The following is a 72,089-nucleotide window of genomic DNA, read 5'->3' on the forward strand; positions in this document are numbered from 1 at the left end:
TGCTCAAATTCAGCACAGCCCTCAAGCATTTGGTGTTGCTGCTGGTGAAACAGCTAATTGCACTAGCAAACTTGATGATGACCCTGCTCGTGTTCAAATATACAAATCTCAGCCTCCACCACCCATGTTGCCTTCGCAGTACCAAACCATGACCAAAGCCACAACATTACTTTTGTCTGAGGCTTTAGGGCAATTGCATACAGACGATGCAAAGCAACAGATTAGAACATCAGAACCACAATGATCCTACTCTCCAACAGGGAACACAATTTTGGTAGTGGTGTCTTCGTTACTTTTGGGTTGTTCTACCTTGGTCCTGATTTTTGTAGTGGTATGTGTAGCCTGCCTAACATATAAACAGATGATTTGGCCTTTCTTCTTTTTGCTTTGTATGTTTTATTCCTCTTACTGTTTGTTTGTTCATTTACTTGTTTGTTTGTTTTCTTGAATGTTCTTGAGATTATAGTATTTTACAAAATGTATTGTATGGTTGAGTTGTCTCTCTCCTGATCATGTTGTTAGTAAATGAGGGTTTAAACATCCCTTTTCGGAGAAATAGAACCTTGGTTATGTAATCTTACTAACGGAATGGAGATTCTGATCATTGATGGTGAATATTTGCGTGTTTCTTTTCTATAAGTACAAGCATTTACATCTGACACTTAAGAGAAAGCAAGTGAGAAATTTTTGTCTATATGTGGTTAACTATTCAACTAACAGCCATTATTCACGATGTTTGCATGTGGAGTTTACTACAGGTCTACTGTTGGTGGAAATCTTTACCTCTATCTCAGTTTATTGCTAGCTAAAACTGTGATTAGTCGCTCATGAAGGCCATCAATCTCTACATCTGCCATGATTTTGTCAGTTGTTCTTGATTGTGGGTCTACAGCTGTTTGTTCTCATTGTTTTGGCTTACACTCGTCTTGGGTTTGATCTTCTGGTGATGCAGATTTTCTTGCTGTCTGCATTTGCTGCTTTCACCTCTACAACCTCTTCTTATTAAACATTAGTTTATCTTTCTCAGCTTCGTGTCCTTTGGCATTTTAGTGGTTTTGACATAGTCTTGTCAGGACAAAACTTAAATCCTTGAGGCAAAGAAGTATATTTTTTCAAAGTTAAGTAACCAAAGTTGGTTCCATTGTGATTTGATTATTTTAAGTTTGTCGTATAACTTTTCTTCAAATATGCTGTTCTTTTTTCTCTGTCATTTCAGACTGCCCATTTTAGTATTTTTATTTTCATTCCTTTTTTTATTATCTTTGCAGACTTCTCCAGCCTTAATGCTGTTTGAGTATTAAAAGCACTTTAGTTGACCATTTTTTAAGATTTTATTTACTTGAATCATTTCAGCTTATCTTACAGACTATGCTTTAGTTTCAGGCACTAATGCTGCAGATAAAAGGAAACAAAGATTGGCCTTGTTTCTTGGGGATTTGGTTTTCAGGGATTCTCTAATTAATCCATGGTTCATATTGTTAGAATGTCATTGTACTTTTCATGGTCCTATATTAATGTCTTTTGAAAGTTTTGGTACTGCTTGGATGAAGAAAAGAATCCTATCATTTGTTCTAGAAAGAATGTCCTTCTCTCTGCTCTGATGCTACACTATTGTGGACTTTCAAAGTTTATTTTTCCAAGCTATGAAAATTTTGCTCAATTCACAATGTAAAACACAATGTTTCCTTTTTATTTTTGAAAATAAAACATGATGTTCTATCGATTCATGCATTTGTCCTTTTTTTGGCGTTCAAATTTCTCAATTTGGAATTGTAGCCTCTTTCTAAGTACAAAAAATAAATAAATAAACTGAATGTTTATGTTTGTAGCTATAAACATGACATCTTTCGTTGGTAGAATCATTTGCCCCTTCCCAAATCTTCTTAATTTTTCTTTTGGAAAGAAACTCTGGGTGAACTGTGGGAATTTTTTGTCTTATTTTAGCGAAAGGAATTATCCTTGCATGAAAACTTGATTGAGAAGACTAATCAGGGATGAGCTGATTTCTTGCAACTTCTGAATGGGTAATGCGTGATTCAGTGGGAAGAGCAAAGTAATGCTTGCTTAATTAGCCCTTCATAGCTTCTCAGTACAGGATTCACTTTTCATGCTAGCTTGCACCTGGTTCCATGTACATGATAAATGTCACCTAATTTAATGTTTAGTGTTTTATTGTTTTAGAAGTTAAAACTCCTTGGTGGATGTTGTGGTCAGCTTAGTATTTTATTGAACGGCAGTTTCTGGCTCTCTTATCTATTCTTTGTTGAGTTTTATCTTCTCAAACTATTTTGTGGGAAGTATCATTTTTTTTTTTAATTACTGCATCTATGGGTCTAGATTCCAACCCTGGTAATTGACTCTTTTGTTCTGATGTTTTGCATTGTAACCTAAAGAAGCTTCATCAGATTGGAGCTTTTGTACTCAAGATACTATTATGGTCCCTGATCAATCCCAGCAGACATACTGCAGCCACGACTTTAATCAGTTTTATATATGGGAGTTAAAGTCCCAGAAATAAAATGTCTCTTAGTGCTGCTTATGATGCTTTCTTTCACATGATGCAAGCTGGACATTACAAGAGGATAGCTAATATTAATCTTTGTCTATATAGAGCACTCCCAAATTGGCCTTGCTCAAACTCTGATTTTTCATAAACTCTGCTTTTCATAATTCGAAATCAGCATTTGTCTGCTATTTCCTCATGAAAACAGGTTTGATTGACAGTCTTTAGACCTTCAGAGAATGTTTATGTTGCAAGCTTTTCTGTAACTCAAGATACAAGCTCTGGGGATTCTGTCTTGTTTGATTGTAAGAAGTCCTGAAAACTGGTATTACTCTACATGAATCAAGTGCATCTGAATGTTGGTTGTTCGTCGTTGGTCTTTCACAGAAACATGCAGTGTTATGAATGACACAAAAATGTATGGGAGGATTTGGTGATTGACCATTTGGCCTGCTGTTCTTATCGAGGTTCTTGTCTTTGATCTCTGTCCTTAGCCTTTGCAGTTCCGTTCATTGATCAAATTGCAGATTATCCTTCTAAGTATTTGCTGATTTGCAGTCTCTTAACACTCTTTCAAGCTTTGAACTTTTCAAACATAGTCAACATAGACCACTTAGCTTGCTTGACTTTGCATTCCTGTTTTTTTGGGTGAATTTTGCACTCCTGAAATTTGTTCTCTATGATTGTTAGGACTAGTGAAAATGTAGAGTACAAATGTTAATCAAGGTGTCACCATCCAAAGTACAGTACAAACACCCTTTCACTTTTGACAACGTAAAAGATGTTGGAGCTGAAGAGATTACTTGATTTTGTCTGATGTTCTATGTCGAAAAAGCATTCAATAAAGGTAAACGGACATAATGCTGGTAGTGGATATAATAGTTCTTGATGCTAGCCAGTTATTATAGTGGGGCAACAAATGATGTGATCAAATTACATGTCGTTAAAGATAGAGGGAAACATTGACAATATGACAGAAGGAAGAATTCCAACTAATGAAATCTAATTTGCCTCAAATGAATAAACTCAGCTTGGGACATTAAGAAATAAAGATTTTTATTCTGCTACATGCCGTCAAATTCATAGTCAGAGAACTGAAATGAATATTAGCATGTTGAATCGTTTTATGTATACTGAAATTTGCAAGGGAAAAGACTTGTTATCTTGACATCTTCAATGCCAGGCTGCAACATATTCAGCTGCTTCATCCGGAAATGAGTACAAAAACCAATTCAGCTATCACTCTGCTTAGATTTACTTAATGGTTTAGCGGACCAAACGTCTGGTTTTCACCAATCATGAACTCTCCTTAGGAGTACGAGGTCAATTTGTCGAAGCTATAACTCACACACCTCATTGTAGGTCTCCTATCAGGACTCTTGTGAATGCAGGCTAAAGCGAGTTTTAATATAGCAGCTATATTGTCCTCTTCACCCCAATTATGAGTTAAGGAGGGATCTATGATAGAAGAGAGTGGCTTCCTTTCCTCAATGCTGAGTTGAATCCATTGCACCATATCCATCTCCAAAGAACCAACCTGGATGCTTGGTAACTTTCCAGAGATCATCTCCAGTAAAATCACTCCAAATGAGTAAACATCCCACTTCTGTGATGGCTTCGTGTCTTTTGAGGCTTCAGGAGCTTGATAATACGATCCATTCAGAGAAGAATTTATTGGTGTAAGCTCATATGGAGAACCATGCTGCGGTGTCCAGCTTGTCATCTGTTCCACCTGAAATGTTGGTGATTCCTCGGCTATGTTGGCAAGGCGGCCAAGTCCAAAGTCAGAAATATGAGGCTCCATGTCCTCTCCAAGAAGAATATTGCTTGGCTTCAGATTTCCATGGACATACCTTTTCGGACTGAGTTCATGTAAGTAGGCCAAGCCTTTGGCTATTCCTTTCATGATTTTTACACGAACAGACCATGAAAGAGGTTTAAAGGGTATGTATCCAGCTTTTCCTGGTTATATTTAGAAAATTAGAATGATTAGCATGGTAACTCCTAGAAAATGGAAAATATATTTTGCATAGAGGATAAATCTAGACAAATAAAGAATAGTTGTGAACAATTTACAGTACATGAAGAGTAACTTTTGGTTTCCATAGACAGAATTTAGTAATTTACCATGAATTGCTGCAGTAAGATCTCCATTAGTTATATAATCATAGATGAGCAGCTTCTCATCATCGGACCAGCAATAAGCGCAAAGGTTAACGATGTTAGGATGCCTAATTTTTCCGATTGCTTCAACTTCAATTTGAAACTCCTTGAGTCTTTGCCCACTTCCGTCTCCCAGTCTTCTCACTGCCACAGTTTGTCCATTGTCAAGCACCACTTTATAGAGAATCCCGCTTGCACTCTTACCCAGAAGGAAAGCAGATGCTTTAAGCAGTTGATCTAGATCAAAGTTAACCTCTGAGTCCAATGGCACAAAGTTGCATTGCTCCATATTTTCTGATGGAGTGTCGATGTCTTTCTTTGCAAAGCAGAAAATGTCCCTCCCAATCATCAGTTTTTCTTCAAGACGATAACCAGTGACTTTTTGAACTCCTTTGCAGACAGAGGCCTTCTTGTACCGATAAGAGAACAAAAACCCAATGAGGCAGACTCCTACCATCACACCGGCAATAATTTCAATCACCTGATGCCATGAGCTGGAATGACTGTCTTTCCCACTCTTCATGGAACTTCCACCTGAACTCTGAAATGGATTATGAATATTTGATTGATAATCTGCAGTTGGACTGCCCGAGGGACATGAAAGTTTCAAAGGGGATCCGCAAAGCAAAGGATTGCCTACGAAAGCTGTTGGTCCTGCATTTACTAAAGCACCATTCTGCGGTATAGGACCACTAAGATTATTGTAACCGAGATCAATATAAACTTTCTCAGGGAGGCTTCCTAGGCTAGCAGGAATATTACCGGTGAAGAAGTTGTGAGACAAATCAAGAGTACCTTGCAAATTTGATAAGTTGCCAATGTCACTGGGGATTGAACTGCCTAAGCTGTTGTAGGAAAGATTGAGTTTCTGAAGGCTAATCAAACTGTTTCCAAGTCCAACAGGGACAGAGCCAGTGAAATTATTTTCACTGAGAAGAAGCGTCGTTAGGTTCCTGCACTGAACTATAGATGCAGGAATCGAGCCATTGAATGAATTTTGTGACAGATCTAAAGTTTGTAGGTTCTTGAGGTTCCCCACGGGAGGCGGAAGAGCTCCAGACAATGAATTACCTGAAAGGACCAAGCTCTTCAGCCTAGTTGCAGTGAAGAGCTGGATAGGCAAGCTTCCACGAAATGAGTTGTTCTTGAGGTTAACATGACGAATTGCGGGGAGATTTGCAAGCGCAGGAGACAGAAAACCAGCTACTCCCATATTTGGAATGATGAGAGCAGTAACTTTTTCTTTTCTGCATGTAACTCCATGCCACGAGCATGGATTCACATCGGATGAGTTCCAGTTGGTCAGATAATAGCCTTCTGTGCTATTCTCTATGGACTGTTTGAAGGATAGAAGAGCACGACCTTCATCATTTAGAGCACCTAGGTGAGCCGTGTAGTTGCATACAAGGAGAATCAATAAAAGCAACGGCGAAGTCATCTCAGGAAAATGGATGGTTGAGAGATATTTACAGAAGAAAAGTAAGTTCCATGTGCATCGCTTTGTATGCTACTAGGTAGAAGAAGTGTTGTAATCCGGAAAAGGAAACAGAGATTGGGTATATCTTTCCACTACTTCATGTGATGTTAAATACCTCCCTTTTATGAAAGAAGATGAGCTGTGATTTTTTGAAGTGTTGACTGCGGAAGTAGGTCTAGTAATGGTAGCAATCCCACTTTGAGAGTAAAGGATAAGGAAAGCTTTCACTAAGCTTTTCAGGTTTCCAATGGAAAAAAAATGGCGGGGAAAACATCAAGCATATACTTCAATTTTCTCAATCATCAATACCAATATATCAAACTACCGACTGTTTTCTAGTCTGGTCGAGTATTTGGAACCCAAAACTAAACCAGGGGAGATTCACCGCTTTCTTGTACTGGGGGCAAACTTGAAACTGAAGTACTTGAGCTTTATTAATTAATTGACTAATATGTGGTCTTGATTTAGACATGTTTAATCATTTGATCAAAGTAATGAAGAAAAGGTCAAGAGATGGGTTGACCAATAGGTACAAGTAGGAGGGGCAAGCGTGATTAGGGGCGATGATGGTTCCATGACAATGCCGCTGAATGTGGTTTACAAGTTCATGAGAAAGTCGTTATGGTAGGGACGACGGCTTCATGACTTTCACCTTTTTCTCCTACATCTCGTGCGGCAGCACTCCAGCTTGGAGCAAATGAACAAATTAAGCACATCGGTCAAGCATCAGATCGTGGCTAGATTTTTGGATTATTTTGTTTGAAAAGACTAACTAATTAAAACCCAAGCTTTCATGACAAACTACGATGAGCTTCTCAGCCCTACCTGCTCATCATCACTGTGATTTTTGCACGATTGCTGTTGTGCAGATTTTTTACAACTTCCCAAGGGCATAACCTTCTAAGTAAAATTATGAGAGATGTTATTAAGAACATATTTAGCCCAAAATTGATAATTACAAGGTTATAGATTAATATATATTAGTCACACTACAAAATGTAATAATATTAATTAATAACAATTTAGTGTGATTAAAAATATTCTTTTAAACAGACAATTAACTTTATATATCTCAAATTCAATTAGTAACAAACCAACTTTTGTAACTTTGTACAATTTTTTTTATTAGAAATTGATAACTACATAGATTAATTGTACAATGATTTTATTTATATATAATTGATATATTAATTATTTTTGTATATTATATATTGTCTTTCAATTATAATTATCTTTTATAAAAACAATTAATTTTACAATTTGGAAATATTTGTATTTTATATAATTTTCATTTAAAGTTAAATTAAAATTAAGTATTCATGTACAAGATATTCGTTGATAATACTAGTTCACATGAATTATTGTAATTTACTGAAGGACCAATGTAGTCATTTTCACGAAGGTTCCTACCTTGTGCAATATATGGAAAATGACAAATTTTATAAGGTATTTAATTCAAGTTTGTAAAACTTTGATTAAAAATAATTAGAAAAATAAATTTATAAATCAAAATTGATGAATTACTAGAGTTCAATTAATAAATCAATAATGTGTGAATAATTAATAACTATTGAATGGTGAAAATTTTATCATAATTTTTAGTAAAGATATCTATTTAAATAAAATTTTATATATTTGATGATTTGTATAATAATGTTTTTCTATTCAGTTATTATATAGATAATTCTTTTATATGGACAAAAATGAAAGAGTATTTTGTAGTTATCAATTTTGGACCAAAGAATACAAGTTCGGGAACATGATTATCAGATGTAAATAAAGTATCATTATTAATATTTTTTTATTTAAGTGTGATTGATCAACTAATTAAATCTATTTTTTTTAATAAAAAATTTAATTTAACTTAAATTCATTAAATTAAAAGTTTGAAGACTTGTTTCATATGATATGCAGAGCCAACAAATTAAGGATCATGAATTAAAAATTTTGTTATAGCTATTTGTGGTTGCAAGGAAAGTCTAGTTTCATCGCCTCAAGGGACCTGTCCTCTGGTGAAGGATACTGATCAGTTGATCAACTGTTTGATGGATGAGCAGCTGGCTATTTAATGAAGGAGAAAGGACAGTAAATTACAAGTATATTTAAGTCTTATTTGACCTCAATTTGTGTTTTCTACTTTTGCAATTAAAAATCATTTTAGTAGCATTTTTTAAAAGCTTTAATAGCACTTATATAGATTTGATTAGAATAGCAGCTAAAGAGAATTACTATATCTTTAAAATTAACACTAAATGTTAAATAAAAAAATTATTATAAAATTATAATATTTAAAAGATTAAATTATACAATTAATTCTCGTATTTTATACAAAGTATGAATTTAGTTTTTGTATAATAATTTATGTAAATTGAATCCTTATATTTTGTCAATTTGTTAATTTAAATACTTAACTCTAATCTCGTTAAATTTAACACTTAGATATGCTAACATGACATTTTGACTAAATTGATGTGACACTTTCTACTTACGTGGTATTGACTATGTGTTGACGTGGCAAAAGGCTGACATGGCAAAAAACTAACATGGTAAAAATTGATGTGGCAATTGCTGAATTAAAAATCATCATTTTTTTTCTTTCAAAAATTTCCATTCTATTTTAGATTGAACTGAACTTAGAATCAAGATTATGATAATCAGCCTAGTGACTACGCTTAATAAATTAAATAACGACTGTTCTATTCAACTTGTTGCTCTCTGTGTTCAAAATGGTCAAACTTTTTTTACGTGGTAGCAAATAGTTTTTACGAGTCAATAACAAAATCAAAGGTAGTGCCAAGAGTGTAATTAAATGTGGGAAATAAGAGGACCCCAAGAATCATAAGAGATGGACCACATGCCAAGCCACATTTTTCCTCTAAACACGGTTCATGATGTGTAATAACACCGGTAACAATTGGTCAATGCATTTTAAAAGGCATTAAAACAAAAACCAAGAAAATGGCCCTCAGCTAAATCTATGAGATGTCAAAAAATAAAAAATTCATAATTTTCAAGATTGAAATGCTAAAAATTAAAAAACATAACAGTATTAGTGCATTTGGTGATAACATTCTCATGATCAATCTTTTTGTTTTCCTTTTTAAGTTCTAGTTGCAACACTTTCTTGTGTTGAGATTAGTGTAGATGTCACATTTGCTTTCTTATGTTTTTTTTTTATCAATTTTTTTCTTTCTTTGTGCTTGAAAACAAAGATAGTAATAATATAAGAGATTCAAAATTGTAATTAAGGTAGGATAAAAGAAAACAAAAACAATCCTAGTAGTTACCGGCAATTGATTCGTAGTAATGCATAAACTAGACCTCATGACTCTCCTCTCGGTAATCATTTCACTTTAATTGTAGCTAACCTAGTCCTAAAAAATAAAATTAACGGCATTAAAACATATAATGCCAATTTTTGTAAATAATAGTAGATCATTATCAAAATTTTTCCTTCTATCTAGATATTTAGTCAACTTACTCTTTACTTGAGATTTTAAATTTTTTCCTTAAATAAACAAGTTGTTTTTAGTAGATAAATTTTTGTAAACATTTCATTTATTGAATACATATGTAAAAAATATTGGCTTAGCAAAATGAAAAATCATACTTGATGATATATTGTGTGTGTAAGGGTTGTCGTTATTATTCCCAAAATAGAAATTTCAAAATGGGGAACATAGCTGTTGTATTGGGATGGTTAGCTATATCTACTATCTTTGTAATAGCAATTATTGTTGTGATGGGTTTCTTTGCAGTGAGGAAGAAAAGGGTTGTTGGAAGAAGAAAAAGAACACAAACTAGAGTTAAAATGAATAATATATCATCAAGATGTCACTTCCGGAGATAAAATCAACTAAAATGGGGATTCTATCTTTATAAATAAAGAATTGAAATTTTGTATTAAAAATTCAAAAGTTAGCATCTGTTGAATCAATTTCATAATATTTTCACATGTACCTCTTTTTTCTTTGCTCTTGTCCTTGCAAAGCTACCAATTGTTCAAATTCTATACCTTGCAATTCTAACAAATTATATGTTAAAACCAGTAATTTATTCTTCAGCAAATACATTTAATTGTTCATCTAATATATGCTAAAAGGATTCAAAAATGAATATTTGATGCACTAAGTATAAAATAATTAAAGCTTGTTGTTACCTCCTTATAACATTTAAAATACATTTATTTTGATCACGTGACAGCTATGAAACTATAACATATATTAATAAATTTTATAAACAGAAAGCAATTGAAGCAGCCATTTTCTACTGTAATAAAATGTAAAAATTAATTGTTCAAAGTGCAGGAAAAAGAAAAGGAGAGAATATATACCTAAATTAATCCTAAGCAACTACAACAAATAAAATAGTAATTTACCAAGTAAAGCCTAATTAAACATAAACAAACGAGAGTGACTGTTGGGTTCTATATTGTCAATCCTAGTGGTTAAATTGTTGCATCGCATGCGTATTTTTTGTTGATCTGCAATTTCTGACTTCATGCTCAGGAATCTCTCTAATCCCATGTATGGCTTTTCACTTAAATGTCAACATTACAATCAACATTTTATAAAAAAAGAAAATCACAATTCATCAATCTCTACCTAACCTTCATTAGCAACCTATCTACACGCGAAAGGAAACCAACAACTAACTATACACAATCTATACAAAAGAGTGACCAATCTTTCCCTTAAAACTCAACACATAATCAAACTTCTCTCAACACAACAGTAAAACCCAAAAATAAAAATGTTAGTGGTAGACAAAGCAAACTCCAAAGGAGCCACAAACACCAATTTTTATATCAAATAAGTTAAATTACACCATATTTTTTGAACAAACCTGTTGATTCCCTCTATTAATTCTTTTCCCTGTCAAATGTTCAATCCTTGCCTGCCAAAAAAAAAAAATTGCTTCTCGATTATTCCTTCTAATACTTTTCCCGATCTTCAATTGTCGATTAAAACGATTCTCTCTCTCTCTGGATTCTCCCTCTTATGTTGTTTTTTTACTCTCTCAATTATTTTTATCAATATGGTTTAATTTAAATATAAAATTAAGGTGTTTTTAAGTTAAATTTTGAAATGTTTCCAAATTAAATTTTTTTTCTCATCAACAATTGCCACATCAACATCTACCACATCAGCACACAATTGTGATCTGTCCAGTCAATTTAACTATAATCAACGCATCAGTATTATCACATCACATCAATACATAATCAACGTCATGTCAATATACTTAACTATTAATATTAAAATTAGAAACTAAAATTAACAAAATATAAAAATCAAATTTACACAAATTATTATATAGGGATTAAATTTATATTTTTTATAGAATACAGAAAATAATTGTATAATTTAACTTTTTTAAAATTATAGTAACCAGAGAGATGGTTTTAATTAATTTTACGGCAGGGTTCTTCTACGTTCTGTCTCTTTATGTTCCGGTAGCAGGGTAGCAGACTTAGATAACTGTAATTTTCAGTAAACTTGTTCTTCTAAATTTTTTAATTCAGATATTGCCTGTCTAACTTTTTGAAGTTTTAACTGTCTGCCTGTATGCTTGCTTGAATCATGGCACATGGTGAGTTTATTAGTCAGAGTTTCCCTAATTTGTCAAGTAAGTTTTGATTGCATCGAGATAGTTAGCTATAGCTACAACTGGGGGTAAAGAAATAGCCAGGGACAGATTTTTGGATAGAATTTTAATGTTAACCTCCTGCTTACTTACTGAATAGTGAACAACAATTGCATTCCATGTACTTTGATGTCATCATGAGCCCTTCTTTTGTTTTCTACTAGCTATTCTTTCAATCTCAATTCTGAACTGTTCACTACTTATAGATGAATGATTTTTTTTTTTTGAAATTTCATTTGTATTTATCAACGGGAACAATATTTCTCCTCTTTACAAAGATTTTGTCAAGTTATGCCCTGTACAAAATAAAGGGGCATACCCACACAAAATCCTTTTCTACTCCCAGGTGATCAAAAACAACACCAGCAAAAAGATCCTGTACACCTGCCATAATGAACAAAAGACCAAAAAAACAACCAGCATAACCCAATCACCTCCTCCAAGTCCTAAGGCTTAGGAAAAAAAGAGCCGATCCCCTTTTAGCCAAAAATCCTATTCAACCAATAAACACCTGCAGTCGAAAGATGGAAGATGAAATCACCCCTCTAGATAGATCCTCGGCAGCTATACCTGGAGAAAAAGGAGGGACATTGAAAAAACTCTCCTCAGGCACTAGCGTTATTATTAGATGCCTCCCCCCAAACGTTGAGCAGATTTTCAACCCTTCTTATCCCTGTTTTCGCCAAGTTGTCAGCTTGTTGGTTGGCTTCCCTGTAGATATGTTGAACCTCCCATTGGAAAACTTTTCTTTTTAACATCTCGATGTCAAGGATCCACTCTCTCAACCTCCATGGGGCTTTTTCGGGTGCATTAATCCACTGGACAGCATTCTTGGTATAGATGAATGATTTAATTATCCTTTTCTTACAACCTTATAGGAGACTTCCAAAAAAAATCAAAGAATGGAATATTTTGCTTATGCTCCAACTAGTTTGATTGCATAGAGACTGTGGAGGTAGCAATATATTGAGATTTTCAGGAATTGGCTATCATACTTAAAAGAAGAAAGAAAAGGAGTTCCTTAGGAACAGTTTACTAGATACTACTTGAAACCGCAGAACTCTAACATAAACACAGTTCTGTTTTCTAATCATTTCTCTGTTTCAACATTCAATTTTTTTAATGTTCAGCAAGACTAATGCTACATATATGATTGCTTATGGTTGTGTGCATTGTGAAATAAATGATGCAAACCTTCATATCTGAGTCTGTATGTATTGAGAAGAAAACTTCAAAGAGGCTTCTTTCATTGACATCATTGTACATGCTACCTTCATTTGTGAAGGGGTACCACCTGGTTGAAAGTAAATTTCTATGAAACTGGCATCCATGATCATGCAACTGCAACAGAGAAACTACCTGCCATGTTCAGTACATATAAATCTGAAAAATAAAATTCTTTCCTGAACAGTTAACCGGAGAAAATATTATGAAACTTGAAGAGTAAAGGATGAAACAGAATTACACATTCCTTTGAAGTGTTTTTGCAGTTTGCTGTGTTGACATCTCATGGCTGGAATGATGTTTAAAGTATACATTTTCTTTCTGGAATGAAACTGCGGATCAGGAAAAATAAAGAAAAAGAAAAAGAATGTAACCAGGAACAAAATAAAAAAAAAATTTAATGTCAGTATGGCACAAATCTAGCATAGATGTAGTTTTCACTATTTACAGTCAGTGGCCACAATAGGGAGTGCACACCCCAGCAAGCGTCACACCAACCAAAACCATAATGCTGGAATTTAGTGCACATATAAATTTATAAACATTTTCCCCCTAATTTCTGAGTTGGATCCTTTCCAGTTTCATCCAAAAAGAGGGTACAATCAGGCTAGCCAGAATTGAACCCCCCATATTTCAGTCTACAAAGGCCACTAAAATGGGATAATATTTGGTCTGGCAGGGAATAAACTTCTTGACCTGACAAATGAACCATGCAACGTTGGAAACCGAAATGCAAGTCAAAGAAGAATAGTATAAACCAAGAAGCCGCATCAACAATTAAACACAGTAATAAAGAACATGTAAATATCAATAATTGGGATTGAGAAGTTATTTTTTGCTGCAGACAAATAGTCTGCATTCATTGACATGACTGCTTCACAGAAACTCACCCACAATTACATTTGAAAATGCCTCATTCAATCTGATCAAATTCAAGTTTTTAAAAAAAGCAAGGCCACATGAAATTGGAAAACAAGCGGTTATTGACAAAACACCACCCGAACTGTTAGCAACAAATGCTCGTAGTATGCAACGTTTTCCTTTATTTACCATAATGATTCACTAGCAGCTTTACACGTGCTTTTCAACTTTCTTACCAAGAAAGAACTTGGCCAAATTTGGCATCACTTTTCTTTTCTTCTTAATGATGAATGGAGTCGATCCACCAGCTCGTATTGCAGGTGGGGCAGACTTACGAAACTTTGCTTGTCGTGATGGTGTTAAATTTCCATTGCTTTTCATGGATCTTCTGCGAAACGGTGATTGCCTGTTTTGTGCTTCCGCATTTTTCTCATGAGTCTGTCTCCGGTTGCGTAATTCTGTCTCTACCATTTTCTTTGCTGAAAGTGACCACTCCGTTCTGTGCACCTCATGCTCCTCCTCTACTCTCATGTCTCTAAGATCTCTGTTAGCTATTTCAGTTTTCATCAATATCTCCCTCTCACTAGCCTTTAAAGCTTCAATCCATGCCTGAGTTGCAGCAACCTTTTTATCTGCAATTTCTTCTGCTCCAACTGCGCGTCCAGTTAAATACTCATACTCAAACTTTGAGATAGTGATTGTGTAACTCTGGTTAGATGCTGAAGCTCTAGATTGCATTGTAGTCTCTATTAGAGATCTTAACTTTTCTAGAGCTGAAGCTTCTGATGCCTTAACTGCCTCAAGTTCTTGCACAGCTGCCTTCAGCCTTTCCTCAGTTAAGTCTATTTCAGACTCAGTTTTCTGGATTTCTGCCTTGATAGTTGCAGTGTCTTCAGTAATAAGCGCCTTCTCTTTCCTTGCTGCCTCTGCTTCTGTCTTTAACTGTTCAAGAGTGAGGGAAAGATTGGTCACAATAGATTCAGCCTTTTCTCCAGCTGCAGTTACTGCTTCCAACTTGGATTTTGCTCTGAGCAGCTTTGAATTGAGATTTTGAACTTTCAAATCTGCCTTCTCTCCTGTTTTCTTTGACCTTGCTGTTTCTTCTCTTACATGTTTCAGCTCATTTCTTATGATATCCATAGAGGACATATACTGAAACCCTTCTTCTCTAATTGAAGCCAATTCTTTCTTAGCTACCTCCAACTCTTTTGTGATTGACTGTAACGAAGGTGAACCTTCCACTTCTGCAGCACTTCGAAAACTGTGTCCAGATTGCTTCAAGTCATCGCTTCTCTGAACCCGTTTGTCTAGTTTCTTAACTTGCTTTAGCTTATTTTCTAAGAGATTAACGTCAGACAAAGTGACAGCCAATTTTTTTTCCAACTCCTTAGATTGATCAATCTCTTCAATTATTTCCTTCATTTTCTCCTTTGTTTCCTCCATACTAAATGAGAATCCACCAAACTCTTTTTCTCTTTGAGCTTCAAGTTCTCCAACTTCTTTCAAGGCCTCAATCCGGGCCAACTCAACTAACACATGTTCCTCATTAGCTGCCTCAATTTGCTTCCTAAGCGCCTCAACTGAGCTAGAATTAGACCACATTTTCAAGCTTGAGTCTTCAAATTCCTTCTCTGCCCGTGCTTTCTCTCCCTTAACAGAAGCCATATCAAGCTTAAGTTTACTCAATTCTTGTTTTACCAAATCCAATTCTCTCATCACTTCTGCGTAGTGATAACTTTCAATACTCCTCACAGCCAATGCCTTCTCTTCACGGTTTCCACTCTTCCTTAAAGATTCAATATCTCTCATCCTTGCCTTGGCCTTAAAATTTGATTCCTCAATCATAGAAGCAAGATCCTTAACTGTCTTCGTTGCACTGAAGAGTTCAGATTCTGCTTTAGACTTTGCCGATTCTGCAGCTCTTCTACTCTCTTTGTATCGACTCATATCCCTTCTTGCCATATGAAGCTCTCTTGCTCTTGAAGAAGGCTTCTTAACAGAGTTATCCCATGATGACAACTTTGTCAGTCAAATTGAAAAATAAATTGAATTGCATAAAAGCAAGAGGTTTTTCACAGGAGTAGGAAAATCGTACCTCTGGAAAATCCTCCTGGGGTTTCTTCAGTGAAAAATTACCATCAAGAATCCTCTCTCCATAAATATTAACAGCAGCTTTAACTGTCCCATTTCTTCTTCTACCTTCGTACCTTGTCCTATCCATTTTTAACCTGTTCCATTTGTTGAACCAAAAAAAAGAAGTATAAATACTAAACCAAATGCCTGGAATTCCCATAAAGCAGAATCTTGGTATGCTTCTTCCCATCAAAACTACACATTATTAACTTCCCATCAACTGTAAACAGGTCAAAAAAATTGCCAAATTGAAACTGCAACAGAGAGTTAAACTAAGTAGCAAGAGATGTAGAGTTTAAGAGAAGTAGACTGAGAACATACCAAGAAACTTTAAGTTGAATTACAACAAAGCGAATGGTTCCTGGAAACTTGTAATAATATTGTAGTTTGCAGGAAGAAGAGGTGTTGGGATTAAGTTACAAAGGTCGTTACGTTCTATAAGGCAAATACCAAGGAAATGGAATAAAATATGAAACGGCGGACAGACACAGAGAGAAAATAGGGTGAATCCTGATGGTTGGTTAATATTCTTGGATGCAACGGTAGCCATCATTTTTTTTTTGGTTGCCATTTATTACCCTTTTTGGCTCCAATTATTTGTCAAAGCTTTAATATTTTGCTATAGAAATGAGACTGCTTTTTGGCCACAGGTGAATATTCAGGGAAATAAATAAAAGATCTAACCCAGGAACCTTGGCATCTAGGAGTTGGAGGCAACTCCAGAAGATGGGACAAACAATAAAGACACATGATATTGTCTGGAAAATCATTGTATTTTTTTTTATTCTGTTTTTTGGACGAATTAATTTTCTTCAATGATTTCTATACCATTAACATGCATTAACCGAATTCAATGATGCCAATTAATGAATCCTAAGGCAGTGGAAATGTTATAAATTGAAGACGCTGTGGAGGACCAAACAGTAATAGTACATATGTGGGTAAGTTTTGCAGCATAGCCAATGATGGATTCAAATTTTTTACCCAAAAAAATCCAAAGGTACAAATGAGCAAAAACGACAAACCAGACACACAGAAAGGGTTTGTCATCAGGTGAAAGAGCAAAAGGCAATTTTATGTGTTTGGAGCTAACGACAGAGCTGAAACTGTGGCAGCAATCAAAGGTAAATGAGCAGCCACGTTTTTAGAAGCTAATCCACATGACCGGCCGGAGGAGCCAAAGCCACTCAATTTTATTTGTACCTTGTTGGTAATTCCACCAATCTTTTTTTTTTTTTTGGCAAAAGAAGATATATTATTACGGTTCAAATTTAAAATTTTTATTCAAAATCCAGGTCATTTTTACTACTTAAGCTTAAGTCATTTTCCTTATAGTAAAAAAAGGATTTTAGCTCATGGACTATTTCGGATTGAACATGTTAGGCCCCTTATTTAATTTTGATTAAGCAGGTTGGTTTACTTTTATTATTTGTTTAATTGAGTAAAATAATTAATTTTGTTAGTTGGGAGTAGTACTGACTTGGAAGTGATTCTGTATAAATTGGGAAAAGCAAAAAAGAACGAGTATTTTGTCCAATTCACGTGTTAACATAATTTTAGTAGTTGTATAAATTATAAGTTAAATCACTGAGATTAAATTACAATAAGATTATAATAGTGTTAGATTACGATACGATTACAATATTATTAACATAATTTTTTTTAAAATAAATAATTTTATAGTTTAATCAAATGATGAAAACGTATTTCCAAATTATCATTCATCATAAATTCCTTAACACCCACAGGTGGAGAATGAAGATAAAAAAAACACCTCATTTGAACTAAAACTTTAATTTTTTTTTTTGCAAGATAACTAAAACCTTAATTAACCATAAAGTCGACTAATTGATTACCTCTCGATAAATATATTGCATAATAATCTCCCACTGTCTCCCCATCAAGCTATGAATTGCATTTATTAAATTTGAGTTATGACAAGGATAAGGAGCAATAGCCCGAGCTACAAGTTGACCATCCGCTTGTAAAATAATCTTGTGAAAGCTCAAATCCCATGCAAGATTCAAACCTCTATAAACATCCTAGAACTCTGCTCGGTATGCCGGGCAAACACCCAATCTAGTAGTAAAGCCATCACATGATTGGCCAGTTGAGTCACGTAGTACACCACTAGCAGTTGCTTGTCCAACAGATTTTTTATACGTACCCTCAAAATTCAATACAATCCAATTATCTGATGGAGGGGACCAACCTATAAGAATTTCCTCACGTCCAGTCATGGATGAAGCTATTTCTCACCAATGCATTCTAAAGGCATTTTGTATAGCTCGAGCAAAGCTGAATATCGAATTTATACGACCCCTCACTCTAATACTTTACCTTCAAAACAAAAGCATTCCTTCACTTCCACAAAAATTAAAAGATAGAAGCGGCTCAATAAATTTAAAAACTTAAAGTGAAATATTCGAATAAAACTTTTTTTATTAAAATTTTATTCTTCTAACTTTTTGAGATATAAAATTTTTAATTAAACTTTTATAATCAAGTTCTTCTAATATTTCTTTTTCAATTAATAATATAACTAATTCATTTAATCTTTCTTAAGACATTATTGATTTTAAATAAGATTTTATTAATTTTAATTTTTAAAAACTTTTTTCTCCTAAAGCAACACTTGCTGGAATTGTTAACATTATTCTAAAAGCAATATATGCATTTGGAAAACAATCGAGTCTTCTTATATAATTAAGTATGCCAATTTGACTATTTTCTTCCTGTATAATTTCTTTTAAAACGTTTAACTCTAAAAATAAATTTAAACCATCAATATTAGAACAGTTATTATATTTTAAGGAATATTTAAGATTAAGGCAATATACTTTCAAACTATAATCATCTAATGACTTTAACTTTTTACCGCTATATAGAAAACAAAAAAATAATTAGTTTTATATATAAGAAAAAATAACTGTTGAAAATCATTAAATGAATTGATTGAAAATAAGAGAAATAAGTGAGAAAAAAATAGTTGTTGGAGATTAGAGCCGGCCCTTGGGTGAAGCCACCTAAGCGAAGGCTTTAAGCCTCCAATTTGGGGAGGCCCTAAATTTTGAGAAGATTTATAATTTTATAATAATTATATTATAATTAATTATATAAAAAATATATAAAAGTAAAAAATAATTAATAAAATTATTTATTCTCTCACTTTTCTAATTATGTGCCTAACAAATCTCAATTTTCTATCACTTTCTTATTTCTAAAATGGTATTAATTCTCAACTATATTATTTTATTTCCAATCAACTAACGGTCATATGTATTTAATTATCTCCAACAGAGACGGCCCAATAAATTCAAAACCCTAAAACGAAATATTCAAATGAGATTTTTTTAATTGAAATTAAAAAAAATTATTAAAATTTTATTCTTCTAACTTTTTGATATGCAAAATTTTTAATTAAACTTTTATAATTAAGTTTTTCTAATATTTCTTTTTCAATTGATGATATAACCAATCCATTTAATCTTTCTTGAGACATTATTGATCTTAAATAAGATTTTATTAATTTTAGTTTTGAAAAACTTCTTTCTCTTAAAATAACACTTACTAGAATTGTTAACATTATTCTAAAAGTAATATAAACATTTGGAAAAGAATCAAGTCTTCTTATATGATTAAGTATGTTAATTGGATTGTTTTCTTCTTGTATAATTTTTTTTGAAATTTTTACCTCTGAAAATAAATCTAAACCATCAATATCAGAATAATTATTATATTTTAAGGAATATTGAAGATTAAGGCAATATTCTTTCAAACTATTATCATCTAATGACTTCAACTTTTTACCGTTATATAGAAAACTAAAAATATAATTGGTTTTATATATAAGAAAAAACGGTTGAAAACCATTAAATGAGTTGATTAGAAATAAGAGAAATAAGTGAGAAAAAAATAGTTGTTGAAGATGATTAAATATATTTGATCGTTAGTTGTTTGAAAAAAAAAAGAATATAGTTGAAATTAAAAGCATTTTAGAAATAAAGAAGTGATAGAAAATTAAGATTTATTAGGCACATAATTAGAAAAGTGAGGAAACAAATAATTTTATTAATTATTTTTTACTTTTATATATATTTTTTAATTTTATATATTTTTAATATAATTAATTATATTATAATTATTATAAAATAATAAATCGTCCCTAAATTTGGACCTCTCCGAATTGAGGACCTAAAACCCTTGCTTAGGTGGCTTCACCCAAGGGCAGACTCTGTTAACAACTCTCTTAATGCCTTTAATTTCTTATTTTTCTAAAGTTTTCTTAACTCAATTAGAAAGACATTGAACTTTTTATTTTAGGTTTCATTTAATAAATATAAATAATTTAGTCCAAGCACTACAAAATTCATACAATTTTCTTTATTAATTTTGATACTTTTTTAATTTATTAAAATAAATAAAAAATAAAATATTTTTATAAAGGGTAAAATACTTTGACCTCTCTAAATTTTGATCATAACTCCATTTGAATTTATTAGTTTTTAAAATGAACACTCCATCCTAAACGTGTAAACAATGTTAATATTTAAATATGAAATGTTTAAAATACCTTTATTCTTTTTCAGTCTTTTTCCAAGTTGGTTGATTGCACTTCTTTACATCAATCGACCACCTTATAATCTAATCTGGTCATGGAATGTCAGATCAGCTCTCTAAAGGAGCACTAGACTGGTGTTCTCAAAGGAAGTGCCAATCATCCAATCGAATTTGGCGTTCCCCACTAGATTTGATCGTGGGATGGCTAGTTAGTATAAAGAAAATTTTTTTGAAGAAAAGAGAAAAAAATTTAAAAATAAAAAATTATAATTTATATAATAATAATTTTTAAAATTAATAAAAGTAAAATTATATTAAAATATTATTACGTTATTAAATTAATAAAAATATTAATAATTAATTAAAAGTTGAATTTATATGTCTAGTGAAAGATGTTCTTTTAAGATGAATTGTTATTTTTAATATTAATATATCTGTGTAAAATTATAATCAAACTTTAAAAAAATCAAGATATTTTAATTTTTTTTAAGATGATGATACAATGTATTAAAAATATATAAAAAAAATCTAAATCCAAATAACAACGAAAAAAAAAAGCCTTTTAGGCAAAGCGCTTGCAGTTTTACCGTTGACTTCACTGATTCTACTCCAAACTCTCATGCACCAACGCATGTGCTCAATCCAACAGATCCCACACCCCACCTCTGACCTGACCCATATTCAAATCTTAAAACTCAGCAGATCGAACAGCCACATTAGCTAAACCGTACGAAACCTTATTACATCTCCGTCGCACCAAATCAAACCTCCCCTTTCATTCCAGCTCGAACCTCCAAAGACTTACAAAAAAACCACGACCTCTGCAACCATTTCGTAAAAAAAAAAAAAAACAAAAATCTAGATTTGTTTTGGGAGATATAACTGATGAGTTCCTGATGTTTATAAATGGAGGAGATTAATTAATTGATTGAAAAAGAAAAACAAAAAGGAAAGATCAGATGATGGATGTAGAGAGATCATCGCTGTGCAATTGCGTAGTGAATTTTCTACTAGAAGAAAATTACTTGTTAACGGCATTTGAATTACTCCACGAGCTTCTTGACGATGGCCGTGACGCTCAAGCTATTCGTCTTAAGGAATTTTTCACCGATCCTTCTCATTTTCCTGCTGATCAGATCTCTCGCTACAACTCTCTGCGAGGTATTTTTTTTAATTTCTTTTTCAAGCATGAAATCTGGAATGGTTTAACCATTGTCAATTATATTTTTTCTTATTCTTTTTTTTTTAAAATTGTGAACCTTTTTAAGTGTTAGTTATTGTTAGATCAAATTGTAGAGAAAATTTAACTCCGTTTTAGTCTAGCTGGTCAAAGTTTCCGACGGAAAATCCCTCTGGTGGTTAGAGCTTAAAGCTCCATCTTGGATTTTGGAGTTCGAATCTTGGAATGGGCATAGTGGGATTTATGGGACGTAAGAGGGTTACCTCTCGTTATGTAGCCCAATATGACAAGTGAAAAACATAGAAAACATTGATGCCGAAAGTGTTTTAGGGAAAGCAAGTGGCAAAAGTAACTAACGGAACAGAGTTTTAAGATTTTTGAAATGCAAAGTTTGGATATATAACAAATAAAAATTTTAATCTTTTTTGGAAGAATGAAATTTATAATTTCATTTTCATGTAAGAATTAATTAAAATTTGTCAAAGTTGGCAGTTCTGTTTTGATTTTGCCTTAGCAACAAGGGCATCAGCTTCAACAAGATAGTAATGAGTAATTAACTAATTATGCTTATGGTATGAGTTTGTGGCTTCCAGTGATATTGTATGCTTATCGTATTCTGCTTAAAGGCATAATGCATCTGAGTTGCTGATTTGTAAGGGTTGCTGTTGTTGTCATATATGTAATATACCCCTTATTTAGTGCTTGCTAAGTAGATATCTAAACCTTGATGATTCCAATTTGCTACCATTCTTCATGTCTTTTCTCCAAGCCCCCTCAAATTTAGTTTTAGACAAGTGGTGTAGTCCAAGTCCAACTTATGTTTGAAAAGAAACTTGAATTATATATATATAAAAGTCCATTTTCTATTTATAACTGGAGCTCATGAACCTTACTGGTGCTTTACTCTATCCTTTATTTCTTGAAATGCAGTTGTAGACCCTCAGAGTTTGCTAGAAGAGAAAGAAGCAATGGAAGAAAAATTAGCACTTAGTGACTATGAACTGCGTTTAGCTCAAGAAGACATTATGAAACTCAAGACAGAATTACAGAGGAAAGCAGATCTCCCTCAGGATAAATTGAGTGGTAATCTGAATTGATGCACTTGGCTTTTGTAAATGTTATTTTTAAATAAAAATTTTAATCTCTTTGTATGGCACATCTTTTAGTAGGTTGCTGAATTGAAAGAGTCCCTATTTATGCCTCCAAGAATCATTAGAAGCACCAAAATGGTCAATAGTGGCTACGTATATCGTATAGGTACACCATAGGCAAGTTGCTTGTGCTAAAGGAAATTTATAGGAAAATTATACTTTTTGGGCTCTTTTGCATTCCATGAGGTTGGCCACCTTCCATGACTAAGCCTATGCATAGAAGGACATATGGTTTTCTGCTTATCATCCTAGATATTCATATTATTGTTTGGGAATGGCACCCAAATTTTTGCAGCAGTTGCTTTTCGTTGGCAACTGTTTTGCATAGAAGATACAACTATCTTTGGTGGGCTTTGTATGATCGCCGATGGTAAATATCAGCATTTATAGTTAGCCATCATGCTTCTGGCATTTGTAAATTGTTTTTATATTGGATGCACATGTAGAGTCAAGCGCAAGCAATTCTGTAAATCATACACCGGGAATCAGTCGGCAAAAAAGAGATGCTCCCTTCTCAGATTTAGGCCCATTGAAGGCTAATGAGCGTAAAGATCTTAATTGCGCAGTAAAGGAATATTTGCTGATAGCTGGATATCGACTAACTGCAATGACATTTTATGAGGAGGTACATACAACTATTGGTAGCGCTTTCTTCTTGTTACTGCAAGGACAATTTCTTTTCCTTTATTCTTGCATTTTGGTTTTTCTTTTCTTTTCTTTATTTTTTGGGGGGATTAGTACAATGTGAAGAGAGACAATTAATATCTCAGTAAAAGAGATATGTGTGCTTTTTAATTCTCTAAATCTACACCAACCAGCATTAGAGGACCCAAACTTTTTGTTGTGATTGGTTTGGCTGCAGTTGTCCTGCCAATTCATCTGCTCAAAGCTTCATGGAAAAGTCAATAAACTGAAATTTTAGGAAATTTTAAATTATTATTGGAAACTACAAGAGGTGCAAAATACTTGCCCTATAACATCTTAGAGGAGAAATTTTCTAAACATGAAGGTATTTTGAAAAACAGAAAAATGCAGGCAGGGGCTGGTCCAGCTTTTGATACAATGTTAGAACCTAAGTTATCGTCTTTTCCCTAGGGATGCCCTGGCACCTTTTTGAATGGTAAAATCTACAACCACCCCGCCTCCCCTCCCCCACCTCTTCCCCCCCCCCCAAAAAAAAAAACCCAGAAAAACAGAGAGAGGGAGAAAGAAGCTGTAATAATTTATTGAGTCTTTATAATTTAATTTTCATCTTTTCTTTGCAGTATGTCTTATTTTTCTTACACAAGTGGGCTTTTAGGCCCTTGAAAGGGTATGAAGCAGTCTAATCTGGTGAATGTGCATATTGTACGGCTAGTTTTTAAAACTTATGATAGCTGGTTCATGGTTTAACCTCAGGCTATAGACCAGAACTTAGATGTTTGGGAAAACTCACCAGCATGTGTACCTGATGCCTTACGCCATTATTATTATCAGTATCTGTCATCAACTTCAGAAGCTGCTGAGGTGGGCAAGCTGTTTTTTTTTACTATTCATATCGAATCATACTAAATACTTTTCATATTTGTACTTGATAGCTCCTATCCTTTAGTATGGTTTACTTAGCTTCATGTGAAACAGCATCATTTTTGTCACCTGCTTTTTCTTTCTTGCATTTGTTGTGTTGTGTTTGTACTTATCTTATCAAGCCCTGGGTGATAGAATCAATTTGTACTGTTGTTTATGATATTCAGTGCAACTTAATCTGAATCTATTGTAGTTTGGTTAATAAAAGTGTTGCTTGTATTATTATGTTTATGGAATTATTTCATTGAGAAAATATCTATGATCTGTAGATATCGATCAGAGATAAGAACAGAGCCTTGACCTAAAATCTTGCCCACATGCCCTTTTCTTTTTACATTTGGAAGTGGCTGACATTGCTTGTCATAGATGCTTCTTCTCCATGTTGTTTGTGGACATATGTTGCTTGACTTAATGTATCTTTGGCATTTAAGAAGTTGAGATATGATTAAGAAGGATCAATGTTTCAACAATAGCTGCCGTCACAGTTGATGTACATCATTCCTCTTGCATTGAATTTCCTATCATTGAAGATGGTAATGTTTCTTTTGTTGCAGGAGAAAATTTCTATGATTCGAGAAAACGAGTTATTACAAAAAGCAAATGAAAGTTTAAATCATGAGAACAAATGCTTGATGAAAAACAAAAATTTGGCTGAAGGTCAAATGAATGCATTAACTAAATCCTTGGAAGCTGCTCAGAAGGATCTGAAGGACAAGGAAAAGCTGGTAATTCTCTCTAACTTAATTGCTTTTGGAGCAGCTCCTTGATAATGCTAAAATGATAATTACTACACCGGTTCTTATTTCTTCAGATACAAGATCTGAAGCATGCCTGGGAGCACCAAAGGAAGGAACTGAATGATTGCAGGGCTGAAATCACTTCTCTGAAAATGCACATCGAAGGATCTCGTTCTGTACAAAGTTCAGCGGATTCTAATGTCAACCCTGCTCATTCAGGTGCCTTAGAAAGTTACAAAGAAGAAATAAAGTCTTTGCAGATGGAAATTGAAAGATTAAAGGCAAAGAAAACAAATATTCCAGATTTAGATGATTCCAGCTTTGCTGAGAGAGAATCAATACAGACTGAGGAGAAAGTTGTTGAGATGGATGAAAATAAAACTCTAATCTCTCCAATTGAACCTTCAGGAGATATAGACAGCAATGCACAGTCACTGCCAGTCCAAACATTTGATAACAACACTCACAAGCCTGAAGAAAATTTGCCAGAATCAGTTACCAATCCTTCGAACAATATTGATGGTTTCCCAGATGGTGGAGTCCTATCCGAACAAGATGAGAAAACACCACCAGAACGTAATGGGTTCCATTTAAAATCGGAAATCCTTGGCAGTGGACCTGCTCCTGAGAACATGGCAAGTTTTTATTTCTGCGTTATGACATTATATCCTTACCCTCAAGGGTGGAAGCAGGGGTTTCTCTGTCTCAGGATTTTGTGGGGAGGTTGGGGTGGATTGGGGCTCTTAGCAGTATGATTGCTGTTGGGTCTGTTTACAATTTTTATAGGTGTTTCCTATTGAATAGCATTATGTCACTTACTTGAAAACCTTTCTTTCCTCTCACTCCACAACCACCACACTCGTGGCTGTTCTCCCTCTGTCTGTTCTTTCCTTGTGTTTCCCATAACCGAAATTTAAGTCTATGTATCATATCTGAAGCAGAGTTTTTATTTTGACAGGGTTTGGGGACGATTCAAATCCTTGCAGATGCCTTGCCTAAGATTGTTCCTTATGTATTGATCAACCATCGGGAGGTTCACTTTCTGACTACATTAGTTTTTACTCTGACATCAATATTATATAATATTCTTATAAATTTATTTTATTTATCTGCAGGAACTTCTTCCACTGATAATGTGTGCTATTGAGCGGCATCCAGATAATGGCACTCGAGACTCATTGACACACACACTCTTCAATTTGATTAAACGACCAGATGAACAGCAGAGGCGAATTATAATGGATGTATGTTACTGTTCTGAGAATCACATTACGTGTTCAATAGCTACAAGTATGAATATGGTGCTAAATCTTTTCAACTTCATTTCAGGCATGTGTTAGCCTTGCTAAAAATGTAGGGGAGATGAGAACGGAAACAGAATTGCTTCCCCAGTGCTGGGAACAAGTGAGTTTCTGCACTGCTTTCTTGTTTTGTCAGTTATATTTGTAGTGGCCTGATTTGATTTTTTTTTTAATGGAGATAAATCACATGTACGAGGAGCGCAGGTTGCTGGTTGCTCAATCGTGTGGAGAGCTTGCTGAATTTGTCCGACCTGAGATTCGTGATTCTCTTATTTTATCTATTGTGCAACAACTGATCGAAGATCCTGCAACTGTTGTTCGAGAAGCTGCTGCACACAACCTGGCCTTGCTGCTTCCACTCTTTCCGCTTATGGATAAATATTTCAAGGTCAGCCTCACTAAATATGCTTCGAGGCAATCATGGAGAGGAATTCTGACTTGACAGAATTGGCTACAATGTAAGCTCTAGAATAGGTTGATGACCCATGGTCTACGGGGATGGAGCCTCTTGCCCTTAGCAAAATATCATGACTTGGAGGAAGTAGAGAAAGTATAATAAAATAATACATAACGATTCTCCAACGCCTTTATTTGTTTGTTGATAGGTTGAGGAGTTGATGTTTCAATTGGCCTGTGATCCGTCTGGAGTGGTGGTGGAAACTACAATAAAAGAACTACTTCCTGCAATAATAAATTGGGGAAACAAGTTAGATCATATTTTGCGAGTTCTACTCTCTCATATCTTAGGCTGTGCTCAGGTAACTTTTCGCCCGTTGGTTTCTCATGCAGGCACTGACATTTCCAGTTTGCAATACTTCTCCCTTTTAATATTATTCCCCCAATAATGTCAGCGTTGCCCACCTCTTTCTGGAGTTGAAGGGTCAGTGGAGTTCCACCTGCGTGTTTTAGGTGAACGGGAGCGCTGGAATCTTGATGTTTTGTTAAGAATGCTGGCTGAATTGCTTCCTTATGTGCATCAGAAAGCAATCGAGACATGCCCGTTTTCCTCTGTTTCAGAGCCGAATGGGACAATATTCTCCAGCTCTCTGCTTGAACTGTATGCAGGGTAAGCTTGCTTTTCCTTTGTTGTTTAATTTTCCAGATTTCTATTTCCTTTTATATCTGAATTTTCAGAAGAGAATATGGTATGATACTTGATAGCTTAGTTATGAGCAAATTTGATTTTGATATATTTTAATATTCTACTAGGGGACATGTTGAATGGCCTGCATTTGAATGGATGCATGTCGATTGCTTTTCTGGTTTGATACAGCTGGCTTGCTTGTTACCCCAGAAAGAGGATAATTTAAGAAACCGAACTACAAAGGTACTTTTGTCAATATTGCATTTTTTAAGGGATTTTCTGATTTCTCCATTGCTTGTTCTATTGAAAACAATGCTATTGCTGTTGTTGCTAATCTATATCATGATATTGCAGATTTTGTTAGCTGTGTCTGAACATTTTGGGGACACTTATTTGACGCACATAATACTGCCTGTATTCTTGGTTGCGGTTGGGGATGATGCTGATTTGACATTTTTCCCTCCCAACATTCATTTGAGAATCAAAGGTATTGGATTCTTAGAATTTTGTTAACCTTTAATCATTGCTTGTTCATTACTTGTTGCTTGGTTGCAGGTTTGCGCCCAAGAACAGCTGTGGCTGAGAGACTTGCTGCTCTATGTATCCTGCCACTTCTCTTGGCTGGTGTTCTAGGAGGTCCTGGTAAGCGCGAACAGTTAGCAGACTACTTGAGAAAGCTATTAGTTGAAGGTGCCATGAAAGAGAATCAGTCTACATCACACAACATTGATGTTGTTAATGCAGTCCGCTTCCTTTGGTTTGTAATTAAAAACCTTTAGTCCTAACTATTTGCTATTTATTGCTCAATATTTAACAAAGAATCTTCTTAAAAAATGCAGCACATTTGAAGAACATCATGGCATGATATTCAATATTTTGTGGGAAATGGTCGTAAGCTCTAATATAGAAATGAAGATCGGTGCTGCCAATATATTGAAAGTCATTGTGTGTTTCTCTTTCCTTTGAAACAAATATATCCTGCTATACCTGATACTAAGTTATTAACTTAGTACACTTAACAGGTGCCATATATTGATGCAAAAGTTGCCTCTACACATGTGCTGCCAGCCTTGATTACTCTTGGCTCTGACCAAAATCTGAATGTGAAGTATGCAAGCATAGATGCATTTGGAGCTGTGGCACAACATTTTAAAAATGACATGGTACAGGGTTTTTATTTTGATTCATGCTAATGAAGTCCCCTTACATTATACTCACAAACTCATCATGTTGCAGATTGTTGATAAAATACGTGTTCAAATGGATGCTTTTCTTGAAGATGGATCACATGAAGCAACCATTGCTGTGGTCCGTTCATTAGTGATAGCAGTTCCGCATACAACAGAGAGACTTAGGGATTATATCCTTGACTTTCATGGGAAAATTAATTTTTAGGACTTTATTCATTGAGTTATGCATTGTGATATAGCCATTTTAGTGATTGCTACTGTCAAATTATTATGTGAAGCCATTTTTCCTTAACATGATTTACATCTATTATCTAAGATTTTCCAACTGACAAGCATGCCTGTTTCTGCTACTGATGTGATGCGTCGTCGACAGAGAGCTAATGCGTTTTGTGAAGCCATTCGTGCTGTGGATGCAACAGGTTTGCTTCTCTAAGTAACTGTAGACATCTTTCCTCTGCCTTCTACATTCTCCATTCTCCATTATTTCACTTTGTCATTGCAGAAAAAGAGAGAAGGGGGGGGAGAAGGGGGGTTAAGATGTCTGTGTTTTATTTGTGGTTTGACCATCTGTAAGTTGATGGTTTCATTTCTGTTCACTATTGATTTTGATAAATCTCAGTTTAAGTCCATGTACATCGTACATTTTTTATTGGCTTGCCTGGTAGGCAAATCAAGAGGAATTTAAATGATTACACTTTCATCATTGTTTGTATGTTTCCTTAAAAAGGTTCTTCCTTTTTATAATAGAATCACTGTATTAGGTTGGTATTTTGCTTGTAGTAAGAATAAGTTTCCCCATATTTTTCTTTGATGTCGGACAAACATCACATGCTCCCTTCTTATACCCATGCTGTATTCACATCACTTTTGTTAGTACCAGCCTGTATTGAACTTTCCTCAGTTTACAATGAATGAACTCAGATGAACTGCCATTATATTAATCACTGATTATATATAAGTTTGTGCAGAACCGCAGGCCAATTGGTCATCCTGCCTTTCGAAAGGGTGGGATGGGAAGAATAGGATTCGAATCGCTCTCCACCCTTCTTGATAGAAATTAGTAAACTCAAGATTGAAGGGGGAAAGGTGTCTGGGAGTTAAATTATTAAAACCTTTAAAAATCTCTTTATTAGATCAATTATTTCTTCAGCAAAAGCTCAGCAGAAGTTTCATCTTTTATGCCACAAGGTTTTTTTTCCTTTTTTAATGGAATTGCCAAGCTTCACTGTCCTATAGCACTAAGGAAACATAAAATATTGCTGCTGTTAATCTGTGATAATTTATTTGTGGTTTCCCCCCAAATGGTTCAGTTGTGTAATTATATATTTGCATCCACAAAGGTTTCTGTTTGATGTATTTTGGGCTATCTCAATTTTTTTTATGCAGATGTTTCTGCAAATAGCATTCGGGATTTCCTCCTACCCACCATACAAAACTTGTTAAAAGACCCTGATGCATTAGATCCAGCACACAAAGAAGCCCTTGAAATAATATTGAAAGAAAGGTCGGGTGGGACTTTTGAGGCTTTGAGTAAGGTGATGGGAACTCACCTCGGGATTGCATCATCAGTGACTAGTTTCTTTGGTGAAGGTGGGCTGCTAGGTAAAAAAGAAAGTACTGAACCACCAACAGAGGCAGTTGAATCCCCAAAAGCTGTGGTGGCACCTGCACCAGCAGAGGATACCAGATTCATGCGGATCATGAGAGTCACTGACATGCTTAGAGGCAAAGCAAAGAACCAAGAAGAAACACACCAGTCCCAGTGAAATCAAGTGAGACTGTTCTTTCCTTACTCCTATATGAGATGAATATATATATATATATATATATATTTTAAAACTTTTTTCATGTCATATATGAGGATGTTACCTAGTAGCATGCGGTCATTTTTTTCATTAAAATTGTTTTTTTAAGGTGTTCCTAATCGCATACGAAGGAAGAAAAGAAAGAGATGAGGTTGTGTCACGGCACTTACTTATCTTCAAATTTGTCTTTGTAGAGGCTAAGCATGATCTTTTTGTCATAAGCAAGGCAATATAATCTTTTGAAATTTGTAGCTATTGCTATTTCTAAACTGCAACGCATTGTTCTTTTAGTTGTTGAACGTTCATTCTTTGACGAAACTAATGAATTTGTTTATATTAGTGACTGAAATAACTGAATGGAAAAATGCTGACCACTTTGCTGTCGAGATAAATAGTCATATTTGAGAAATTTATTCAGGCTGATCCTAGGAGAGGAAAATTAAGTTTTAAGTTCAACCGTTCCCATGCAACGATTGTATGCAAAAGTGTTGGCCAATCTTATTAACAGAAATTGTTAGGATCATTGGTTTGGGGTGCATTACAAAACTTTATCGATCTAATTATAATTATGATTACATATTAAAGTTCATTATACGGTCAAAGTTGAGTTGATGACATGAAATTTTTACCCGGATATGAACATAGCAATGTCATGGATAGAGTCAAGCAGGGAAAGAAAATTAAAATTCAGAAAAAAAAAAAAAACACATAGAAATTACTTAGTGGACATGACTTTAGGCCTTAACAGACAGCAAGCATGAATTCCACTATATCCTATAAAGAGGAGAACATAAAATTATCCATATTAATCAGAAAATTCCAACAAAAGAAAATGAATGGTACGAAGAGAATGATGACAAATATAAGCGGGACTTCCACCAACCCTAAACCCAGGGAGTGAAACCAAATGACTTTGTCCTGTAACTGGACATGCTCCACGATCCGCAAGTTGTTTGGTTGTCGAAAAATACCAAACAAGCCTTCTCTACTCCTCATCACCGTTATTTTGGGAGCTGATTTTAAAACTTTTATATAGTGGGACTGGTACTTTAATACAGAATAGTTTAGCCCGAGAGTCAGCTACATACACCAATTCCTTCGTCACCCATTAGTCAATGTTTTTATTGAAAAATAACTAAGAGATATTTTAAAAAATAATCCTTAATGATAAGATGTTTTTAAAAATAATCTTATTTATAATTTTAATTATTTTTAATTAAATTAGACAAAATTATCTTTAATGAAGTTACACGTTATGATATTACACGTCATGTATAAAAACTTGTGACAAGTTATGGTTAGCGTTTTACATGTCATGTACAAAAACTTGTGACACGTCATGTACAAAAACCTGTGCCAAGCCATAGTTAGCATGTTACATGCCATATACAAAAACCTATGACAAGTCATAGTTAACCTGTTACACGTCATGTACAAAAATATGTGACAAGCCATGTACAAAAACCTATGACAAGTTATGATTAGGTTGTTACACGTCATGTTGAAAAAAATATTATTGTTACATGCCATGTACAAAAACATGTTACATGTCATGGTTAAAAAAAGTTGTTACATGCCATGTTGAAAAAACAATATTGTTGTTACACGTTATGTTGAAAAAATATTGTTGTTACACGACATATTCAAAAACATTTTATTACACTTTAATGTCTAAAATGTTGTTACTTACGAACCAAAACTTCAAATCCTCTCAACTTTTTTCTTTTTTTTTGTTTTATTTTTTTTACAATTTGACACAGATTAAAGTGTTTTTAACAAGTTTTCATAAATTAAAATACAAATGTTTTTTATCTAAAACACCTACTTTGACTAAAAAAATATTCTTTGAAAGCCTAGATTTATAAATTTCAAAATTTTGAGTTTATTGGTATCTAGGTCTTGAATTGATTCAATTAAAAGCTATTTCATACATTTGTGATTATTTCTACCGTTTTAGTTTTATCCAAAATACCTAAAAATCAAATTTTCCAAATAGTCACCCACCCAAGCATGTCAAAACCATTGCTTGATGTATTAAAAGCGTAAAAAAAAGAAATCTAAAAACGCGGGAGAGACAAATCGGAAGCATAGCAGACGAATACCGAACAGAGAAATTGATAAAATTTGAGAGAGTAGGATGTGAGAGAGAAATCCGAAGCACAAATAGGGATAAATATGGAGAAATTGTGATGAATGGTTTAATTTATTTAAAATAGTTTAAAGGATATTTTCGTTAAGTCATGACTAAATATGGCTAAAAACAGTTAAATTTATTTTGATGGTTACTTTTAAAATGTCTTTATCAAGAAATGTCATTTCTCACAATTTCCTCAATAATTAATGTATAGACTGCTTGAAATTCTTTGATAACCAGCCTAGTTAAACCATTGGCAGCTTTGTTTCTTGAAATATATACCTCATCAAAGTTGAATGACATGATCAACTTTCTCAATGGTAAACATGTTTCTTTTTGCTTTTTGGAAAGATAGTTTTTATTAATCTCATCACATGCATGCCATTTTAAGTCTCTAACTTGAAAGACAGAAGACTTTAATGGCATAAATGAAATTGTGAGGATGAGAGCACCTGTACAATTGTCAAAAGGACCCAACTACTTATAAAATGTTACTGTAACATCAAAAGCTAAAGGATCGAGACTTCAAACCCATGTCAAAAAATAAAAACATGAGTTTTGTCTCATAAACCATCACTTGGTAGAATGAAAACAAAACGCTCTACCACTCAAAAATCAGAATCGCTAGAAAAGCCACTAGAAACACCTCAAGAATCCTGCCATTAAAGAACTAAACTCTACAAAGGCCACACTCAAAAACCATATAACTAAGCTTACCCCATGGAGCAAAGTTTAACATCAATCAGCTGTGAAAAGCCTAAGGAGAAACCAAAGCAACCCCTGATGTCTCCTCAGAACGATCAGGTAAGAAGATCCTCACAAAGTAGAACAAAGGGCATGAATCAAGGAAAGCCGCAAGCAGACCATTAGCAGAAGGCCAAGAACAACTGTGTTCCAAGCGCAAAACTTCTCCAACTCTTCCTCAACATAACTTCACACGAAAAAGCCCGCCATAAAGAAGCTAGCAATGCATGAAGAGGAAAAGGGAAGAACAACATAACGTTTTGCAAAGAAGACCTTCCCCTCATAGGTTCTTCGGACTTCAATCCAACCATTCTCCTTGCCAATGCCAAAACAAAGAAGAAAACCAAACACCTCTACCCTCAGACCATTAGCAAGCATGGCTTAAAGGAATCGAAGCCAACCTCCACTCCAATCATCAAAACCCCACAAGGTGGTTCCTTATGAAAGAGGAGTTAGAAAATTTGGGAAACAAATGAAAATATAATGAAACAAGTAAAAATAGTAAAAAGTTTGAGGCATGGTATCACTATCCTTGAGGATAATTTCAGCTCTTTTGGAGTACAAAACTCGTTGCAAAAAGACTATAGCGGTTATCCTCCTAGATTTAACATACTTTTTTTTATAGTTTGCACAAACTAGTAAGGGATAATAGGAACATCAAAAAAACTTTTCTAGAGGAAGAAATATGCATAGAAGCTATAGAGAAGATGAGTGGCTAGGTGTGTGTTGTGACTGAGGTAGGGAGGTTGTATTTATAGGCAAAGAATGAAGTGAACGTTGCACCGAATTAGGAGAGTTGAGAAAAATAAAACCCAATTAACTTGTAGAAAGGCGTTGCACCAAATCAAGAGAAATCAGGAGACTTAAGAAAACTCAGTCAGCATGGTAGAGTTTGAGTCTAATTCAATCAAAGGTTGAAAAAGTTGAAGAAAAAATTAAAGCCAAGGTACAAAAATTCACTTGGGTCTACCTGACGTGTATACTCACATGTAAGGGGGAAAATTTGAATTTTTTCAAGACCTGGCCTGATATCGTGTGTGTGAGAACCTATTCTTTTTTCCTTCCTTGCAACAAGCACATAATGGGTTTGCCTATTTAAAGCACTTTTATCTTTATGTAATTTAGTAATGTGGATGTTTGAACCTTATGAAATACACTATTTTTTCAACAATTCTCCATATATTTCATAAGGTTTCATGGGAAGTTTTGTTGGGTCAAATTTTATTTGAGTGTAGTGCATTGTGACTAGTGCTTTTTAAGCTATGAACCAGCCCTAGAGAGAATGAAATATAAATCATAGAATTTTGGTGAAATTTATAACATATATGAACCAAAAATTCTTTATGTGAAATATAGTTTTCATCAATTACATTACACCTCACAATTTTATGCTGTTCAACTTGGTTTTACGCGAATAGGCCATGCATGTGCCTAGTTATTCATAAGTGCTCTAGAGAATTTGCCATAATTTGCATAGTAACGACCCCATTCCACACTTATATAAATGATTCCATCAAGTGTATACTGCAGTTTAATACACTACCCATAAAGGATATGGAATTCGTTAAGACTTTAACTCAATCTCTTTTGCAACATTCACACACTTAGGAAGGACAATAATTTTAATATTGCATCAATTTATCAACAAATAATTTGTTATTACCCATATGAACCTAATTCATGAACTCTCCAATTACATAGGCTTAATCCCAACTGCCCACAATCAACCTCCCCTAAACTAACACAACTGGAAAAAATCACCACACAAAATCATGAAACAAAAAGACATACACAACACCCCAAAGAAACCATCACTCGAAATCATGAAACAAAATAAAAAAGACAAGAAAAAATCCTTTCTTTTCTCTCAAAATTCATTCATTGCTATTCCATCTTTTTTTTTCTTTTTTTCCTCATTTTTTGTTATTTCTTCCTTTTTTTTATTGTTAATGAAACTAAATACCTTCTCCTCATCATCATGCATCATGCTCATTGGCTTGAGAAAAACTTCAACATCTACACAAATGAAATAGCCCTTCAAAAAGAAACAAGTTAAAATTGCAAAAGATGAAATAAAACCTCCAAGTAGCATAAAAAGATTCACTAAAATAGAAAAGCCAATCTACGCGCCCATCCCCTTCACAACATCCTCTTAATCCGATATCATAAAAAAATCATCACTTCTTTGCACATTTCCCTTGATGAGTTCATATGCTTTCTCATTAATCTCCTTAAGGATCTTTAAAATTTTTCACTTTCTTAACAATCTTTTCCATTTCTCAAGATCTAAAATATTGCTTTCCACTTCCAAGCTTAGGTTCCCTACCCACTTAAAGCCACCAAAGATCCTAAAGGCTTCCTTGATGGCTAGGAATTTAGCCATGTCAGCATTTGTAGCCATTACCACTTTAGAAAATTTGATTTTGATTACACTCCTCCCTATCACTCAACACTCTTCCTATACTTGCATGTCCCGTGTCCTTACAAATTGCCTATCAACATTGAATTTAAAGAACCCTTCGCATGGCGGTTGCCACTTTAAGCATTGGTTTATTATATTCGCCTTTTTATTGTTCTTAACAATTAATGGACAACTAAGGACATCTCTCAACCTATTATAAAAAATTCGATCATTTTGCCTTGGCCCATCATGCTAATTTAACCTTGACAAGGTCTAGGCATTATTCTCTGTCCCAAATCTTTCCCTGAAAAATCAATTTATTCCTCATCACCCATATTGTCCAAATGACTGCAAAGAAAGCCAACCTCTAAACCTTCAAGTCCTTTATCCGGATAAGATCATTGCATTCAAGAAAAAAATTAATAGCTTTAGCATGAGTTATCCAATGAACTCCCCATAATCTTGCAATACCTATCCAAACTTGCCAACTTTCAAAGACTCAAAGAGGTGATCCACCATTTCCTCTCTCTTTTTCTCTATAAAGTGCACAACTAGATAAATCAACTCTCAAAAACCTCTTTTGACTAACTCCATTTTCAACACAATCCTACACATAAGCACCTTCTAGTAGAGAATTTTCACTTTATAAGGTGAAACCCCATCCAAATTCTCCTCCAATGGTCACCTACCACCTTGTCCCTGTTCATAAACATCTTACAAAATAAGTTGACTGAAAACTTACTGCTTGACGTCTAGTTCACAATTAAAGGTTTTTTCATTTCATAATAACATAGATTCAATCTCGACACAAACGGGGGTGATACAAATGAGTGTGTTGATTTGGGGTCAAACAATACTAGAACTTCGATACCATAAACATAGAGCATACCTGTAACCACTGCATTAGAGGCCTGAGCATCGCACAGTATCAGAGTAAACACTCTTGCTTGACCACTTCTAATGCTACATTGTTGCTTTATCCTGCCTTGAGATGATGTGGCTATTCCTTTGCCTTTATCTTTCATAGCATCTCTTGCAAAGGGCGTTACCTTGGACGGTGTAGTTTCCATCAATTGCACATAGCCACGGTTATCTCCCATTGACTGTCTGGGCCTTAGACAATCTTTCATCATGTGTCCTATCTGCTCGCATCAGAAACATAACCTTGTCGATCTAAGGTATGGTCCACCATGCACTTTACCACAATTATTACATAGGACACCTCTTTGTCCGAGGCTTGAATTCGACACTCCATTGAATAACTCTCACCTCCCAAGAAGGTTAAAAGAATCATTGTTTCGTGGTGCTCTGTGTGTCAGAGTGGTTCCCTCTCAACCTTGACGGCCCATAGGAATTGGACTCCGCGTCTCATTAGAATCCTTCTAGCCTCGTTGACTTTCTATGATATGCTATGTTATGAATTGATGATTAATATAATATATATTAGTTCATAGGCTTATATGACACACAAACTTGTTTCACTTTTTTGGAATATAATATATATTAATTCTTCTGTCTCATATATCGCATTTAATTCAAACTTTGCACAAAGTTTAAAATCTTTCCATTTGATTTTTGACTTTCATTGATTATTAATTTTCTCTCTAAAATCACCTTTTTAATAAAAAAAAAGAAAGAGAAAAAGCTGGTAGTTATAGTTAAAGTTAATAGACAAGAGTATGCATAATATTTAAAAAAGTTTCTAAATTATTCAAAAAAATTTAAATAAGTCCTTATCATTTTATTGCATTCAATCAAGTCCTTATATTTTATATTGAGCTAAATAAGTCCTTATGACAAATGGTTGACTTAGCCAAAATATCATTTGTGTCATTCTATGTCACGTGGTGCAAACATGCATGTTGAGATGTCATAATAGATGATAATGTGATATACTGATATAACATGATAACTTGGTCATGTAGCATTTTTCACCTTCTATATCAACACAACGTGAGCATAAAATGACAAATGGTATTTTAACTAATGTTAATTAGTCAACAATTAGTAATAAAGGCTTATTAGATCCAAAATAAAAATACATAAGTTTAATTGAATGCAATAAAATGAGACTGCAAATCCTGAGAGCTCTCTAACTTACCCTCATCAATAATAAAAATATAATAAAAAGCAAAATACCTAGTTGATGATCGATTCTGTCTAGTAAATCTCCTAAGTTAAGACTCTATGTTCTCTTGTAGAAAAGGTTGCTCCCTCTACTTAACACTCACTAGATTTGGTTGTGCAATGTTAAAACTAACATCTAACTCATCACTAACGGTGGTTGGCTCATCTGTATTTGCAAGTTTTATTTCCTGTGCATTTTTATCATTTGTGGCTCTTCTAGGTGGAATCATCACCAATGTCAAGTCATCAAATTCAACGACTTGCTTAGTCTTCACATTCTTATCAAAAGCATGCTATGGTTTTTTATCCATTAAAAATCACATATTTTCTTTTAACCACTGTTTCTTCTTAAAATCCCACAACTAGTAATCAAATCCTCCATCACCATAACCAACAAACACACATGAAGTGGCTTTACAATCAAGTTTTGATATCTTTTACGTGCATAAATGCTTTACAGAAAAACCCTTTCAAGTGTGAGTACGAAGAATCTTTCTTGTCCACACCCCTTTTGGAATGTCAAATCCCAAAGGAATTGTGGTGATTTGTTGATTAGATAGCTCGCTATGCCAATCACTTCACCCCAGAATGACTTTGGCAATTTAGTGATCCCCAACATGCATCTAACTTTCTCCACAGTGGTACAATTCATCCTTTCAATTACACCATTGTGTTGTGGTGTTTTAGGTTGTGTCTTCTTATGTCTTCTCCCATGCTTTGAACAGTATTCTTCAAAGTCATTAGAAGTGTACACACCACCGTTGTCAACATGAAGAAATTTCAAGGATAATCTTGTCATCCTTTCCACCATTGCATGAAATTTCCAGAAATAATGCAGTACCTAACTTTTGTTTTTCAACAAAAATACCCAAAGTTTTTGTGAAGTATCATCAATAAAAGTAAGAGAGCATCCATTACTCTCAAACTCCATAGGACCATATGTGTAGACACTTCATTTTGATCGAGGTGTCTCACCAACAAAACTAAGAAAAATAATAATAAAAAATCTAAAAAAGAGAAAAAAAAATAAAAATAAATATAAAGGAAATTTAAAAAGAAAAGAAAAGAAAAAAAGATAATGAACAAAACCAAAAAGAAATTGAAAATAACAAGATTAAGATCCTAATCAACTAATTCAAAATTTAACTTTTAGAAAGGAAAATCTTAATCTAAGATAAGATTGATACAAAAATGAGTATAAATACCCCTTAATCAGCCAAAATCAAAACACGAGGACGGAATGGGGAAGGAAAGATAAAAACTCAGCAGAGAAAAAGCTTTTTTAAGTTTTTGGGTTTTTGGGTTTTGAGATTTCAAAGTTAGATCTAGGGAAATTTGGTTGATTTTGAAAAAAAATTCCGATTAAGTGTTAGGTCAAGTCGAGAAGAATTTCTGGGTAAAATTTGGAGAGATTCCGTCACCGGCCGCTTTCTTTGATCAAAGACAGAAAAAGTGGTGGACAGTGGCGATCCGATGGCCTGAATCTAGGCAAAGTTGAATCCTAGATAAAGAGAGAGAAAAGCTTAGGTATAAAAATGGTGTTAGAGTTTTATTTTGGGTTTATATAATGAGAGCATTAAACGACCCTATTTAAATCAGCATAGGAAAACAAATGGTTGCTTGCACCCTAGTTTTGATTATTTAGATTATAGTTTGGTCAGTGGGAGGTTTGGTGTTTGAGTCCCACCAATAGAACAGTTTAAAAAAAAAAATTGACCATTTACCCGCATAGATCGAGGCCCATTTCAATCCAATTTTAGCTCATGGCTTATTTGAAGTAGTAAACTCTAAAAGAGACGGGCCATTTTCCACATAAAAGGTCTGGATTTATTTACTTTTGGTTTTATTTTATTTTGGTATTTATTTTTTATTCTTAGTTTCTTTTTTATAAATGTGAAATAAACATATAAAACAGCTTTAACATAAATAAATGAGTAAATAAAAACTCTTTGATGATGGAATTTTAAGAATGCTATAAGGGATAATTTTCTTGAAAATTTTATCAAAAGGGTTGGAGAATTTTGGAGAAATTTCAATACTAAAAGATTTTTATTTATTTCAAAATAATAAAAAAAATAAATTTGAAATAAACAGATAAAATAAGTTTAACATAAGTAAACAAAGAAATAAATGAGTAAATAAAAATTCTCCGATGATAGAATTTCAAGAATGTTATAAAGGATAATTTTCTTGAAAATTTCTAAGGGAGAAATTTTTCTTGAATTTTGCCATAAGTATTGGAGCATTCAAGAGACATTTCAATTTCAAGGGTTTTTTTATTTATTTGAAAAAAATAAAAATAAATATAAATAAATGAGTAAGTAAAAATTCTCCGATGATAGTATTTCGTGAAAGTTTTAATCAATAAATTTTGAGGTAAGAAATTTTTCTTAAATTCAGCCATAAGTATTGGAGTATTCAAAAGACATTTTAATATCAAAATATTTTTATTTGTTGTAAAATAATAAAATATAAAAATAATTTTAAAAAAATGAGATATTGAATTTAAAGTTGATTTATTAAGACTAAAAGAATAACATATAATTAATTAGATACCACATTGGTAGGTCTTGTGAGAGACTTAGTTTGTTTCCTAGAGCGAAACTTATCCTTTTAAATAACCTCATTAAAGAATATAGATTCACTTAGATGATAACTAAACAAAAAAGATTGGTGCAAATTTCTCTTTCATGTCGAATAGTTGAATTTACGAACTCAACCGTTATAACAATATCCATTAAAATAAATTAATTTGAATTTTTTTTCCTTTTAAAAGATGCATATATAGAAAGAAACTCTTCCATTCTTATTATATAAACAATGAGCACAAAAGTTTACAGATATACTTTGGTCGGAGGAATAAAGGACTCTTTCGTCAAAAGTAGCAAGCCTTTCTCACTCATCTGCACCTTCATTTTACACCACAAGTTTGGTGAAATATCGTCCTCAATTGCACAATTTCAACCAAGTCTTGTACATGGTACAACTTAGTTTTCTTTTCGCAACTAGCACAGACCTCTTGAGAAGCTCCAATTGCCCATTTTTAACTTTCATATACTTTCTTGTCAAGGGCATTCACTGCAAGCAAGCTCATCCTCAAATCTAGAATGCGTCTCACATCCTTCAAAGCCAATGTGCGGCCAATACTTGTTTCAACAATAATATTATCGATTCTTACAATCTGCGACACACTCTTGTTTCCCATCTTAGTAGATCGTGAACACAATCATATGTGGCACTAGTATCAACTATCCATTCAATGCCTTAAATACCAACTAGGATATAATCACCATGTGTACAGAACAAAGTAACTGTATCATCATCAAAATTTATTACTGCAACATTGTTGTCATCTAAACTCTTTTTGCTTTTTCATCTTTTGTCTCTTACTTCAATATCTTATAATTTCACTTGATGTGACCAACCTTGCCACAATGCTATCACTTCACCAAATCCTTGATCTTTGACCTGTTCTTGAACTTAAAAAAACCTCTAAAGTCTTTACCTCTATTCTTAGTTTTGCTCATGCTCTTTGTGATAAGAGTTTGATTAGTCCCAAATTCCATATCATTTCGTCTTACCCCTTCATTAAACATATTATCTTTTACCATTCCCAAGGTCAATTTGCCATTTGGGGTCAAATTATTGAAAATCACAATCAATATTTCTCAATTATCTAAAAAAAAATTCAAAAGAAACAACACTTGTAATTCGTCATCCAGGTCAATACCTATACTAGTAAGGTGATTCACTAAATCTTGAGAGTCACTCAAGCACTTAGCCATTGATCTTCCCTCCTTGTATTTCAAATTAACAAAGTTTTTAATAGCAAAAGATTTATTTTGGGAGTCTTTTTCTTATGCTATGTAGCAAACTTTACTCAAATACTATGGGCATGTTTCTTTTGCTACGTGGTGAAAAACACTTATATCAATCCATTTTCTAATAGTGTCCAATATTTTTTTTTTTTTTGAAAGTTAATTGTATTATAAAGCAGGGAATCCCTGTAGAGAACAAAAGAGAGATCTGATGATGGAAATCAGGTCTCATGAGACATTACTGGCTTACAAAAAATGTCAGACTAGTCAGTGCAAGCACAAGAATCTCATCTGTACAACAGTTTCATGCACTTGAGCCACAAAAAGAAAAGAGGACCGCCAGTAAGGAATGGAAACATCAGCAATGAACTGTTTCAGTTCCTTACTGATTTCAGACATCATTCACAACAAAGTGACTGTCAACAAAACAGACCCAAAAGATCAACATGACAGACACAGCCCATCCATAGAACGAGACCAAAAGCAGGGGAAGGGACAGCGAGAGGGGCCCTCCTTGAGTCCCGTATTAAAGACATAACAACACTGCAGAACAGGGGAGCCGCAACATACCAGCATCACTGAAAAGCTACAGAACGATTCTTATGAGATCGTTAGGCCTCTCAATCCCTGTTTTGGCGAGATTATCAGCCACTTCATTACCCGACCCGGGTATGTAACGAATCTGCCAGTTCAGCACTTTGTCTCTGAGTGCACCGATCTGAAAAATAAGTTGTCTTATTCTCCATGGAGCGTTAGGGGGTTTGGTAAGCCAAGTCACCGAATTCATGGAGTTACACTCTACGATGATGCCACCAATCTTAGCCCATGAGGATGCTGCGAAAAGGACCATGGCCTCCCTTATGGCTAGAACTTCCGCAAGATAGTGTCCAATATTTTTTAGTCTAACATTATGCAATCCATCACCAAACATATCCTTTGGCTTAGTGGAATTAATCACCCAATATCATATTAAATAAATCCTTGCAAAATAGATGATCTTCCTTCATTAACTTTCAATTTGATTAATTTGAGACTGAACTTTATCATGGAACCCAAATCACTCTCCATGGTTTAAACCAGTAACTTGCTATGATACTAGTTGTTGGACCTCAAGCAACAAACAACACAATACCACAACACCACAGCAAACAGACAACACAACTCTAAGTCAAGTTTGATTGGGCACACTTTCGACCAGAAGAGATCGAAGCAGCCACTAAATCGTCACCTATGGGAGGATGTTCTCGACACCAAGTGAGAGATTCATTCGCAACAGATGCAACAACAACTAATCCCTTGGAAACTCTACCAAAGCTAACCAAAGTGGTAACATTCATGAAGGAATTCAAGAACCCTTCCAAAAGTAGATGAGTTCATTCGGAGATTATGTGAAACAAACAACTTGATGAATAATATATGTAAGCTTATCTGTCTCTCTCGTTCTCTTCAGCTAAAAAACCTTTTTCTCTGTCAAGAATGGGATTCGAACCCATGCCCTTTCGGACCAGTACCTGAAACTGGCGCCTTAGACCAACTCGGCCATCTTGACAAGCGAGTTTTTAGAATGATTCTGCTTCTTATGTGTAATATTTATAGTTATTTGAGAAGTAAAATCAATTATTAGGATTTAGAGACCGTAGACGGATTTCGAGAACGAAGTGATGCATTTTAGTATCGTTTGAAGGAATCTTGCTGCTAAATTCTTCTCAACCCATGTCATGAATTGCTACTTCATCAGAAAACAAAATGTAAGAAGAAGTTACTATGCTTTTGTTCTATGATTATACACATTTCCTCCAACAACTAATCCCTTGGAAACTCTACCAAAGCTAATCAGAGTGGTAACATTCATGAAAGAAATCAAGAACCCTTCCAAAGGTAGATGAATTCATTCCGAGATCATGTGAAATAAACAACTTGATGAGTGATTTTTAAGCATGTAATTTAGTTCAATAATTTATTGGGTGTAATTATAAAAGCTAGTGTGAATTCCAATCAGACATGGCAAATTATTGAAGCAAAGGGATTGTTGAAGATATTGACAATGTCTCTCTTTGATTTCAAATGTTGTGACAATACATAAATTTTTTAAAGCTCTTTCTTGAATATAATATAGTATAATGATTGCATATAAATCTTTGGGAAAGCGAATTTAACTAATGGGAACTGATAATCATGGAGACGCATTTTGGCATGTTACTCCTACTTCCAAGAGTCACCAATCACCAAAATATGCTCTTACAAAAGAGTATCTATCTAATAATCAAACAAATATAAGACAGTGTCTAGCCGCAACATATTTTTTTTCTAATAACAGAACGCATGACATTTAGGGATGCCAACCGGGTTGGGTATCCAATAAATAGATTCGGGTAAGGATTTCATTACCCAAATTGGGTTCGGTGGGTACCCACCCCGAATGTGATTTGATTCGAACCCAAGTAAGGAATAAAGACATCCAAAGTCTGTATCATTTTGATCAATAATTTTTTTTGTTAAATGTTGACAAATATGTTGAAAATATAGTTAGTTAAATCACTAATGTGATGATATGAATATATATAAATAAAAATATTATTAGATTATTAATTATGTTTAAATAATATGAATATCATGTCATATTACAAAAGAATATAATTACTATTATATATATTTTTGATAAAAATGTATTTATTTTTTATTTTGGGTTAAGATTTCAAAAATTATAACTTATAATATACATACTTAAAAAGAGTATTTGAGTTTAGAATAGTTTTAGAACTTAATTATTTTTTTATTTCATGTAATTAAAGACAAACTCATATAGTTATTAAATTAATTCATGAAATTATAATTATTAACTAACTTGTAATATCTTTTAATATATATTATATATGTTGTGTTAATTTATAAAGAATATAATTACTATTATATTTTAGACTTTTAGTATATATACTTTAAATATAAACATATTTACTTTTTATTTTGTATTAACGTTACAAAAATTATAACTTATAAAATTATTAATTATAATGTATATACTTTTATTTATATAAACTTATAAAATATATACTTAAAGAAAAGTTCTGAGATTAGAATAGTTTTGGAACTTAACTATTTTTTTAATTTCATGTAATTAAGGACAAACCCATATAGTTAATTAAACTTGTAATGTTGCTTAAGTTGTTGTTTGGATATTCGTTTTGATATTTGTTTTAGTTATTTAAGTTGATATTTGAGATATTTGTTTTTGATTATTTAAATTTAAATTTTATTGTTTGTATGCTTTTATAAATGTAATTATTAGTGAATTATATGGAATATGGATGAAAATATTATTATATATAGATACGAGTACGGATTCAAGTTCGATAATTGGGTACCCATGAAAAACATTTTAATAATATTTTTACATAATTGGGTTTTTAAATGGATTCGAGTAATGGGTATGTATTAGGGTTCGAGTTAGGATAGTAAATTTAAAAAATATTTGGGTAATTGTAGGGTTCAAGTACCCCATTTATTAATTAGGTTCGAGTTTGGATATTTCAAAATTAGCAAATACTTTACCCGTTTGACATCTCTAATTGGATTGTTTCTTTGGGTGTTTGGTTGGGCCTCATCTTATCTCATTANTTTATTTAAATTTAAATTTTATTATTTTATTTTTATTAATTTAATTAGTAGTTAATTTTATAAAATACGTAAAGAAATATTATTATATATGTATACGAGTTTAGGTAATTGGGTATCTATAAAGAAGATTTTAATAATTTTTTTAATTTAATCGAATTTTTAAACAGATTAGGGTAATTATAAGGTAATAAAAATGTAATAGAGTTAAGGATAAGATAGTAATTTTAAAATTATTTAAATAATTAATAAAATTAAAATAATTAATTTTTTATAAGGTTAAGATTTGAGACCCGATCCGTTGACATATCAAGCGTTGCCTCACCAGGAGATTAGTGAGTACAAAGAAACAAAGGAAGAAGCTGACTTCAACCATCTCCTCCAATGGCTTCTTTTGCTTTTTACTCTGCTCTTTTTTCCACAAACTCTTTGCTTTTGCCTCCATGTGTGCATAGGCTTCCAATATACCTGCAAACTAAACAGAACATCTCCCAGTTTAGTGTCATTGCCAGCTCCAGTACTGGCGGCAGTGAGCTGACGACTGAAGCAGCAGTTACTAAGACTGAAAGTGAAAGAACAAGCTTTGGGTTCAAGAACTTGACTGAGACTTTCTGGGTTGATGTACATAGAGCTGAAGGGAGGCCATTGAGTGTTAGGCTTAATGAATCGTTGACCTTTGCATCTTCAAAGCTTGAAAAGGTTGAGAGTGTGGTAATAAGAGTTGAACTGAGGAACGGGTGTGTTGGGTGGGGTGAGGTGCCGGTGCTTCCTTTGGGTAACTGGAATCAGGCTATGGCTCTTGAGAAAGTGAAAGAGGCATGCAAGTTTCTGGGGCAGGGTCCCCCATTGACTTTGAATTTGGTCTTAGATAAGATTTCAGAGAATGTTCCTGGTAGAGAATTTGCTTCTGTGAGTATACTACGACCCTGTCCTTTTCTTTGATACCTTCCTTTTGTTTTTCTTTTCCCCTCTTTTTCAAATTTATTTGTTGCATTGATGGTTGTGAACAAAAATCTAGTCCTGCGGACTTGTGTGTATTTTCTTTTATATATTCTGTGGAGCTTCCTGATTTCTTGGACTTTTTCCCTCTGAGCACAGCATTCCCAAATTCCTAATAGAAAAGAACTTCTTTTCTCTTCTTCTTCTTCTTTTTGGTTTTCCTGTTCAGAAAAGTTCTGATGTAATGAATTCCTCTTACAAGAATTTTTTAATAATCTTTATATATCTCTTCATAATTAAAGGAAACAAGTTATGAACAAACTTGCGAATGTGTTCATTTAATAAGTACGAGTGTAATCCTTAGTATTTATTGAGTGATATCTTGCAATTCTTAGATCTTATGTTCTTCCCTGACACTAAGTGCATGACAAAAGTTCTTAGGTTTTTGTGTTTATCGAGTGGTATGATTTAGTCAGTTACTTACTGGTTTCAATATCTCTTTCTGTTTCTTAGAAGAACAATATCAACACATTATATTGTTGTCACTTCTGCATTATATCAGTAATCATCAAATGCCAGTTATGACAAATCAGCGACTTCAAAATTTAAGCCGTCATAGATTTAGCTTACTAATGGTCCTCCTTTAGGTTGCTTCTTCCCCTTTTATTGAACTAATAGGCTTGAAGCTCACTATGCATTCCGATCCTTATAAGCTGTATCTGTATATGAAGGTTAGGGCTGGACTGGAAATGGCATTAATTGATGCAGCTGCTAACAGCATTGGTGTCCCCCTATGGAGATTATTTGGTGGTGTGTCAAATACCTTGTCGACTGCTGCTACAGTTAAGTCCCAAAGCTACAAGCATATTTTAATGAATGTCTAACTATTAATAATTGTAGTCAAATGATCCGTTTCATGGTTGAGATGAAGACTCTCTTATTATTTATAGCATATTTGCAGATTCCAACAGCTTCCCTGGTTAAAGCTTTTGACCTGGCTGCTAAGTATTGCAAACTAGGATTTAAGATATTGGAGCTTAGAGTGGGAAGAGACCTAAATGCTGATATTGAAGTTCTTCAAGCAGTACGAGCAGCACACCCTCATTGCTTATTTATCTTGGATGCAAATGAGCAGTACACTTCAAAGGAAGCTATCGAAGTTCTTGAAAAGCTAAATGGTAAGGTATTTTACACATGAGAAGTGGGCTTAAAAGCAGATAAAGATAACTTTTTGTTGTTATACAAAGGACTTAGTTGAATTGTAATTAACCTTGTTAGGTTTTTTGTCAACTTAATTTGTTTCACTGATTAAAGAAGTCTTTTATCATTCATTTTATTGCAGAAAAAGGAGCAACTCCTGTTCTTTTTGAGCAACCAGTTCACAGAGATGACTGGAGAGGTCTTAGTGAAGTGAGTACTGTTGCTAGAGAGAAGTATGGGATATCTGTTGCAGCAGATGAAAGTTGCAGGAATTTGGTTGATATTCAAAAACTTATACAGGAAAATATTGTGGATGTCATCAACATTAAGTTATCCAAATTTGGGGTTCTTGGGACCCTTGAAATTGTTGAGATGGTTAAAAAATCAAAATTGAACCTTATGATAGATAGCGTGGCTGAAACTAGACTTGCCGCAGGTGTTGCTGGTCATTTAGCGGCTGGACTTGGTTGCTTCAAGTATTTATGCCTCTTCTTTCCATTTATCTATTAAATGCCTTAAATTTTTTTTCTGTGAATTAGCAACTTGAGTTTAATATTATCTATTTCTTGTGTCTGGCAGTTTGAACTCAATCTGGTGAAAGTTTAACAAATCAAAGGTTTAAGTTTTGATGCAACTTTGTTTGCAGATATGTTAATCTTAGTGCGCCCATTTTGCTATCGGAAGATCCAGTTGTGGGAGGCTATGAAGGTAGAATTGCTCTAAATCTTACATCTCTTTGGAATTTGTATCTTTTCTAGTTGTATGCAAGGTTTGTGGTTTGGAGCTTTAAAGAACACATTAACATATTCAATTTTCTTGTGCTAGTTTCTGGTTCCAATCACAAGTTTGTTAATAGCAGAGGGCAAGGAGGTTTTCTCAAATGGGATATTGCCTCATGGTGAGCCTTTCCTTTACTTTAAAACAGATTTCCATGGTCAAAATAATAATTTAATGATCTCTGTGCATGCTTTAGTTTTTTACCATACTATGCTAGAATGTGTAATGCAAGAAGCAGCAATAGTGTATTTGTCCCATCTTCGTGCAGAGATTATTTATTTGCATGTGTCTGTGGATTGATATTGGACAGAGTGGAGGGGCAAGGGTGGGGAGGAAATAGAGGAAGATACAATGCTAGCTTTAAACTTTCGGAAACAGCCTATATTAGAATCTTTTCTTCCATGTAAGTTGCATAGCGCAAATCAATTCAATAGCCTCATTCTAGTCAAGGCCTTGTAGACTCTGTGTACCTGATCATGGTCTAATTAAGCATTTAGGCAGGGAACGGTGAATACTTCAGTGTAATTGATCTCTCCTTATAAATCTGATGCTCAATATAACATGTGTTTTATGACTTAGTTCTACTGCTGAGGCCTATGGTTCTGTTTGTCACTGTAAACATCTCCGGTCCTGGTTGTTATGGCACAGGATTTTTAACTGCTGAATAGAGGAGTTTTAAGGACACAAATCTTGTGAAGCAATGCTATGTAGTTCATACATACTATAGGGAAGAATCATCATACTGTTTTTAGGAGTGTGCCAAGGGCAGAATTGCTTAGGATGAAGAAAAAGCTGATTCTCATGATCTTCAAATCGCAAACCTGAAGACTAATATTGGTTAAACTGAAAACTAAACATGCCGTTGCATACTTCCCTAGTTCATCTGATCCCAGTTTTAGAGTTTGGATGGTAAACTTTTACATGTGAAATATCTATTTGGAAGATAATCTTATTAGTTCCACTGACTTCACCCACAGATTCCAGTTAACTGTTAACTCATGAGCCGAATGCCTAGTGAATCAAATTCAAATCAAAGGAACTAAATTAGTTACACATTCAAATTTTATCTTGTACTTGCAATGTTCCTGATGACTAAGTTGACAGTACTGAAAAATCTAAAGGATCGATAAGAAATCATTTGGCACCTTCTACAGCATACCCTTGATCATCTTGCATGCAAGACGTGGCAGCTATAATGCAAGTACTAGCTCTGTAAAGCCAGTTCTTTAAAATCAAAATAGGAAAGAGTGAGAAAAAGTGGTTCAGGACATGAGGTGTTTGACGATCCTTTGTTTAGGATGTAAACTTAAACAAAAGCCATTAGAATGATGAAGTTTTTTGAGGAGGCTGAAAGAAATTCTAGAAGAAGGGGTGAAGGGGAGAGAGCTGTAATTCTTACTTGTGGTCTTTGGCGATCATATACAATATTTTGGGATGATTTCCTTTAGGCATTTGATAATTGCTTGTGAGAGGAACGTTGGTGGTGTTGCAGAAAGTCAGAACTAGTTGATAATGAAGCCTTGAGATTGCAATAGAAGAATAACAAAGTCCTGAGAAGCTGCATGACGGTCCACAAATCTTACCATGTGCTAATATGTATAAATATAGTTTAAACCTTGTTTATAAAAAAATTAACCAACTTGTTTAAATATAGTTTAGCCATTTTACTGATTCTTAAGGAGTTACCATGCATCTGCTCATGCCACCTAATATGTAGTATCCATCTGTGGTGTATGAAAACATAGATTAGTCAAAATTAATGAAGGTGAATAATCTGTTTATCCTTTAATCTCTACTCCTTTGCCCGATATCTTTTGTGTTACCTAGAACTCTTAACTTCAGTTGCACTGAAGTTAAACTATGATTCAGAAATGAGCTTCTACAAGCAAATAGATAAGAAACTTGCCAACAAACTGACTGGTATCATAGTTGCTACTTCTTCTCTGGTCCATGGTTCCACGCCATTGTTCATTGATTTCACAAATAGGCATTACTGGAGTCTCTTGTAATCAAATGTTTCTGAACTTTTATAGCCTTAGGCTGATGGGCGCACCTTAAATATTCAAGTGATTATTTTCACATTTTCTCATTTGTGTGCGTTTGTGAGAAAAGAGAGTGATTTGTCTACAACTAGAAGCTTAATTCTGTTGATTTTGTATCCTTTATTTAGAATTATTTGTTCACTAAGATTCAAACTGCTGGGTGATGTTAGGAATCAGTACAAACTATGTTTTAGCCTCTTTGGTTTGACCAATATCTTACATCCTGCAGAAATTGACTGGTTATGCTCTCACAAAGGAATGAATTAGAAATTTTGCTGGTCTGTCCCTTGCTTCAACAAAATTATATTAAAAGATTAACCAGCATGACAATCAGCCCTGATCAGTTTCCAAGTATCTAGGGTACTCTTCTCCATCCTTTGGCCACTATCTGTATGAACAACTGAATATCTACTTTTATATTTAAGGATTCTGTAATGTATACAAGATGAAGTCTATTTAAGCATAGATTTCAACAAGTAGATAATAAAAGTATGATTGCTGGATTGTACCGGTATATATATATTACAGACTTTGCAGTAGTGTAAGCATGTCCATTGCTGGAGAACTTTTCATGACATCACCCTGAACATGTTAAATTCAGGCTTAAAATCACACAGTTTTCACTTGGCTCTTGTGCTTCTAGCTTTTTTAAGCAATGACCCTAATTTACTGTTATCCTCTGCAAATGTTAACGTTTACTAATTCAATGTACAAATTTAGAAGAAAGGATATTGCAACTCAATTCTTTAAACAAAGGATTTATACACTCTTATTGTTAAGTCAAATGTTTGAGTCTTAAATTTCAAGCAATTTCTTTTGCTCTTTCAATGATCTTTTACCTGGCTGTAAACACGGAGAGTCTATAATAAATGCTGAAGAAGAAAGTATTCGACAAGATTTATGAATTAATGTTGGTTCATCAAGCAAACCTGCTGCTAAAAATGACCACAGGCCTCCAATTTGAGATATTTTTATCATTGATTGCGTATGTGGTAATTAAGATGGTTAGTTGCACAATTATGACTCAAATGTATTCATCTTTCAATTGTTCTTATATCGGCGTCAATTCAGCATCGTTGTGATTTGAAAAGCATTTTCGTTGTATACGTCATTGGCTTGTGGGTCATCCCCATTAAAGACCGCAACAAGTAGGCCAGTACGGTAGGTCAAACGCACCATCAAACGTAGTTCCAATTACAACAAAATAATAATAATAAAAAAAAGCAAACAAACAAAAGGTGACACATGTAATTGCCTCTCTCAACACAAGTTTTAACATACATAGATAGGTGCAACATTCAAGTGCAAGTGACAAATATTTGTAATTTGTCTCGAAAAGAAGCGTGGAAATATATTCCTGCAAGTCAATTATAAATAATAATTTTTAATATTGTATTTGTTTTATTTTTAAATTTGTTATAATTAAAATACTAAAATTTATTAATTATTTTAAATATAATCTTAAAATTTAATTTATTTTTTATTTATTAATTTAATTTTTGTTAATAATATATATAGATAAATTATTTTAAATTTATTTCAATTAATTATTTAATGGGTAGTTTTTTTTTTTTCAGTAACATATAGTGTTTAAAATATTCGAGTATAAGTTCAAGTAGATATGATATAGATCAATCTATCACTCCTCTAAATTACAAGTGTGTAAAAATCCATATAAAATAAGATATATGCACAAAGAACAACTTATACCAACATTAATTAAGAAACAATGGTGATAATGGAACTTGTGAATGCAAAGGATTTTATTGAAAATGAATCCTAATGATTTATCAAGTAGGATGACGAAAACACCAGAAACCTTCATTTTTTTTATTCTGATTTTGAGAGGTTTTGACTATTGAAATAGATATTGAAAGAGTAAATATTCGATCACGAAAATTTTATTTTATATTTTATTAAATTGTTAAATTTTTGTTAATCCAATATGAGTATAATAAACAAATAAAATAAATATTTATTAGATATTATTTGAAATAGGTATATCAATAGATAAAGTATTCACTATTTTTGAAATATCTTACTTCAAACCTATTATTCGAAATTGTTACTTAAACTCCATGCAAATATAATTAAATTTTAATGGTGATATCTTAAAATCATTATCTAAACTCATAACAGATAATAATTTTACTATTTGAATTCAATTATAAGATATTTTAATTTTACTTTATCGCATCGAATAATGGAAGCTACCTGATCATTAAGTACTTATAGATATCAACAACTATCCAGTGAAATAACCCAACTTCAAGCCTAATCGGTGGAATGAAGGTCTTTTATTTTAACTAAGTGAGTGGCATTAGATCTATTTACGGATGGGGCGACTTGTCAGGTCTGTAAGCTTCCTCGTTTTAGTCTGAACCCTGGATAAAATTTTCTCAATTAGGTTCCTGAAATGATTTCCTTTAATTTCAATTTTAGAATATATTTAACAATATTAAAATATTAATATAATTTTTTAAAATATTTTAATACTAAATAAAATTTAAATGTAGTGGCAGGCAATGGCATGGACACCTCTAATCGGAATCTATGGATTTCTAATCATCAAGCCGTAAAGAAACATCTTGGAGCTGGATAATCATAATTTATCTCAATAATTAGACTTAAACCCATTCTTTTATTATGTGCTAAAGTGGTTACTATAACATTTTAATACAAACATCTTAATTAGTACTATAAACAATATATCGGATTTAAATCCTGTTTCTCCAACTTTTTTTTTTATTGTAGACATAAAAGTCAATGGACTTGAATTAGCATTTTTCCATTTTATAAAATTCTAACCTTCATAATTAATTAAGATCACTCAATTGAAATGATTAAGCTCCAACAATTAGAATATCCCATTGGTGACATCTTTTTCGCTAACTTAACTGTTGAAAACGAGTGAAAACTTTTGAATGTATTACCATCGACCAAGCTTTTCAAATCCAAGTCATTGTACAATGGAAATGAATGACCCAAGGCCAATTTCTTCAGAGTGGGGTACTTTGCATTTTTTTCCCTGAATTATAATCATTTAAACAATGAAATAATTAACATAATCTTAGACTACGGAATCAACATGTGAAGCTGATTTTGAAACGTAAAGATTTCACGCCTTCTTTCTTAACATCAAGGTGATGCCTCTTTTTTTGTTTAACGTAATATCGTTTCTTTTTTTTTTTTTTAAAAAAGCACATAATATTATTTTCTTTTTGTAAAATTAATTAATTTTATTTATCTACAACAATCCCAAATTAGTTGTATGTATTTCCAACCAAATGAAGCACAAATTTTGTTGCCATGAGTATTGGCGCTTGATTTGGCCTTTATGAAAAAGATTTGACATTCTGACTAATTACAACCGTCCGAAAATTTTTGTCTTGTAAGTAATTATTGTTATTTGTTGATTTGGTCTTCATGCCAATGAAATGATATTCTAACTACCATTAGGAATTACTTCTGTATCATGCTTAAAAGTTTTTGTGAGCAAAAGATGTTAATCATCACATGAAATCGATTTTTTCTTTCTCTATTTTCTATTAGATTAAATTACATTTATTATTAAAAAAATGTTTATGTATTAGTGTGTGCATGTAAAGTAATAAAAAGGGGAAATAATAATACATGTAAATGGTATGATGTTATAATACTAACTCTTTGATTGAATTACTCAAAACATGTCATTTATCTCAAAATTAAAGTGCTCTGCCACTTGCCCTATAAATATATTATAGTATTATCTTGGTATAATATCTAGAAAAACTCTTAAATTATTTACAAAAATTTAAATAATTTTTTATATTTTTATTTAAACTAAATAAGTTGTCACAACTCAAATTCGGGGACCATGACTGACATAAGGGTATCAATGGAAGTGACCCTCTTAACCTAAACAAGCCTAAAAACAAATATCGAATTACTCAAATGAAGATCAGGGAACCATGAAAGCATATACAATGTATGTATAATCGAATTCATATCAACAGCAAAATATCAATTTGCACAATTTCATGCTCAAAATGTGGAAACATAACAAATACAAAGTTCAAATTATAAGCTACCTTTTGTAATTTAAAGTGTAAGCCATTCCATGACAAATCTCAAGGTATGGCATTTATTACAAAAATATAGACAAGTCTAATATACATGATAGACAAATAAAACGGACAAACTAACAAAGTTCGACTCAAAGCAAAGGGCTAACACCTACTAGATGTCTTGTCAATCACCTATCAAACTAATCGAAGTAAGTAATAGCTCTTTTTAAAGGACAGCAAGCCAAGCAAACTATTGATCTGCAACAACAAATGCATTTTATATATGTTAGTTATAAATAACTCTTTAAGCAAATATGGGGAGAGAAAACAAGCTAAGCGGGAGAGTGTTTATCAAAGATACTTTCAAAATAATGCAAGTAATCTATTTTCAAATAATATCAAAGGTTGCCTTTCAGACATATCAAATACCCAAAGAGTTTGAGAATCCAATTCCCAAGCAAGATCAAATATCCTAAGGTGCAAGTTGCATGACTAGCACATTCATTCCTTCAAGGAATCTCAAATCTTCATTTCAACGAATACAAATTTGTCTAAAATGTTTTTATAAGGTTTTGTTTGAAAACTCATTCATAAGCCTTTGAAATGAAAATAGTAATTTGTAAAATGTTCAAGTATTGCCAAGAGAACAAATATTAAATATTGGGTTTAAAAGCTTTGTAGTAAATGTTGAAGAATACAAAAGTTTAGTTCTAGAAAAAAACAATTTTATTACATTTAAAAAACCCTTGGAAAACTAATGGATTTCAAAAATAACATAATACATACTAAATCAAATAAACCAAGTCCAAACACCAAAGTAGAAGCAAATATCCAATCCAAAGTTTAAGGTTGAAACTAATACCAAATCTAAATGTCAGAATTGAAACAACTATCAAATTCAAACACCAAGATCGAAACAAATATCAAATCCAAATATTAAAGTTGAAACAAATATCAAATCCAAAAACTAATGTGTCAAAGCATCATTTCAAATAGATCTGTCACGACTTAAATCTGGGGGCCACAACTGGCACACAAGCCTAACAGTTAAGTCCACTAGACTTAAGCAAACCTCAAAGTTTGTTTTCAAACATACATAGGCCAAGGGATTCGATTATCAAATATTCATAATAAATTCAAATAAAATACAATATCACTAGCTTAATATCCATACAAATAATAATAGGGCCATACGATGGCCATCCAAAATGAGTTCATACATATTAACCCTTAATACACAATATAACATCGCACTCAGTGCCTACACACATTATCCACAGTGGAAGGCTTTAACTTATTCAGTAAAGTGACCAAAACAGAGAACCTACTGGATGCCCAAAATAGGTCTGTTGTTAGACAACATTTACCACATAACCCTATGGCCTAATTATCAACACATGGTATACAAATGGGTGAGTACTATAATACTCAGTGAGTAATGCAGATAAACAAAATCATATATATTTATATAAAATACATATATAAAATATATACACCTTTTGTACTACTAGATGTTCAAACAAACATCTCCAAATACAAGACACATCATTTTTCCTAAATCTCCTATATGAGGGCATATCATTATCCTCAATGTTTTCAAAGATCATTACACATATCGTTAAGCTTATCTTCGAAGCCGATCAAAGTTAGTCAAATCATTCTCCACGACACACTCTAGTCGTCGGAGTATCACATCAAAATCATATCACATTTATCTAAGCCTCTCCACAGCTATCTCACGTCATATGCAAATCAAATCAACCAGTGATCCTCCTTTGGACATAATCAGATTACACTCGATGCCCAACCAGCGGAGAATCAGATCACGCTTAGGGCAAAGCCGTTGGAGGAGAAACAGATCACGTGCGTGTCGAAGCAATGGGCAGAAAACAAATCATCAATCGGATAAATCTTCTAACATCGACATCACCTGAAGTAATCTCAATGGATGGCATTAAAACACTGTAAGTGAGAAGTCACAAACGGGATTAGTGCCACTGTACTTGCTTACCACTATCCTTACAAGCACACATATAGTCACAGGGGGACAAAAATCCACTCAACCACAAATCAAATCAGCGTCTAGAATTCATCTCTCAGATGGAAACATAAATATACAAATAAGGCTATCACGCCTTTATCGTCCACATCTTTTCTCATCAAACCACAAATCACATTCTTTAAGCTTCAATCATCTTAACCTCGATTAAGTTTCTAGGTGCCTTTAAGTTTCCAAAGCATCAGTTAATCAAATCATCTCAACATATCATTCACCTAGGGTAATTTACTCTTAAGGATTCATCATAGCCTTTAGACATCTTAGTCTAGGCACACACAACATAGGCCACCCATGTGGCTCACATCACAATACACAATCACACACACTTCACATATATTGTTCTCTAGCCTAGGTTCATTCGTCTAGGCATACATATATCATTCTAATACCATGGCAGCGTATCTATCATGTGTTATGCATTACATGCATTTTATTTAAACCCACTTATAGTGACAATAGGAGGCACTCCTTGCCAAGCTTTGATCCTTAGCCTCCAATTGTTGTCTAGCTTGCTAATGAGTTGATTTAACTCTATTCCCCCTTCAAACACATCAGAACATCAAAATATTAATTATTCTTAACTTTCAAAAAATGTCAGCTTTTGCATAATTAACCAAATCTTAGCAATCTAACTATTTAAGTTCAAATTCTTCATTAATGAGCTAAACCCATACTTTAGAAGTTGGATTGCACAAGTCTTAGCTCCAAAATTCCTCAATCCAAGCTAAAGGGAAAAATTACCAAATCTAGAGAAAATCGAATTTCTTAGCATTTAACGGATTAAATTGGAAAATAATTAGTAAAAACGTTAAATCTTACCTCCAGAATGGTTTTCCAAGCTTTAAATAGCTTCAAATCACTTTAAAAATCCATTTAGGCCCTTAAGATCTCAAGTTTTTAGAGAGAAAAAGAGAAAGAAGGAGTTGAGAGAAAAGGTTGGGTAGAATGATTCGAAATCCCTTTTTATTTTTTCCTTTCCTTACTGATGTATTGATATATTTTGGCAATAAATCGAGCCAAAATGTATGTATACATCTGCCTTAATTTTGAATGAATGTATCCTGCCCAACATATATCGATACAAGTGTGAATTGTATTGATTCTTTCCCCTTGGGTGCTCTCTACTTCAAATGTATTGATACATTTGGACAATGTATCGATACATGTTCATCTTTAGCCAAATCTATCGATACATTCTTAAATGTATTGATAAAGTATTCTTCTTGGGGCCTTTATTGTTTATCCTGCCATGAATGTATCAATACATTAGGGTATGTATTGATACTTTCACCCCTGTAGGCAATTCTAAGCTTCCCAAAAACTTCAAAAATCCAAGTTTGATACTCCAATATTATTCTCGATTGATATTACACCTCAAATCATCTGTTTAAATTAATCCCATACACATAAATTCATAAACATAACATCAAGCATTGATCAAAACCTCAAATTATGGGATTTATTACATATTGCCTCAAAGTTTTGCCTAAGTGTCAATATATACACTCTTAAACACTTGGCATACATATCTTATCATCAAAATCCTAAAGACTCCACGTATTTCATAAATCATTCTTAGTCTACATAAAAAATTAAGGGTGTTACAAAATCGTAGAGCACTAGATAGTATGAACAATCAAAACAAAGTATGTAGAAGCACCAAAATGGTCCGGAACATAGTCATTGACCATAAATCAAAACAAGGAAAGATCGTATCAACTACTGAACAAAATAAAACTAAGCATTGTGCACAATGACTAATGGCTAGTGTCGCTAGCTACAAGTCCAAAACTCAAGTAGACTCCATTAGAACATTTTCGTTATATATATTCCCACATATTTAAACGTTCGCTTCCAAATGAAGAGTGAATCCATTTACCATCTAAAATCAAAAGGGTTGAAACAAAACTAAGTCAAAGTATCCACAGCTCATTTCCAAACAAAGGATAAATCCAATCATGAACAAAATCAAAGATCGAAACAAAAGATTAATCAAAGTCATCAATCATACAAATCTTTTAAAGACAAATTGACTCAATGCTAGAGTCTATGCAAAACTATTTATTTTTCATTCCAAATTTCCAAATCATCAATAATTCAACAAGTCATAGACAAATATCAATTTTGAGGTATCAATCAATTGAAGGGTTGTTCCCATGTTCAAAATTAAATAAATAATAGCATATTTACATAATATATTTAGCTTTCATCAAACAACTTGAAACCATCATTCACATCACAAATCGTCGAACTTCACTTTAATGCAAGGTCGTAGAATAGGCATGCTTAATTATATTAAAATAATTAAAAACGTTATATCTACCCACCTTGTTGTAGCGTGCCTTTCCTCTTAGCACCTTTCATCAAAAGCTTGACTTCCTCAAAAACTCAAACTCCTCCAACAGCACCTAAATGATGTTTAATCATCAATATTTTCAAAAACCCATAATAATTTCGTAATACATTGGATGCCCATTTCTAATTGTATTTAATCTTCATTTATTTCCATCAATCTTTCATCCAAACATCATACTCGTTAAGTAAACAACTTACTTTGCCTATTTTTTCCTTCTTGGTGAACTTATAACATAGGGATCTAGTCAAATCTTAAAAACTTAGAAAAAGTTTCTAGTTTTTAGAGAAAAAAGATAAAAAAAAAACTAAGTTTTGGGAGTGAAAACCCTTACCTTTAGCACTTAGAATCCAAGATTTGATAATGGATTTTGTGGGTCTTTAAAAGTGTGAAATTTGAGAGAAAATGGGTGGAAGAACAAAGAGAAATGAAATAAATGAGTAAGGCTTGAGTTTTTAGGGTTTTAAGCCTATTTGAAGCTGTCTAGGCATTCTAGGGTCGACCTTAAACCAAAATGCATGTACTTCTTTTGTTTTTCCTTCACAAGGTCGACCTTTTATGTAATGGGGTTAACCTTTAGGTCCAGACTTGCGAAAAATGCCCATTTTTAAGCTTAATTACATTCTAACTCTTTTCCACAACCTCCATGACCTTTAGTTATGAATTCTCAAGGATGAAATGAAGGTTTTTACATCAACAAAAGCATTTCTTAAGCTCACCAAGTTGATTGTTCAATTTTCCCAAGAAATGAAAGTAGGGGCTTGCATAAACCTTTATACTTTTATTTTGAATCAAATAAGTTCTTATAACTAATGATTGACTTAGTCAAGATGTCATTTATTATTTAATGTCATGTATCGTTGACATGGCATGTTAACATATTATAATTGATGATTATATAGCATGCTGACATATCATAATTGATGATGATATGACATGTTAATTGAGCATGATAACATGACAATGTGGCATTTCTCACCCTCCACATCAACATTATGTCAATGCCATGTGGATACAAAATGACAAGTTGCATTTTGACTAATAACAATTAGTCAATCATTAATCATGAGGGTTTATTTGACTTAAAATGGACTTGATTGAACGTAATAAAAGAATAACGACTTATTTGAATTTTCTTAAATAATTTAAGAACTTATTTGAGCATTAAACGTATTATTTTCCACTTTTATCTTTTTAATCTCCTTAAAACTTAAAAATACAATATAGTTAATCAATGGGCTAGAAATAAATATTTAAATTTGATAGTTTGGTGAAAATAGTATATAATCATAGTTAAATGGACTTAACCAAAGTGATTAGGATGGTTTGAGATTTGCATACATATAACGTATGGTTGAATTTACCATTCTAATATTGTCTCTTGTTTGCCATGCAATTCATGGTAGTACTTTCTTTCTTCCATACTTGAATCTTTTAAGTTACTTTTTTCTTGGGAACTTTTTAGTTCTCATAGACTAGTTTAAGTAGGATGAACAGTTTTGTTTTCTGAGAGGTCTTTTGAAGTAACTCTCCTTTTGGATTTGCAAAATCAAGAGGAGTGTGTCAATGAGCATTTGATTCGTAGTCCTGATTGTTAAACACATGGAGCTTTAAGCTTCTTAAAAGTCTAGATTATATATTGGCAATATACTTGTGCTCATTACAAATCTTGTGAAGGGCATTATGTAGATATCACCAAGTGGGAGGCTATTCAATTCAAGTCTTCTTGCATTCATTTGTAATTGCATCTGATGGTGTAGTTCTTATGGAGCTGAATTTAAGAAGGCTTGTTTTAGGTTGACATCATCTAGTCCACTCAGCCGGTAGAAATATTTGTAGAAGGTTTGGTAATGTTTGTTAAGATCTTTTGACATTAAGGAATAACATTTTAGCTTGAAGAATTGCTCTCTGATTTTGTCAAGCTTGTGACCCTGATGAACGCAAAATAATGCTGTAAATTCATTCATAGCTGTTGTAAAAAATGGGTAGTTGTAGAACATCTGTTGTCGATATTCAACGAGATTATCCCAACATTCTATAAGGATTCTAGTTAATCTGGTGGAGTAGGCAACAAGTACTTGTTGGACAGTTATGCTTGGCCATGCATGGAGTTCTTGAAAATGCAAGTTCCATTTTTTCGGAGGGATATCTTTAAGAGAGAAATATCTTGAGAATCTTGAGGATGTATAATGCTAATAGTGATGTTGTTGCTGGTTTGGCAATAAATCAGTATCCATCGATTCTAGATCATGTATTTCTAAGACATCATTATCTGGCATTTGGACATGAGGTTCTATCCAGAACATCTTTGATTTGATAGAGAGTCAACATTTTCAATGAAGTTAGATTTTGTAGCGAAAAAAATTAGAATTTAATTTTTTTAAATAGAAAGATTTTACACCTATCTTTGAATAAATATTAGATTTCTTTTCATTATTATTCAATGCATCTTTTAGCACTAATGAGGTATCTATGTGACAACCACAATCAATAATTGAATCCTACACATATTTAATAAATGATAATGACAATTGTGTTAAAAAAAAAGAATTATAGAAAGAATCTCAAGCTTGTTTTAAATTTGTTTTTGGCTCAAAGGCCTATAAGTAGCAAAAGCGAGTTCACTTTCCTCAACCTTATTTGGTGTTTTTCTTTTTATTTTATTTTTCACTAAAGAAGCATAACTTTTTCCAAATAGAAATAGGGACATAAGGCTAATTACAAATAAACTAATTGCTAATCTGCTCTTCCTCTTCACTCCCTTAATTCTCCCATTTACTCCTAAATAAGGATGGGAAGAGTTATTTCTACTCTTCTCACCTTTCACCTACTTATTTACTCAAAATAAATAAAATCAAAGCAAAGGTATAGTACATTATATGAAAAGTTCAACATTATTTTTATAAAATTGATAAAAAGTTTTTCAATTTTCGAAGAAATTTTACATGAGGATGATCTTGTTCATTATAGTTTTTTAAAATTATTTTAATTTTATGCTTGTATCACTTAGTGCTTTTTATTTGTCAAAAAAAATTTTGAAGTTAATGTTGCAGTTGGATCATGTTCAAAATTTTTGAAAGTATTTGGCTCATTGATTGACACTTGATCTCCCTGTTTAAATAATAAAATTCGAATCTATATTCTTTCAATTTCAAAAAAAAAAAAAAAAAACCTTTCAGAAGGCTCTAAAACATACTATGCACTTTGCATTTAAGTTTTGGTGGTTGGCAAGTAAAGCATATAAATGCAATATGGATATCCAGAGTAAAACCAGATAAATAATGCAAAATGGACCATCACCATTTGCAATTATGCTGCTTCCCAACGATATTTTGATACATCGTAATTCACCTTATTTAATGCTTTCTTGGTATCCATCATCCCTTTAGCCTATAAGGAGACACCACATTAATTTATTTCCTTTCTTTCTTTTTTTTTTCAATGTCTTTTTATTCATATGTAAAAATTTTACATAAGTAAAACATTTCTAATTTGATTTGAAAGATGCAGAAATTTTCTATTTATAAGCCATGTTTTGTGCTTTTATAGTATACCTGCATTATATATATTGGCTTGAAGCATATTTTATTGTACTATATGCCTATATATTCCTTTTTGCTATATGATATAGTTTAAAGAAAAAATGTTGTAGAGTTTGAAAAGTATTACTTAGAGCCTGTTTGGTCTAGTTTTTTTTCAACTTAAAAACTATTATTAAGCTCTTATGAAAAATAATAACTTTTAAAATTAAGTTAAAACTGTTTGGTAAACTGTTTAACAAAATAAATTATATAAGCTTTAATTTTGGTTAAAATTATCATAAAGGGTATTCATGTTATCTTTAATCACCTAATAAGCGATAATGTAATGCTTCAAGTTTGTATATAATTTCAGATGTTAAAATAAAAAAATCAATAAAAAAAAATAATTTTCAAACTTGTATAGTAGTAATAGTATTAGATTTTTGTTGATTTAACAAGCAATCGGATCATAATACTTCAATTCTCAAAAAAGAAGAGAAAAGAGAAAACGATATATTTAATATTAAAATCCTTTTTGGTGAAAAAGAGAAAAAATCTTTAAATAGTATTTGAATGCAGTTTTGAATTTTAAATTTTTTTTCTCTTAATCTTTTTAAGAACAAAAAAAATTCTAAATTTGGATATTTTGTTGTTAGGTCTTTTGTTTTTTTATTGATTTTTGTAAAGAGAGGTAGAAAAGAGAGAAATCATTATTTANTTGTAGAGAGAGGTAGAAAAGAGAGAAATCATTATTTATGTTGAAAAATGATAATTTGTAAAATGAAGGAGAGGAGAGGGAGATTAATTGAGAGAGGGGTATTTTTTGAAAAATTAATATGTTTTTAAAAGAAGAGAAAATTATATTTAAACTCTTTTTTTTTAAATTTTGTTCTTAAAAAAATTATTTTTTTTAAAAGCTTATCAAAAAAATATATTTGACCTGACTTTTACTTTTAAAAAATACATAGATTAAAAAAAAATTAAGCCAAACATGCACTTAAAATATCCAAATCAATAGACATTAAATCTTTGTCTTTTAATTTTATATTATTTACACATAATATCATTATTTATGTTTTTGATTTCTACCGACCGTGCTGGTCTCTTAGGCAAGAAATAGTACACGTGGCATCATTTTAACACATGTCCGTCCACTTCAAGATTTGTAGATGTGGGGTCCACCTTCTTCAATTCCACAAAGGATCTTTAAACCCGGAAAGCTTGAGTCACTGACACCCGTAAATCATGCCCTAAAGTCTCAGCAGTTACCATTTCCATCCTCTATAAATTGGGCCGAAGCTCATTCTCAAAATGCACCAAACACCATTAGCTTTCTTTATTGTATTTTCACGAGTATTAGCACTTTGGTGGGAGAAAATGAAGGTGGTTTCGGTTGTTGCCTTGTGTGTGGTGGCACTGGTGGTGGTGCTGCTTTCAGGTGAAACACGCACGGTGGAGGCAGTGAATTGCAGCCCCTCGGAGCTCACCTCATGCTTGCCGGCTATCACGTCGTCGTCGCCTCCCTCAACCACTTGTTGCAGCAAGCTGAGGGAGCAGAAGCCATGCCTTTGCGGGTACCTTCAGAACCCCAATCTCAAGCAGTTTGTTAACAATCCCAACGCCAGAAAGGTTGCTAGCACTTGCGGCGTGACATACCCTCAGTGTTAAAAACCTTGCTTAATTATAGCATGTGTTGGCAGCATAAGATTGTGTAGCTCGAGCCTCGAAAGTAGTGTTCTAAATAAGCGAATAATGATGAGATGAGGGCAATATTCCTACTTGTATAAAGTGGAAAAAGCTCATATATAGTCTAGAGTCTTTATTAATAATATAAGAATGATATTTGGTATTTACATTCTATGTTGTGAATTATGATTTGATGTTTCTCCATGAAATACACAACCACCGTTGCCTGGACCACCAGTTGTTTCACGAGCCATCAGCCATCTGCAATTGTAAGACTCGATCACCTGATGGATAGCCATCTGTGAATCACGTCCGATCAACTTAAGTACTCTTCTCCTTATTTCAGGACAAATATATAGAGCTATTTTTGTTCCTTTTTGGGTTTATTTAACAATTCCCAAATAGTGTTTGATAAAATAAATAACAAATTTATAACATTTAATTATATTTTTTGTTATGAGTGGTTCAATTATCAAATTGTCAAACACTTTTATATTTTCCATTTTAGAACATTTTAGTGAGTCAAGCTGTAATTCAATAATACCAGCATTTTAGATTTTCATAAAATTAGCGATGGAAGTATGGATTCAAATTATGGCTTGGGAACCACAAAAAGATTTGCAACTATATACATATGATAATTATTTTTTTCATACATCATCTATGAAACATTGAAATTGTAAAAATATGTTTAACTGATTGTCACGTATATATCCATTTATTACATGTCAATAATTTTATTTAATATTGACTTATTTTTTGTTAAATGAATATGTGACAATCAATTAAATTTGTTGGCAATTTTTTAGGTTTCATTATTGGAACGTATGATATTAATATTACTAAAAATGTTAAATGTCAATTTTTAAATTTATTATTTATTTGATTGGACTAGTTACTAAAATGTATTCTGTACAGATACGCAGCATGGTTAAAAAAAAAAAAAAGGTCCGTCCATCAGAGCACCACTCAAACATCCGGGGCAAACAACAGACGCACCCAGAAATTCAAAAAGCGCTTTAATGAACCTCATCACGCATCAAAAAACTAGCGCATTAGAAAGATCATTAGTCAGAAGGCCCTCCTTATCGTGCCTTACCGTTCCCAACTCTTTCGAGCAATATAAACAACAGACCAACCCAGAATCCAAAAAGCAAAGCACAGCTGAAGCTTACCAAGCTGGAAGACAAAGCAATCCAATGGTTTCAATGAACTGCCAACACATAAATTTTCAGAGGAAGCTCGGAAAACAGGGGAAGTCATAGAACAAAGAACCAACACAGGACCATTTCAGAAGACACAGGACCTAACCATAAAGCCCATTGACATATCATAAGAAAGTCAGAATCCCTACCAAAGCTTTCCTTGCCCAATCTGTAGGCAAAACAGTTTCCAGATATCGGATAGTCCTCAATAGTCCATTTTCTCACCTTGGATTTATACATATACTTATCTTTGTGTGGAAATGTAGATGTTTATATACATACACACATAAGTATTTGTTTAATGATATATATATGTGTCTGTGTGTGATGTATCCCACATCAAAAGAGATTTTGAACTTGTAAGTAAATTCTCCTCTCACCTGATAAATATAACTATTGAGTTAGAAATATGAAGTTGTAACAAGTGATAATCAAAATCTACTCAACCCTTCACTGACCATCTATGCAATTCTCCAAACACTATACCATTGGACTCATATCTTTCAAGATTCACTACGTGGGTAACTATATAATTATAGTGACATTACATGCATGAATTTTTTTTTATAAGAAAAAAATGAGACTTAAAGATAAGTAAGGTAAGCATATGATTAGGCAATACCTTCTCTTCATGAGGATTCCTCGATTATAATAGGACTTTTAATGGTTAAACAAAGCAAACAAAGGTTCTGCCAGTACTTGAGAAGATGAGAAATGATGGTAGATCATTTAAAGAAGGGGTCACTGGTGTACCAATTTGAACAGGGGAGGGAACAAGGAAGAATTTAAATGAGCACATCTCAAGGAACCCAGAAGAGAAGGCAAAGTTTCCCAAACCATAGACGCTCTATGAGAAGGAAAGAGGACAGCACAAAGGTAACCAATTCGTGTCAATCAAAACCATCATCCCGGATGAGAAAATGGTGTGCGTTAAGTCATGCGTAGTTAGGAGACTTAGAAGGGCGACATCATATGCTGTTATTCGAAGGGAACTTGCCAAGGAAGGACTTGAAGCACAGGTTAGACTCCTTGATGTAATGAACGTCTTACTTATTTTTGATGAACGGGAATATATGGAGGCTACCTTGGAACACTACATGGAGGTTTTGGCCACTTGGTCCGTGAATGTGACTTCTTTAGCTTCTGCCCAGAAAAGGGAGAAAGGAGTTTGCACCAAACATCATGAGGTTCCAGTACAGGTTTGGCACCCAAATACTTTCAGGGCCACTGGTGAATGTTGGGGTGATTTTGTGGGGGTGGATAAGAGAACCTTTACAAGTGAAAGATTTGATTAGGCCTTCATGCTGATTAAAGCAAAATCTAAAGCTCACATCCCAAGCAAAGCTTTTGTTGAAGTTGAAGGAAAAACATTCACCATTGTAATGAGCATAGAAGGTTTGGAAGGTTGTTGCCCACTTGAATGCTACGGCAAAGGCAACGAGATAATAATGGCAAAAGAGGTTAGATGGCTGTCGATGGAAAGGAAGGGAGGAAGCCACGATGAGGAAAGAGAAAGGATGAAAGAGAAAGGATGACGGTAATGGAAAGTGAGCGAGACAGGTTAACCATTAACCGTGGCGATCAAAATCGAGGTTTAGACAAGCTGGCCACTTCAGACCTTTTCAAATTAAAGCTAGAACAGGGGGACAATGCAGCGGAAACAAGGGACAAGAAATTACAAAAGCAGATGACTGACAAGGGAGGCTGCAGGTCAAGTAAAAACGAACCGAAAGCTGATAGGGTCAGTGGGAAAGAAAGAAATATGAGGGATTTGGGTGGGTCCAAGGCGAGACCTGCGAGTGGTTTATTGAATGATGAAAACAGAGAAGAAGAGTGGGCAAAAGACGTGTTCACAAAAGCAAGAAGAAAAAGCAAGTCGGTGGTCAAACGGGGGGTCAAGTGGGATCCATGGATGATGAGGTGGCCTTTATTACTCCAAGCCCAAGACAAGAAAAGATGGAATTTAAAGTGGAGCCCGCTGAAGGGAAGTGAGTTAAAAAGGCCAAGCCCAATTCAACATAAATTAGGAAATGAATTCAATAAGAGTAATGATATGGGTAGTTCTAAAATTAAAGGAAAGGGTCTGGGCCGAGAACTTAAAGGTTCAGAGATTATATCTGAAGACGAATACCCAAATCAAGAAATTGATGATGGGCAAAGCCTTGTGAAGAATAGTCCTAAGGGAACAAAACAGGAGATTGGTTGAGAAATAGAAATGGAGCACTTTGTGCCGAATAAAATAGGAAAAATTGGGTGCCAAATAGGGGAACTTCAAGATGGAAAAATGGAGGGGAAAATTGGGCTACAAAGCTAGTCTTCTTATGTTACTAGAAGTCTTCCATCATCGTGATTCAAGATTTATGATGACACACTAGCTTGTGAGATCTCAATAAACTATCGATTTTTAAAAAAACATATGATTAGGTAATAAAATGTTAAAATTTGTTAAAAAAATTGATTAGCATAAACTCTATAAATTTATCTATCTTAACACGTGCTTTAATTTTTCAGTAGTATTATATTATTATTGTACTATTATACAAGCTATTTTACAATAGTTTATCAATCTGGTTAAGAAATTGATTGATAGATAAAATATATTATTATTATATATAACGTTGTGGAGTTTTTAAACATACAAACATATATTTTTCACAATAATTGTCAAGTTTTTTCTTCTCTTTTTAGTTTTGTTATACCAATCAAGTGTTCATTTAATCATTATATAAATAGATTAATTTTTGTAAATATAATCCAATGGACATATGACAAGTCCTCTAATCTTGTTTGTAAAATTTAAAAATTTTAATATCAATGTATAGAATAATTTTCGTCAAATAAATAGATGAGATATATCATGTGACATTTGAAAGCGAATGAATGGACGGTCCATGCATGTTAAAGAAAAAATATTAAAAAAATGGACACCACAATTTTCATTATGGTCCCTAGAAGTTGTGCCGTTCAAATCACTTTTAAATTAATTTAGTGCGAGATACATTAGTCTCAATTTATTTTATATTTTACCGTGAAACAATTTTCAACTATAGCCCTCATTTCTTCTATCATGTTTTTCTACACATTTTTTTTTTCAGAAAAAGATATTTATATTATGAAATAAAAAATTCATAAAAAAGAAATACAAATGGAGCAGAAAAAAACAACGCTTCCCTCCATGACTCCCTCTTTCCTTTCTTAGATATATATATTAGAAAATATAAAGGTTCATAACTATCCTTTTCTTTAAAGCAACTAACATTCGACAACCTTAAAATCCTATGTTATCACCTTCCTATATTTAACTTGTCACCGTTTCAGGGCACTTGATGATTTGGGAAATTGTGAAAAAGAACAAATACTTTTTGTTGAACAACTAGTTTCTATTTGAATTGAATGTCTATATTCCAAGATGATAGACTAGGTATATTAAATTAATTAAAAATAACTCTAATCTATCCCAATTAATAAAAACAATTTAAAATGGATAATAGCTATGAAGTTAATGTTTTACTACTGAACACATAATACACAGTCCATGTTTAAGAAGCACATGATTTTTTCATGAGAAAATTATGAGGAATAACCCTCTTGATAAAACGATTTTAAAAGTCATCATCAAAATGAATTTAACTGTTCTTAGTCAAAATTCGTTATAAGATGATAAAATGTGCTTAAAACTATTTCAAACAAATTAAATACTCTTAATTTTTCTCTCCCATCATTCGTTTGTTGTACTCCCCATTCTACTGTGCTCTTTATTTTTCTCTCTCGTCATCTAGCTCTCTCTAATTTTACCACCATGATCATGTCTTTATATCTCTCGTCATTTTGCCAAATCGTTATTGATTTACAAATCAAAGAGTATAATATGAAAAGTAATAACATATTCTTAGATTTATTAGTTTACATTCACAAAACCTTATCGTCTATCTACAGACTAAAAAGCATGGCATGGTTAGTAATAACAGGTTCTTGGATTTATTGGTGTTGAGTTTTTTAGTTATTCAAGTCTGGTAGAATATGCCTTAGCATGTAACAAAGTGATTCATGCTTTGGTGTGCAACGCTTGATGCTAAAGTTTTGGTCTTGACATGTAACATCTGGTACTGAAGCTTTGACCTTGGCATGTAAAATTTTTCACTTTGGCTTTGGTGCGTGTAACATTTGGTGCTCAAGCTTTGGTCTTGGCATGTAACATTTGGTACTAAAGCTTTGACCTTGGCGCGTAACATTTACCGTTGAAGTTTTGGTGTGTAACATCTTCTACTTTGGCTTTGATGTGTAATATCTAGTGATAAAACTTTGCCCTTGGCATGTAACATTTGGTGCTAAAGTTTTGATCTTGACGTATAACATTTGCTACTAAAGTTTTGGTGTGTAACATCTTCTGCTGAAGCATGTAACATCTGCTTAGGTTGCAATGTTGTTTTGTTTTTCTTTTTTGTTATTAAATATGACGTATAACTTGTTCTTTTGTATTTCACTGCAATATAAACTCTTGGAATTAAAACGTGTAACAAGTTTTTTTCAACTGTAACATTATTTTTTTAAACATAGCATGTAACTTGTTCTCTATCGTTGTATTTCACCGAGACATAAACTTTTGAAGTTAAATACTTTCACATCTAGAATCAAAAAGGAATTTGACAAGAATATGAATATGTATTGAAAAATTATTTAACAGATGAAATGAATTTAGATAAAAAGATATTATTCAAAATCCTTTAATTTGGATAATTAAGTTTTTGTTTATTTTATTTGTTTTTTTAGGTAAAAAAATTAAAATATACTGATATTATAAAAAAGGAGAGAGAAATTGAATCCATTAGAGCACAATTGAAAATCAGCAAATTGGAACTTAATTTTGCTAATGTTAATACCCTTTTCAAGCCTCTTTACAAACAAAGTACAACTTGCCCATGATATGGAGAATAGCAACAAAAGCAATGAAATCAATGCTCATGACAAGCATGACATTTGGGGTGATCCTGAGCCCTACTCCATCATCTGTGTAAAATTGAAGCATAGTCCCGGCAATCCCTCCGTAGGCCGCATTGCTTGTTGTTCTCCTCCTCCTCATGCCTGCAGCTGCGGCTACACTTCTTCTTGGTGGAGCTACTCTAGTTGCCATTTCTAAGTTGACTCAAATTACATATCGTGTAATTTGAGTATAAAGAGATTTCATTAAAAACAATTTTATTCAAAAAATTTTTCTCTTGATTATAAATAATTAAAATTAAAAAATAATTATTTTAAAATAACTTATTTTTTAAGAGTAAAAATAAAATGGTCCCTTTTTCCATCTCTTCCATTCGTTGGCTGAAGCTATATAAGAAAAAGCAAAGGTGATAGTAAGCTATATCAATCAATTATTACTCCTCCAGGTATAGAAAGGGAATTTGATTTCATCAACTGTGACTTTCTCATTATTAAAAGATCGTCCTTCAGATGGACACAGTTTTTTTTTTTTGAAAAGTCACATGGACACGGTTGAACCACTATCCACCTATCTTTAAATACTTTAAATTGAATTTTTTATAGACATTTTTTGAGTGTTTCACTGCCGTTTCCCTCGTTTCTTGGGGCATTTGCTTCAAATTTTTCCAGATATTAATTAATCTCAAGTTCTAATAGAATGGAATAACTAGTAATTTACTCATAGAAGCGATAAATATAGTTTTACTTCTAACTTCATCATAATATGCAATATAGTCTTAAACGTATCAAAATGACCCATTAAGTCCTAAAATGAAATCCACAAATTATTTACCAATTAACTCTTGTTAATTTGTATAGTAATAAGCTAGTGTGACATGATTTTATAATTTTTCCTAACTTTACACAAATTTAATTATTCCATCCACCGGAGGCATTACTTTTAATTAGGTTTAATCTTGTGTTTTCTGGCAGTTCCAGTTTCAATTGTTTTATAACTTTATACAAATTGTTTGCTAAGCTAAGATTGTTTCTTTTCCATTTTTTCCTCGAATTGGGCCTAAAAATATGTTTCTACCTTGGATATATAGTAATACTCTAACAATCTGATTCAATAAACGATAGTTTTTGGCCCTATGGAGTTATATATATTTGCATTTATAGTATTAATATATGGCTAAAATTTGTTTCCTTGTTCAGGGATTAGACATGCATGTACATTACCAGTTCTCATTTCACTTTGTAAAGTAAATATGTGACAACTGAAAATTTAGGAAGAAAGCATAAGCTTGAAGAAAACTTCAAGTAAATACATATCTAAGTACATTATACACCCTATTTATAAGAAATTCCAAAGGTGTGTATTATTTTTATTTATTAAAGTCATCTAAAAATTTTGTGGTATTATTAATTTTTAAGTATTACTATCTTGAACCAGTTTTTGCATATCTTATATTTTGAGTTTGAAGATGTTAAATCGACAACTGTTTTATATAAATTAACATTGTTAATGTGAATATGAAAAAAAAATTATTGAAGGATACACGAGAGATAGTAAGAGTTTTTTTTTTTTTTCTGGAGAGCTTTGTTTTCATTAAATCGATACAGCCAGCATGCCAAAATCAGTCTTAAGCCTGTCTGACTTAAGACTTTTAATGGCATAAAAGACTCCTGGTTTTGGATAAACAGAGTTATGTACACTTGCTCTTAAGGTGTCTCTGCCCTACAAAACCAAATGGCAGCCTAACTCAAAGCGGCAAAAGACCTCTTTGCAAACTTCTAGAAATAAGAGAATTAAGTCAATGACTTTATGAAATTAAAATCTCAACCAATCATAATTATTAGACAACGTATTAACGGTGCAATGGTTTGGTAGCTAACTTGTTGCATTCGTCTATCTGCATTAGGC

General features: G+C 33.1%; 6 protein-coding genes and 1 non-coding gene across 22 annotated transcripts in view; 4 read left to right on the top strand and 3 right to left on the bottom strand.

Moving 5' to 3' along the window:
• Positions 1-2,910, top strand: part of LOC18601992 — a 4,853-nt gene extending 1,943 nt beyond the window's left edge. Inside the window, exons 2-3 of one of the 4 annotated variants that reach the window (XR_001927354.1) lie at positions 1-331; positions 2,394-2,910. The exon at positions 1-331 is cut by the window's left edge and continues 615 nt beyond it. Coding sequence is in view for 1 of the 4 variants with exons in the window: in XM_018118796.1 (XP_017974285.1) it covers positions 1-244 (244 nt within the window). In the remaining 3 variants the exon portion in view is untranslated. Of the gene's footprint in view, positions 616-1,377; positions 1,694-2,393 lie in introns of those variants that run through there. The other 3 variants (XR_001927352.1, XR_001927353.1, XM_018118796.1) reach the window with 3 other exon arrangements.
• On the bottom strand, positions 3,475-6,526 carry LOC18601993 (receptor protein kinase-like protein ZAR1). Its single transcript, XM_018118883.1, has 2 exons — positions 4,631-6,526; positions 3,475-4,465 (listed from the first exon to the last, which is right to left on the bottom strand). The coding sequence occupies exons 1-2, from the start codon at positions 6,102-6,104 to the stop codon at positions 3,813-3,815; spliced, it is 2,127 nt and encodes a 708-aa protein (XP_017974372.1). The 5' UTR covers positions 6,105-6,526; the 3' UTR covers positions 3,475-3,812.
• On the bottom strand, positions 12,014-16,549 carry LOC18601994 (protein PLASTID MOVEMENT IMPAIRED 2). Of its 9 annotated transcripts, none has more exons than XR_001927660.1 (5): positions 16,329-16,548; positions 15,970-16,102; positions 14,111-15,866; positions 12,984-13,345; positions 12,014-12,300 (listed from the first exon to the last, which is right to left on the bottom strand). XR_001927660.1 is itself a non-coding variant. In XM_018120161.1 (5 exons), exons 2-5 carry the CDS (start codon positions 16,093-16,095, stop codon positions 13,145-13,147), a joined length of 1,971 nt encoding a protein of 656 aa, XP_017975650.1. In that variant the 5' UTR covers positions 16,096-16,102; positions 16,329-16,548; the 3' UTR covers positions 12,014-13,144. The 9 variants fall into 9 exon arrangements, 4 of the variants coding, with proteins under 4 accessions (XP_017975650.1, XP_017975649.1, XP_007033181.2 ...); XR_001927657.1 differs by having other exon boundaries at positions 12,014-12,619; XR_001927659.1 differs by having other exon boundaries at positions 12,014-12,281; positions 12,360-13,345.
• Positions 21,298-30,965, top strand: LOC18601995 (lisH domain and HEAT repeat-containing protein KIAA1468 homolog). The gene is made up of 20 exons (XM_018119940.1): positions 21,298-21,728; positions 22,678-22,830; positions 23,345-23,523; positions 24,297-24,404; positions 25,019-25,189; positions 25,276-25,836; positions 26,160-26,234; positions 26,317-26,445; positions 26,531-26,605; positions 26,681-26,890; positions 27,108-27,260; positions 27,354-27,568; positions 27,712-27,829; positions 27,941-28,073; positions 28,142-28,343; positions 28,426-28,531; positions 28,609-28,749; positions 28,823-28,946; positions 29,079-29,195; positions 30,163-30,965. The coding sequence occupies exons 1-20, from the start codon at positions 21,527-21,529 to the stop codon at positions 30,540-30,542; spliced, it is 3,552 nt and encodes a 1,183-aa protein (XP_017975429.1). The 5' UTR covers positions 21,298-21,526; the 3' UTR covers positions 30,543-30,965.
• On the bottom strand, positions 43,274-43,354 carry TRNAL-CAG. Its single transcript has one exon. It is a non-coding gene; the product is annotated as a tRNA-Leu (tRNA).
• Positions 45,726-50,998, top strand: LOC18601998 (L-Ala-D/L-amino acid epimerase). Of its 5 annotated transcripts, none has more exons than XM_007033128.2 (7): positions 45,726-46,326; positions 47,088-47,198; positions 47,318-47,534; positions 47,699-48,032; positions 48,203-48,264; positions 48,382-48,454; positions 50,605-50,998. In XM_007033128.2, coding segments are annotated over exons 1-7 (1,323 nt in total). In that variant the 5' UTR covers positions 45,726-45,801; the 3' UTR covers positions 50,606-50,998. The 5 variants fall into 5 exon arrangements, 4 of the variants coding, with proteins under 4 accessions (XP_007033190.2, XP_007033191.2, XP_017975741.1 ...); XM_007033129.2 differs by having other exon boundaries at positions 50,801-50,998; XM_018120252.1 differs by lacking the exon at positions 50,605-50,998 and adding an exon at positions 48,602-48,917.
• LOC18601999 (non-specific lipid-transfer protein 2) lies at positions 63,607-64,209 on the top strand. The gene has a single exon (XM_007033131.2). The coding sequence runs from the start codon at positions 63,666-63,668 to the stop codon at positions 64,020-64,022; it is 357 nt and encodes a 118-aa protein (XP_007033193.2). The 5' UTR covers positions 63,607-63,665; the 3' UTR covers positions 64,023-64,209.

Source organism: Theobroma cacao, chromosome 4, assembly GCF_000208745.1.
Source record: "Theobroma cacao cultivar B97-61/B2 chromosome 4, Criollo_cocoa_genome_V2, whole genome shotgun sequence".
NCBI classification, from domain to species: domain Eukaryota; kingdom Viridiplantae; phylum Streptophyta; class Magnoliopsida; order Malvales; family Malvaceae; genus Theobroma; species Theobroma cacao.

Coding starts and splice junctions, on each gene's coding strand:
- LOC18601993 (XM_018118883.1), bottom strand. CDS start 6,104: ATGACTTCGCCGTTGCTTTTATTGATTCTCCTTGTATGCAACTACACG. Junction 4,466..4,630: donor TCTTACTGCAGCAATTCATG/GTAAATTACTAA, acceptor AAATATAACCAG/GAAAAGCTGGATACATACCC.
- LOC18601999 (XM_007033131.2), top strand. CDS start 63,666: ATGCACCAAACACCATTAGCTTTCTTTATTGTATTTTCACGAGTATTA.
- LOC18601994 (XM_007033119.2), bottom strand. CDS start 16,095: ATGGATAGGACAAGGTACGAAGGTAGAAGAAGAAATGGGACAGTTAAA. Junction 15,867..15,969: donor CCCAGGAGGATTTTCCAGAG/GTACGATTTTCC, acceptor AACTCTGTTAAG/AAGCCTTCTTCAAGAGCAAG. Junction 13,346..14,110: donor TTTGGCCAAGTTCTTTCTTG/GTAAGAAAGTTG, acceptor CCTGATCCGCAG/TTTCATTCCAGAAAGAAAAT.
- LOC18601998 (XM_007033129.2), top strand. CDS start 45,802: ATGGCTTCTTTTGCTTTTTACTCTGCTCTTTTTTCCACAAACTCTTTG. Junction 47,199..47,317: donor CCTTGTCGACTGCTGCTACA/GTTAAGTCCCAA, acceptor GCATATTTGCAG/ATTCCAACAGCTTCCCTGGT. Junction 47,535..47,698: donor AGTTCTTGAAAAGCTAAATG/GTAAGGTATTTT, acceptor ATTTTATTGCAG/AAAAAGGAGCAACTCCTGTT.
- LOC18601995 (XM_018119940.1), top strand. CDS start 21,527: ATGATGGATGTAGAGAGATCATCGCTGTGCAATTGCGTAGTGAATTTT. Junction 25,190..25,275: donor TGAAGGACAAGGAAAAGCTG/GTAATTCTCTCT, acceptor TTATTTCTTCAG/ATACAAGATCTGAAGCATGC. Junction 28,750..28,822: donor AACATTTTAAAAATGACATG/GTACAGGGTTTT, acceptor ATCATGTTGCAG/ATTGTTGATAAAATACGTGT.